At 52.1% G+C, this 69853-nt stretch overlaps 2 protein-coding genes across 2 annotated transcripts; both read left to right on the forward strand.

Annotated features, from left to right (window-relative positions):
• Nucleotides 1-7152: 7152 nt before the first annotated feature.
• Nucleotides 7153-36410, forward strand: XPNPEP2 (X-prolyl aminopeptidase 2). Its single transcript, XM_051827500.3, has 21 exons — nt 7153-7535; nt 10028-10101; nt 12451-12561; nt 14059-14122; nt 14914-15018; nt 15164-15244; nt 16133-16279; nt 21296-21397; nt 22433-22514; nt 22838-23033; nt 23642-23731; nt 24971-25080; nt 25715-25792; nt 26799-26870; nt 29242-29302; nt 30303-30372; nt 30839-30943; nt 31322-31381; nt 31932-32008; nt 34839-34928; nt 35546-36410. Exons 1-21 carry the CDS (start codon nt 7487-7489, stop codon nt 35738-35740), a joined length of 2019 nt encoding a protein of 672 aa, XP_051683460.2. The 5' UTR covers nt 7153-7486; the 3' UTR covers nt 35741-36410.
• Nucleotides 36411-48491: 12081 nt separating this feature from the next.
• Nucleotides 48492-62720, forward strand: SASH3 (SAM and SH3 domain containing 3). The gene is made up of 8 exons (XM_002720287.6): nt 48492-48705; nt 56592-56687; nt 57061-57207; nt 58697-58838; nt 59968-60116; nt 60255-60464; nt 60626-60776; nt 61204-62720. The coding sequence occupies exons 1-8, from the start codon at nt 48649-48651 to the stop codon at nt 61392-61394; spliced, it is 1143 nt and encodes a 380-aa protein (XP_002720333.1). The 5' UTR covers nt 48492-48648; the 3' UTR covers nt 61395-62720.
• Nucleotides 62721-69853: the final 7133 nt, after the last annotated feature.

A 69853-nucleotide genomic window follows, 5' to 3' on the forward strand; every position in this document is an offset into this window, starting at 1 on the left:
CACATATACTCACAAAATAATATAAAACTCTAAGAAAATATAGGATAATATTTCCTATAATATTTTACAAATCCTAAAAATTATAAAATAATTCATACATTTTTTGCTACATAAAAATTTTAAGTTTCTAAAATTAAAAGCAAAGTTCAAAAGGAAAAAATACTTGTGAAATACGAATATTTGTAATATGTCAAACAGATAAAAGAGGGATACACAAAACATATGAAGTTCCCCTTTTTGAATCAATAAGAAAAAGACAAGCAATCCAACAGAAGGTGGGCTAACAAAAGGAATAGATACTCAAAAATGAAAACAACAAAGAAAAGGCAAATGACGTATATGAACATACCCAATCTCATTTAGCAATTGGGCAAACACAAAACAGCAAGACACCAATTTTCACCCATCAAATTGATAAAATGTTAAATCACGGATGATATCCAGTGTTGATGAGGTTTGGAAACAGCTATTTTCACATCCTATTGGTATGAGTGTGAACTGGTGCAGTTTTTCTTGGAGGCCAATTTGGCAGAATCTATTGAAATGAAAAATGCACACTTTTCTGCTTCTAGATACGGATCCTTCCATGTGTCCACAGATATTCATTGTACTTGTTTATAACGCAAGTCAGACATAGCCTGAATGTCCATCACCATGAGAGGTAAGCAAGCAAGCTAGAGGTTTGAGGACAATTGTAAAAGTCTGGGATTACTTTATGAGGGCACCGGGAGATGGAGCCGACTCAGGGCAAGTCAAAGGATTGCCAGGCAGTATCCAAAAGCCTACCGGTGTCAGAAACCGTGAATGTGGAATTGTCCTGTGGAGAAGATAGAGGATTCCAATGCCCTGGGGTTCATTCATTCATTCAGCAACTATGTATGAGTGTCTGTTAAGGAATAGGCAATGTTCCTGACCCTGGGATACAGCAATGGACAAAAATAAGCAAATGTCCAGTAAATGTGCTAATGAATAAAATAAAACAGAACAGGGATAGAGAGTGACACAGATGTTGCTTAAATAATGAGACTGGAGAAGTCCCCTCTGAGGTGCCATTTGAACAGATGTCTGAATGAAGTAAAGGAGTGAGCCATGTTGATATTTAGGGGAGAGCATTTCTACTAGTAGGAGCAACATGTGCAAAGGTCCTGGGGGTTGGGGCGTGTGTGCTTTACTTGAGGATGGAGATTGGCAGGCTGGATGTAATGGGAAAAAGAAAACAAAGGAATATGAGAGTTAAATGTGCTAGTGAAAGGGAGGTTGGGGTGATGGATTATGCAGTTTGGACCAAATAGGGAGGGAAGTGAGACCAGGGGATGCTGATAAATGGAGAAGAAGCACATAGGGGAAGGAATAGGAGATTTTGATGAAGCTGAAAGTCAGCATCATAAGAGTGATAGAGACGTCTTTGGCTAGAAGCAAACGAGGGTGTGCTCAGAGAACAGGGGCTACACTTCAGTATGTCAGAAGCCAGCAATTGCAAGCAATGACAAAGCCCAAGATGCTGCTTTAGGTGTGGGGAGCTGTGGAAGAGAAAGGGCTTTGGCCCTAAAGAACTAGGCCATTAGATGGGTCATGGACAGGAAAGTAAGGTAACCCAGAGTAACAGCAGACATCTGGGGGAGAGGCAGCCACGAGCTGACGGCGCTGGTCCTCCCCACGGCTGGGGAACTGTTGGGAGGCAGAGGATGGGAACTGCGACACAGGCAGTAAGAAGAGTGACACGGGGAAGTCTAGCCAGGAGGTCAGGGAAAGCTTCCAGACCAAGGAATTTGAGGTGAGGCTGGAAGGAGGAAGCGTTCACAGGGCCGAAAGAGGGAGAAAGGGGGCACATTCCTGGGCGGGGGGAGAGGGGTGATTAGAACAGACATAGGTCCTATGCTAGAGGGGACATAGTAAGAGGCATAGAAACAAGGGCAGTGTGGCTGGAATGGAGATGGCTCAGAGAGAGGCATAGGGTGGCCAAGGAGAGAGAGCTGGCTAGTGGCGAGAACATGTGTTCAGGGGTTGCCCCAAAGACCACCAAATGGAGGCTTGAGTGGATCTCCTGGAACCTTGGCAAGCCCTGGTGGTACTCTAGACCCAGGTCTCTGTGCAGTGTGAGGCCCCTGAGGAGGCAGCACACGGTTGTGATAAACCTGGCTGGGCCTAGGGGTCAGCCCAGGTGCAGGATCTGGCTCAGCCTATGACCACAGAAGCGAACCAAGCTAAGTGGTCTATATCAGGCTCCAGCCAGGCTTGCCAGGACTTGCTGATCGGGTTCCTGGGCAATAATCACCAACTGATTCCAAAAGGAGGAACTATGGGGTAGTTGGGAACTGCTAGAAAGGAGCTGCCAGGGCCGGCGCTGTGGTGCAGCGGGTTAAATCCCTGGCCTGAAGCGCCAGCATCCCATATGGGCACCGGTTTGAGACCTGGCTGCTCCTCTTACGATCCAGCTGTCTGCTATGGCCTGGGAAAGCAGTAGAAGATGGGCCGAGTTTGTGGGCACCTGCACCCACGTGGGAGTCCCAGAAGAAGCTCCTGGCTCCTGGCTCCTGGCTCCTGGCTTCGGATCAGCACAGCTCTGGCCGTTGTGGCCATCTGGGGATTGAACCAGCAGATGGAAGACCTCTCTCTCTGAATCTGCCTCTCCTTCTCTCTCTGGCTGGCTGAGGCGATCCTGAGCCAAACTATACCGAAGATGAATTTCCCTAGCCAAAAAATAGAGAGAGGAACAGTGGTTATCAGGGAAGGGTACGGGGGAGGGAGGGAGGGAGGACAGCCAATGTGGACCTGCGTGCAGTCGGATAAGAACATACTCAAATGTTCTACCGCACAATAGGATAAGAATGCTGATTACAATTACTGGAATATTTCAAAACAGGATTTCAAAGGTTCCCAACACCAGGAAATGAGCAATGCCTGGGGTGATAAGCATGCCAATTACTCTAATGTGATCATCACATACTACGTATATGTGTTGAAAGGTTCCACTGTATCGTATAAAGAAGTACAGTTACTCTGTGCCAATCAAAAATTAAAATTCATTTTAAAAAATGATCAGCTTCCCTGAAATGAACTCTTGCCTCCTCCCCTGTGACCAGCCTCTACACACGTACGGAGGCTGGGTAGCATTCGGTCAGTGAGGGCAGGTGTGACAGAAGGAGCCCCCAACAGCACGGCATAGCCTTCTGAGTGGCTGAAAAACTGCCCCACCCACCCAGCCAGCCACTCACCCTCCTTCAGGTTAGGACTGAAGGCGCTGCATCAGACATTATGGGAGTTTAGCACCAACTCATCAAACTTGTGTTGAGCTGACTCTTGGCTGGGCCCTGCCCTGGACACTTTGGTGGATCCAAAGATTTATGAAAAGCAAGCTCCTGCCCACAGGGACAGGTGCCCTAGGAAGGGAGAGTCCAGGAAGCAAATGGCTTTTTTGAGAGCCTCAAACCAAGGATGACAGGAGCCCCCAGCATGGAGGCATGGATTCCAGGTGCCCAGGGCTTGGTGAACAAAGTGACTTTTGAGCTGGACTTCGGGGGATGGAGAGAGATGGGCAAGAAGAGATGGATTATGGGACAAACAGGGAAGAAGGCCTTGCCACTTGTGCCAAAGAGGTTGAATTCTTTTTTTAGTGCCACAGGAGCCACGAAAGAACTTCAGATGGCGCCAACAGTGAGGCTCAAAGATCCAGGTTTAAGTCTCAGCCCTGCCACCCATCAGGACCTGGGCAAAGCCACTGCTCTTCACCAAGCCTGTCTCCCCCTTTGCGGATGAGGCCCCCGCCTGGCCCCCAGCATGGCTGAGAGACCTGCGGTGGTCTCGTGCTGTGCCCACCAGGCCGAGGGTGTGTAGCCTGTCAGCCTGTGAGGTGGCGGCAGCAGCAGTAAGAACTGAAGTGTGCTGGCTCCAAAGTCCCCTTCCTGCCGGCACAACTGCAAAGCCTCAGGTCTCCTGTCATGGCTTCATCTCAGTATCTTGGGCCATCCCCAGGGGGTGTTGCACAGCACCCAGAGCCCCCCTTTGCCTCGCTGACTCTCCCACTGCCAGGAGCTATTCCAGGCCATGGCACCACCCGCCTGTGCTCCCTCGGGCTGCTCCTTGTCGCATTGCCCTAGACTGCCCGCCTCCCTGTGACCCCTGCCTGCAGCACTGTGCTTGCACCCGTATGTCAACATTGACCCCAGGGCCGCTCCTCAAAGGCTTCTGGGAGGCCTCTGCTCCCTGGCCTGCTGGCCGCAATCCCCATCCTGTGCCCTCTTCAACAGGCTCCCACAGCAGAACTGCTTGTGGCCCTACAGCCTTTTCTCACTCCCATTCCCTGTTAGCGTGAGCTGAGTTGTGCCTGAAGACACATAGCTGTTGTCAGCCGGAGAACATACACGTAACAGATACATACATGTTGGGTGGGGGCATTCTGATGGAAATGAGGCGGGTTTTGGTGCCCCAAGAGGAAGTTGGAATGACCAGCCTGGGGCAGGATCAGGGTGTAAAACAACAGGCATGGACAGGAGTGAACCTGCAGAACAACCTCTCCAAGTTCAAAATCGGGCCTTGAGGCTAGCCTTGAACCAAAAAATGAAACAAGCAGAGGTCAGCGACGCGAGCAGGCCCATGGCGAGACCCCAGTGACTCATGGATCTTCCAAACAACTTTGAATGAGGACTCTTGGCCAGTTGCCTTCCCCACCCTAAATTGTTTCTTTCCACTGCGGGCCTGTTGCCAGCGTGGGTTCAAGTCCTCAGACTGATGAGACCAGAGACAGTGGTTTTTCGATAAGAAGATAAGGAAAGAGCTGAGTGAAAACAGGTGAGGTCATCCTTGTCAGCAAGGCCAAGGCAGGGACTCGGGGATGGAACCAGAGGCCCGAGTATGGTATGGAGACCATCCCTGGGCAGAGTCCAGGGGATCGAGGGAAAGGTGCCTGCTCAGGTTGTTTGCTTCCCAGGCTGGCCCTTCGCCCCAGCTGATCTTTGCTATGACATGAACTGCCACTTCAGCAGTGCTGGGGGCCGGGGCCAGAAGGAGCAAGGTACAGACGAGACTGGCTTCCCTTCTGGTTATGCATTTGAGTTAACACACACGGACATAGCACTCTTTCCTGTCTGCCAGCCATGCTCTGGGAGATGCATAGACTTTAACCCACTCCTTCTTCCTCTCATCCTTCAGAAGAAGTTGGGGCTCATATAACCCCATTTTACAGGCAAAGAAACTGAGGGCTCAGAGCAGTGAAGTGGCTTGCCCAAAATCTAACCAGCTAGTGGGTGAAAGAACTGGAGTTGAAACTCAGGCACTCTGGCTCCCAGGTGGGATGGCAGAACTGTAACCTGTCATGCAAGGCTGTCTTCCAGGCTAGCGCTGTGGTGTGGTAGGCTAAGCCTTCACCTGTGGTGCCGGCATCCCATATGGGCTCTGGTTCGAGTCCCGACTGCTCCTCTTCTGATCCAGCTCTCTGCTACGGCCTAGGAAGGCAGTACAAGATGGCCCAAGTGATTGAGCCCTTGCACCTGTGTGGGAGACCTGGAGGAAGCTCCTGGATCCTGGCTTCAGATCAGCCCAGCTCTGGCCATGGCGGCCATTTGGGGAGTGAACCAGTGGACGGAAAACCTTTCTATGTGCCTCTCCCTCTCTCTGTCTGTCAAATAAGGAAAAAAAAAATCCAAAGGCTGTCTTCAGGGTTCTCTCTCACCACATGACCCCATCAGCTCTTCCTCTTTGCCCTTCAGGCGCTGGATAGGGCATGGCCCCAGTTCTCTGGTTTCTGCGAATAATTTCACTACCAGTGCTTGGAAGGAGTGGGAAAGAGGGGACAGGGAAAAGACAGCAGCAGGTGGCCAGCGCCGCGGCTCACTTGGCTAATCCTCTGCCTGCGGCGCCAGCACCCCAGGTTCTAGTCCCGGTTGGGGCGCCGGTTCTGTCCCAGTTGCTCCTCTTCCAGTCCAGCTCTCTGCTGTGGCCAGGAAGGCAGTGGAGGATGGCCCAAGTGCTTGGGCCCTGCACCCGCATGGGAGACCAGGATAAGTACCTGGCTCCTGGCTTCGGATCGGCGCAGCGCCGGCTGTGGCGGCCATTAGGGGGGTGAACCAACGGAAGGAAGACCTTTCTCTCTGTCTCTCTCTCACTGTCTAACTCTGCCTGTCAAAAAAAAAAAAAAGTTGTAGAATGTCATGGGGTCCTTGCAGTCCTTGTCCCTGGTCGGTCCACTGAGGCTGGAGGCCTCTGTCCTCTGTGTTTATTCCTGACAGAGGAGTTCACTGAGCGTCCTCACTCTTTTTTCACCCTGCCTCTTCAGGGAACTCCCAAGAAGGTCCCGTTTGCCCCTTGAAACAGCGTATTTCGTGGTTCTTGCCCGGGTTATTGCGAGCTGCCATAAACTTCTCATGGATACAAGCAGAGTAGAAATACATTCCCATAAAAGCAGAGGGGATGGCTGGCTGGCCTCGGGCCCGCAGGTGAGGTGAGCACCCCTCCGGGGGTGGGGGGGTCTGTTTGTGGCCCCAAAGCCTTCCTGTCTGGAATATTGCCTTCCTCGAACCCAAGGCCTGAGGGTTTTAGGTTTTTTAGGAGCTGCGTTGATGCTGGTGCCACATGCTACTGTTTGACACAGCTGGGCACGGGGTGGGGGTGGGGGCAAGGCTGGCCTCACTTCTGCACTTCTCTCACAGCGATTTGTGCCATTCAGGAGTGCTCTGCACTACAGGATACCCAAATCTATGTTCTAGAAGCTATGGCAGAAAAGGCCTGTCCGTTAAACCCAACATGTCTTCTCAGAGACCCCCCCCTTTCCGGCTCTTCCATCTTCACGGGTGCTTTTGAGCCTTCGTCCCCTCCCAGGTATGAATGCCTCAACAGCTTGCACTTTCCAGAATGTGCCGCGTGCAGCTGATTGGGGCTCCCAGCATGCCAAGGGAAGGGTTGGCAGCCCTTTTAAAGAATGGACGCTTCCAAGGGCACTCTCCAGGCACAAGCAACATCCCCGGGGGTGCCGAGGGCTTCCGAGCAGGACAGAGAGGACACCGGCTGTTCCTGAGTCAGGCCCGCTGGAGGAGAAGGCAGGGCAAGCATCCAAATCATGGCCAAAGCAGGGCTGCAGCCAGGGCCCAGGTAATGGGAAACAGCCTGCTGGAGGGAGGGGGCCAGGGTCGGGAACGGCTGGGGCAGGGCTGCTGGAGAGGGGGTTGGGAGAAGCAGGCTGATTGAGCCCAGCTGTTGCTCCTCTGTCCCCAAGATCTTTGGACTCTGCCCAGAGGCGGGCTCGCACTCCATTCCCAGAGAGAAGAGGAGCCAGCCCAGGGTGTCCTCAGCTTTTCTCAGCTCCCAGAACCCTCGGAAAGAAAGATCAGAAGGGGACTCTCCAGCCACCCACCTGACGCCTCCTTCCCATCGCCAGCCCCCACCTCCTGTCTGCTCCTGCCCAGGAAAGGCCTGAAGGAAGAGGCCAGAGAAACAGCCCTGCCCTCTCTCTCCCCAGCCTGTCCACGCACCCAGTGCGGCATCTGGAGGCCCCATGGCCTGGGCTCACTGGGGCTGCTGCCTCTGGCTGGTGCTTCTCTGCGGTATGTGCATCCGGGCCTCTTGGGGAGAGCTGCTCTGGCTTCTCTCCTCTGCGCTCAGCAAGGATGGAGTGAGGGCTAGGGCCTGATTGTCTTTTCTTCTCTTGGTCCCCTCTCTTATCCCGAGGAAGAGATATCTTGGGGCGCGTCTTCAGGGCCCACATGGCTTGGGTCAAGTTGGGTTTGCCATCTTCCCATTGCCCCCTGTTAAAGACTAAATTAGCCTGGCACTCACTGAAATGGAAGGATTTATTCAAGACTGGTGCAATAGAGGCCTTACAACAGGTGAGACAGCTGAGGCTCAGCTCCTAATCCGGCCAAGGCTGCTGGGGGTTATGAGCAGAGAGGGGATATTAGGGGATGGCAAATTACTAAAGGGAGCCACTAAGGGTGGGGGGATTCTTGCTAAAGCAACTTTACAGGATTCGTGCTGAAGACAGGCCATGGTGCATAGTTATCAAGGGTGAGGGATGAGAAATTGGACCAGCTATATTGAGAGGGATCAGACATCAAGAGTGAGGGCTTCTCTCCAAACTGAATTAGCAGGATTCTGGCTAAGGCCTGGCAATGCAGGCCAAGCAAGGGCAGGACAGACACAGAAGGCCAAGGTCAAGGCCTAGTCAAGAAGAGGGCTCAGAGGAGCCTTGCTAAAGTTTGGTCAAGGAGAGGCTCTTGTCACCCTTACAGTGCCCTACGCAAATTCCAGTAAGTGCCCAGGTTAGCAGCTCTGCACTCCCAGCCCCAGGGAGGGCCTCCCTTCCCTTTGCTCTCTAGGACCCTGCTCAGTCACTCAGCATCCAGATGCCGAGCACCTCCTTGGTGCCAGGCCCTGCACCAGGGAGCCCAGTTACTCAGCTGCAGAGTCTGCTCACGGGAGCCACAGGGCTGGCCTCAGAGAAGAGCAGATCCTGGTGTCCAGAGGGACACAGGTTGGTTGTGGCATGCCTCTTATGCTGGCGTCTTAGTGCCACCATTTCGTCAGAGACCTGTACCTGTAGAAGTGGGGGTGCATTTTCTTAAACCAACAGCATGTCTTACCTCCCATTTGAGTTTATGAAACCAAGACAGCCAGGCAAGGCAACTGTAGCAATTAGATCCCAGCTACCCTCCTTCTGTCTGTAGCACAACCCACTCAGAAGGGAAAAGTGTAATATCTCCCCTGGCTTAGGCCTCCATTATCCTGTAGGGAACCCCGCCACGACCCCAAAAGGCAAGGAGTTGAAGAAGGGACTCTAAGGGACTGCTACACTCAGGGCAGAAGGAGGCTTTACCTAATCCAACTCTCTCTTCTGCAGAGGCCTAGAGCCTGGAGAACTTAGTTCAGCACCTGGCACATGGCAGGCACTTAGGAAATGCTTGCTCAATGAGTATGGAGTTACTCTCCTCGGGTCACACCAAATTTGGGGCACAATCCAAGTTGGAAACTAGGTGTCCATACACTCTGGCCCATCTGTGGCACCACCATTTCCAGGCCTATCTGCTGTGCTTGGCAGAGTCGGGGGATGGAAGGGGCGCCACCCTGTTGTATTCAGATGTCCTGGGTTCAAATCTCTGTTCTACTGCTAGCTATGACAAAACTTAGGCAAGTTACCAAGCCTATCTGAAGCTCAGTTTCCTCCTCTATAGTAAGTGGACAAAGACACCCATCTCATAGGTTTCTTGCAAGCATCAAATGAGATGCTATCATCACTTAATGATGGGGATACATGATGAGAAATGCATCATTAGGCAATTTCTTCATTGTGTGGACACTGTAGAGTGTATTCCCACAAACTGAGACAGTTAAGACATCACTAGGCAATATAATCTTATGGGACTGCAATTGTGTATGTGGTCCATAGAAAGGCCGTTATGTGTCATAAGACCATACTACAGGTAAATGGCTGAGTCCAGTATTTGGCACATAGTAGAGGCTCTTTAAATGCTATTCCATCTTCCTTCACCAGGCTATGATGTGGGACTGGGATTGCTGTCTTATATATTTCAAATGAGCCTGGAATGATAGGCAGAGATTTGGATTGTTAGAAATGGTACAAGTGGGCCTTGAAGTAAACCCAATACGGATGAAATTAGATTTATAGACGGCTAAAACAAAGGTGGCGGTGATGATTTAGCGAGTTCCTCTAGAGCATTTCAAAGAAAATTTGATTACGAAAATTTAATTTACACACAACTTTTCCACTTCAGTAGACCCTGAAAAGACCCAATTAGATTAGAAGGGGAAAAAAACGGATGTAATGAGCACTAAAACTCAACCAAAAGTGGCAATCACTTGTCGATGAAACAGATTTCTTTGATTGTAACCCAGGGTGCCATCCAGTTCAGCCTGATTTCCTATGAAACGTGATTATTTTTCACCGCAAGTAGTCGGCCAGTGTGGTGTGTTGCAAAGGACGGAGGCCCTGCTGGGGAGTGGGGCTGCGGGAGGGCGTCCCTGTGTTCTCGAGGAGCTTGCTGGTCCACAAATGACCCTGGATTTTTCTCCTGGTTCCCAGCTCCTGCCTGGAGCCGCTCAAATGCAGTGAACCTTCAAAGGACGGATGTGAGAAACTGTTCGACCAACCCTCCGGTGAGACCTTGGCTCCACCCCCACAAGGCCCCGCCCCATCCCCCATTGGCTCACTTGCTAGCCTCTCCCCCTCTCAGGCTTTCTCCTGAATTCCAGACTCTGCCTTGCTTCTTATTAACCTCAGTCGGGGCAGACAGCACCTTCTCAGCTGCCTGACAACCCCGACACACACATGCCCCGCCCCCCCCGCCTCCCCGCGATGGGCCCTCTCCTCTCCCTCTCATGCCTACAGCCCGTTCTTTACTTTTGCCCTGGCTGGGGCCTGGGAAGCCCCACTAGGAGGAGGGAGAAGACAAGAGGGCGAAGGAGTGGGAAGGAGGGCCAGAGGAGCAGGCGAGAGGGAGCATGGAGAGGGGGGAGGAAGCCAGGCGACTAAGAAGAGCCTGACAGAAAGGCGAGGGGAGGAGGCCTAGGGTGTGAAGAGGAGGCGGCCCCACAGATGGCCTTCAAAGGCCCACTGGCCGGCAGCTTCCTAGCTGGAGCCCGGAAGGATTCTTCCCACGAGCAGAATAGGGATGAAGATCTCCAGACAACGGTAGGCCAGAAGGTGTGAGGCATGGGCCCACCAGCACTACCCTAGCTACAGGAGAAACCTAGCACATCTATTTGGCATGTCAACTTTATGGGACCACTGAAGCAGGTAGGTGGGTGAGCCAACTACCTTACTTTTTGTTTTTTGTTTTTTGTTTTTTGTTTTTTTTTTTTTTTTTGTGAGAGAGAGAGAGCTCTCATCCTCTGCTTCACTCCCCAAATGCCAGCAAGGTCCTGAAGCCAGGAGTCAGGAACTCAATCCGGGTCTCCCACACGTTTGGCTGAGACCCAAGTACGTGGGCCATCACCACTGCTTCCCAGGATGTGCATTAGCAGAAGTTGGAATCAGGAGCAGAGCCAGGACTTGAAACCTTGCACTCTTAACTGCTGCACCAAACATCCTCCCCCACAATACTTTTATATTAAAACAAACATGGATATATTATTGAGTAGAAAGCAAAGCAAAACAAATATGCCATAAACAGATTTTCATTTTAAAGGTAAAACAGCCTTTAAAGAAAAGTTTGGCTCAGAGAGGATCCTTCTGGGCACTGTCCCAAGCCCCTGGAAATACTCACTCACCTCTCCTCTGCCATTCGGGACCAGCAGGTGGCAACTGGAAAGAGCCTCCAAAGTAGAGATGCCAGATAAAATACAGGATGCCCAGTTGTATTTCAATTGCATACAACAAGTAATATTTTAGTATAAATAATGAAAAGTAATAGTATAAATAACAAAAATAATTATGTCCCAAATAGTGCATGGGACCTACTTATCTTAAAACATAATTCATGGCCGGCGCCGTGGCTCAATAGGCTAATCCTCCGCCTTGCAGCGCCGGCACACCGGGTTCTAGTCCCGGTCGGGGCGCCGGATTCTGTCCCGGTTGCCCCTCTTCCAGGCCAGCTCTCTGCTGTGGCCCAGGAGTGCAGTGGAGGATGGCCCAAGTGCTTGGGCCCTGCACCCCATGGGAGACCAGGAGAAGCACCTGGCTCCTGGCTTCAGATCAGCGCAGCACCGGCCGTAGCGGCCATTGGAGGGTGAACCAACGGCAAAGGAAGACCTTTCTCTCTGTCTCTCTCTCTCTCACTGTCCACTCTGCCTGTCAAAAAAAAAAAAAAACATACTTCACTGTAGAGTGAGCATTTGCTATAGCAGTTCTGGTGCTGCCTGGGATGCCCGAGTCCATTGCAAGAAAGCCTGGGTTCGAGTCCCTGCTGCACTTCTGATTCCTGCTTCCTGCTGACGTGCACCCTGAGAAGCAGTTCAAGCACTTGGGTCCCTGCCACCTATGTGGGAGACCCAGATGGAGTTCTGGGCTCCTGGCTCAGGCTTGGCCCAGATCTGGCTGTTGTGGACATTTGGGGAGTGAACCAGCAGATGGGAGATCTCTCTGTTTCTATGCCTTTCAAATAAATAAATAACTATTTTTACAGATATTATTCATTGTTTATTTGAAATGCAGATGTGTCTAGGAGAGGCTCCTATTTTTTTTCCTCAATCTGGAAACTCTACTCCAAGGTATGCAAAGAAGGACTGTTCATGTGGCCTGGCCCAGTGCCAGGGCTCGGACCTCTGCACTTCTCCCTCATTGTGCAGTCAGGTCCCATTGCTGTCCCAGAGGGTCCCTCTCCAGGCTCTCAACATCTCTAGTTTCACTCGGACCAGATCTCTGCCCCAGGCCAAGCCAGCCTAACCACCCTCAACCCATGCCTCAAGAGAGGCTGCTGGCTCCTGGGAAGTTGGGGCCCAGGCATCAGTTTCTCTAAGCAATGCGCATGTCTATGTATGTCTCATTGTCTGCCTGCCATCTGTTAGTTCCTTCCAGTTACTGCAGTCAATACCACAGCACGGATCACAGCCCTACGCCAGCAGCTACAGGCCCAGAATCTCTCTGCCTACATCATCCCAGACACAGATGCCCACATGGTAAGGGACAGTTCCTCCCCCTGCATTCTCTACTGGCCTGGGCAGGTCGGCCTACCAGCACAGTCCCAAATGGGAAGGTGCTCTGACTCCAAAGATGATGGCGGAAAATGGCTTTGACAGGTCCCAGGAAGTGCAGAGCATGCACACCGGGGCTTTCAGGCATCTGAAGCATCCATTCCTTTGTAGAGGCAGGAATACGCTGCCAAATCTCCTTGGCCTCCAAAAATGAAACCATAAGCAACTTCAGAATTGTTTTTGATGGGTTCTTAGATAGCGGATCCAGAATAAATAGGTAGGGCATCCCTGCTGTAGCAGGGTTAGAATAAGGGCTGTGCATTGGACCGGAAGAGTTCTTAGCTCCCTTTGGGCTCAGGCCTGCAGATGATCTATTGGCGGGGCAGTAAGACAATGCAGAGTTCTGGACTATGCAAGTGAGGGAAGAGTTTGTGTGTGTGTGTGTGTGTGTGTGTGTGTGTTGGAGTGGGGTGAACAGGAAACAAGATGGCCTGTATAAGAATTGCTTTTCCCAAAGCAGCCCCTCTGCCCATCCATCCCACCCTTTCTCACCACTGACTCCATCTCCATCCCATTTACCTTCCCAACAGCAGCCCTGTTGAAAGAGAAGGCAATGTCAGTGTTAATAAGCTGGCTTGAATTGGTTTTCCCACCTGCTGGGAAATGCTAGGAACTTTGGGTAGATATCTGAACTTCTCTGAGCTTCAGTTTTCTCCCTGGCAAGATGAGTATAATGAGATCTGTCTCCAAGGATTGTGAGGATCACAATACAAGTATAGTTCTCTCTGCATATCCTTAGGGGATTGGTTCCAGGGCCCCCCTCCCCCATGGATGCTGAAATCCAGGGATGCTCAAGACCCTTATATAAAATGGCATAGTATTGGTGTAGAACCTACACAATCTTCCCATATACTTTGTCATCTCTAGATTGCTTATGATACCTAACACAGTGTATATGTTATATAAATAACAGTGGTGATACTTCATTGTTTAGGGACTCATAACAAGAAAAAGTCTATATGTGTTCAATACAGATGCAATTTTTTTAAAAATCTATTTTTGATCTGCACTTGGTTGCATCTGCCATATGGCAGCTGCAGCTATAGAGGGCTGACTGCAATAATGTGTAAAGCCTGCTGTAGAGGTTATTTATGATGTGCCTAGGGTGCTGTGGCAGACTGGAGAGGAGAGGGGATAGCTGGAGAGGGGAACCCAAGAGAAACAAAAGCCATGATTCCACCTGGCACAGGGTAGCACTGAGTCCATTTCTGGATGGTGCTGTTGTGACTCCAAAAGAAACAATTGTTCAAAGCAGAAACAGAAGACTAGGGGAGTGACAGAGGATTTCCGGAGAGAGGTGCCCAGACCCTCGTAGGACTGTTTGGAGCTGACCAGACAGAAAAAACCGGGAGGTGGTTGGGGGACTTGCACTGGGGTCTGACTCCATGAAAAAGGTGAATGATGGTGTTGTTGATTTCCTAGAGCGAATACATCGGCAGACAGGACGCCAGGCGTGCGTGGATCACAGGCTTCACAGGGACTGCAGGTGACAGCCACTGCCCGCCCTCACTGCTTCTGTTGCAAGATCAGAGAGGGTTGCCGGGGACCTAGCATAGCTGGTGCCTCAGCAGCCAGAACCCATTCCACTGTCTAGTATCCAGAGGTCGCTTCACCCCTCAAAACCATCAGGTTCCCCACGTCTCATGGCCCACCAGACACATATATGGGCAGAAATAAGGCAGACAACTGTCTGTCTTCCTTCCCATGCTCACTGCCTCTGCCGTGCGAGACTCTGCCCAGCACTCCCAGGGCTCCACTGCTGCTGTAGTCGCTATGAGGACTTCTGCATCTAGCCACCAGAGGCCCACCAAGTCACATGATGGCTCACGGGCGGACCAGATTTTCCTTTGCCTGATCCTCAAACATCCCTCTGAGGGCTTGCAGTTGCCCTGCCACACCCATCAGGAGCTCTTCTCTTTAACAAAAGGTGCCAGATTTCTCTTCCCCATCAATCCTCTGCTAAGCCTCTGGCCCAGTGTCCCGATCAGCCACGGGATCTTAACACTGAGGCCTACCTTCCCTGGGAGTACCCACGTGCAGCTTGAGCTCCTTTGGACTGCTGAAAGTCCTGATGGCTCCCTCAGTAAGCACAGGTGCTTGACCCAGGACACCCTTTCTGCTGGCCTCCTCCAAGGCTCTCTAACAGTTCCTGCCTCACTTCCTTTCCGAAGACCCTTTGTGACATTCTCAGAACCAGCACCATGTCGCACACCCTCCAACTAAAGCCTCGTTCCTCACCTTCCCCTTCCCCTCCAAGTCTCTCTGTTCTTCCCCCAGGAACCGCGGTAGTGACCATGGGGAAAGCAGCTCTCTGGACAGACAGTCGCTACTGGACTCAGGCGGAGCGGCAGATGGACTGCAACTGGGACCTCCACAAGGAAGGTAGAAGGCCCATGCGGATTCATCCCCCCAGGCTTTGGAGCCCAGACTAGGTTCAGGAAGGTGTAGGCAAGCGGGTGCATGGCAGGACTGTCATAGACAGAAGCCTGGCCCTGCAGGGACTGCTGCATTCCTTCTTGTCTCTCAGGTAACACCATTGTCAGCTGGCTGCTCAACGAGATTCCTGCTGGAGGACATGTGGGCTTCGACCCCTTCCTCTTCTCCATTGGTATGATCTTCCCTCACTCCCTAGATCTATGCCAAAGAGGGTCACTCAGCTGCCCTGGGATGTAAAGAAACATACCTTATAGAAGGAGGGGCTGTGCGACCATAAAGATAGAGTATTTTGCATTTGTGTATTCATGGATAGTGTAATTAAAAGATGGGCATTTAAAAGAATGAATATAATTTTTTTAAGTCATGAGTGGAGAAGCCCAACCTAGAAGACTCAAGAAATCATTAAAATAAGAGATTTAATAGGATATCCTTGAAACTAAAACCATCCCTCTGTGCCCTGGAGTGCTACCAATTATGGTACTAGAATCACTTGGTGGTTAAAAATTAATTAAAATTAAAAGAAAAAAATCACTTGGTGACCCTCTTCTGGAAGGTGTATTAGAAGGATCAAAGGAGTTGGGAGGGCCTCTGAGTTAAAAAGGGATATAACTCTCTGCGGCCCAGTCTGCTGGCCAACCATGTACCAAAGGCAGAGCATTCCTGAGCATGCACTGAAAAGCTTGCACTTCCCAACTGGCTTCTTTACCAGTCTTCCAATGTCCTGAATGTTACCATCCCTTTAGACGTTCTGTTGAAATGGCTGGTACCCCAAAGGGGAGCTACACAGCCAATGAAATTAAGCAGATGAGTTTAACCAATCAGTGGTAGACAGTATTGGGGTGAGCTTGGGCAATTAGGCTTGGAAAGGAGAGAGAGAGAGAGAGAGAGAGAAGAAGGAGGAGGAGGAGGAGGAGGAGGAGGAGGAGGAGGAGAGGTACATCCCAGGGTGGGGTATTGGGTAGCTGGGGGTGCATGAATGGAACAAAAGGTAAAGGGGAGCAGGATTAGCTTTGCTTGAATCACATGGCAAGGGACAAGTGACTTCTTCCTGTCTCTGCAGACTCCTGGAAGAGTTATGACTCGGCCCTCCAAGGCTCCGACAGACAGCTGATGTCCATCCCAGTCAACCTTGTGGACCTGGCGTGGGGGTCAGAGAGGCCCCCGGTGCCAAGCCAACCCATTTATGCCCTGCAGGAGGCATTCATAGGTAATTCAGTAAGCCCATTCTCCTTCCCAACTCAGAGCAACACAAATCCCCACCACTGTTCCTTCGGCTGAAAAATCCATCATCAGAGAGAGCAAACCAGTGACTCAAATGTTAGGCTGCACCTGGGTCGCCTCTGGATGTTTGTTTAAAATGCATATTTATGAGTCCCCTCCACACAGTCAGAGTCAAAAGATCCTCGGCACATATTTACAAAGTGCTAGCGAAAGGAATGTTAGGATTTGAAGCAAGAGGGAACAGGAAGAGAGGAAACAAGAGCCAGACGAAGATTTTTTAAAAGCTATCTCTTCAAAGAGAGAAAAAGTATAATATGCATTGCTTGTCCAGTGGTGAAATCCTCTTAACTTTGGCCTTTTTCCCCCCAGAACCCTTTTATTTAAGGTATACAAACTTCATGCACTTCATAAATACAACTTTAGGAACATAGTGATAGTGATTCTTTCCACTGTACCCACCATCCCACCCCTACTCCCACCCTTCTTCCTCCCTCCCTCTCCTATTCCCATTCTTATTTTTACTAAGATCTATTTTCAATTAACTTTATACGCAGAAGATCAACTGTATACCAGGTAAAGAGTTCAACAAATAGTATGAAGAAAACTGTTTAAAAAAAAAAACTGTCCCTCAACAGTTTTTTGATTTCTCTTTTGATTTCTTCTGTGACCCACTGTTCATTCAGGAGGATGTTGTTCAGTCTCCATGTGTTTACATATGTTTTAGAGATTCCTGAGTTGTTGATTTCCAGTTCCATTCTATTGTGGTCTGAGAAGATGCATGGTATGATTTCAAGTTTTTTGAATTTGCTGAAACTTGCTTTATGGCCTGGCCTGTGGACTATCCTAAAAAAAGTTCCATGCACTGGTGAGAAGAATGTGTATTCTGCAACTATAGGATGGAGGTTCTGTAGATATCCATTAGGTCCATTTGGTCTAAAGTGTCAATTAACTGTTGTTTCCTTGCTGATTTTCTGCCTGGTTGATCTGTCCATTGCTGAAAGTGGGATATTAAAAGTCCCCCCATTACTACTGTATGGGGGTATATGTCTCCCTTTAGAGCTACTGACATTTCTTTTAAATAGCCAGGTGACTGTAATTAGGTGCAAATGCATTTATTATAGTCACATCTTCCTGTTGAATCGATCCCTTAATCATTGCATAGTGCCTTCTTTGTCTCTTTTAACAGGTTTTGTGTTAAAGTCTATTTTGTCTGATATTAGGTTGGCTATACCAGCTCTTATTTTTTTTTTTTGTTTCTCTTAGCATGGAATATCTTTTTCCATCCTTTGACTTCCAGTCTGTGTGTATCTTTGTTGGTGAGATGTGTTTCTTGTAGGCAGCAAATAGATAGGTTTTGTTTTTAATCGATTAGCCAGTTGTATATTTTAACTGCAGAGTTGAGGCTATTTACATTCAAGGTGACTCTTGATAAGTAACGACTTAGCCCTGCCATTTTTCTATAAATATCCCTACTATTTACTTTAGATTTCATTTATACTTCTACTGGGAGATTTTCTGCCTTCACCTTCTTTCATAGTGATAACCATGTTTCTGTTTCTGTGTGTAGCACATCCTTAAGCATCTTTTATAAGGCCGGACAATTAGTAAGAAATTCTTTCAATTTCTGTTTGTCATGAGAGATCTTTATTTCACCTTCATTCATAAATGAGAACTTTGGAAGATGTAGTATTCTGGGTTGACAGTTTTTTTCTCTTAAGACTTGGAATATATCTCGCCATTCTCTCCTAGCCTGTAGGTTTCTGATGAGAAGTCTGCTGTGAGTCTAATTGGAGATCCTCTGAAAGTAACCTGATGTTTCTCTCATGCACATTTTAGAATCTTTTCTTTATGTTATACTGTGGAGAGTTTGACTACAATGTGTTGTGATGAAGACTGTTTTCTGGTCATGTCTATTAGGAGTTCTATGTGCTTCCTATACTTGGACTTCCCTTTCTTTCTCCAAATTAGGGAAGTTTTCTGTAATTATTTCACTAAAACGACCTTCTAATCCATTCTCTCTTTCTATGCCTTCAAGAACTCCTAAGAATCTTGACTCTGACCCTCTGATGCTGAGCAATTCACATTTGTGAGATGGTTGGGGTCTGGTGGCCAGAGGTGGACAGAGGAAGTAAATAGCTAAATTTGGGGTCAGTCTATGGCATACATTAGCATTCAGGTTTGGGCTGAACCACAAAGGAAAGTGTACTGACTCAGAAAAAAAAATCTAACATCAATAGCATTGGCCTTATTGACACCATCTAAATATGTCATAAAAGAACAGATTGCTCATGCTTCTTGTGTGTAGTAACTAATACCCTGATGAGGACCAGGCTACTGGTTATGAATCAGTATCTTTACCAGCAGCCACCTCTACCTCCCCAGGAATTCTGAACAAGGCAATGAACTTGGACTGCAAGTCATATTGGGCAATCTGAGAGGCTCCTTTACACACACGAGTCCATGCACATTTCTTGTGTAGGAAGGAGTCAGAAGAGCAGGAGGGAAATTTCAAAAGAGCAGCTATGATGAAGCAAGTGCAAAGTGTGTCCAATTTTCTTTCTCTTTTCCAATGTAGTTTGCAGCATTATTCTTTCAGCATCTTGACACCAGTTTTTAAAGAAACTTGCTATCCCAGATTGTTAATTCATAAATAAAGCTCATCTCATCCAAATAAAGAAGGTCACAGTGATGCCATAAGGGGAGAGGATAAAAAGAACAAAATCTTCTGGAGACTAGGAGAGAACTTGCATAGGTTTTGTTGCTTCCCACAAGGGAGGGGATGCTGAGCCACTGCAGGCTGCTAGTCTTCAAGGAAAGCTATCAGAAAGCAGCAGTGGGCTTGGAAGCAGCTTCAAGAAGCTTGCAGAGGTGAGAGAGATGTTCTGTGCAGCCCCTGGCAGGTTTTATAGGCAGCAGAGGTTAAGGCAAAGGGCAGAGCATGGAAAGTTAGCAACTTGAAGACACCTGCATGCATCACACCATTTAAATTTGATCTGATTTGTTTTCTCAAAACTATTTCATATTCAACAGCCATGAAAACGTAATTCTTTTTTTTTTGTCTTTTTTATTTTTATTTTTTTGACAGGCAGAGTTAGAGAGAGAGAGAGAGAGAGAGAGAGAGAGAGAGAGAGAGAAAGGTCTTCCTTTGCCGTTGGTTCACCCCCCAAGTGGCTGCTGTGGCCGGCATGTTGCAGCCAGCGCACTGCACCAATCCGAAGCCAGGAGCCAGGTGCTTCCTCCTGCCCTCCCATGTGGGTGCAGGTCCCAAAGGCCTGGGCCATCCCCCACTGCCCTCCCGGGCCACAGCAGAGAGCTGGACTGAAAGAGGAGCAACCAGGACAGAATCCAGCGCCCCAACCAGGAATAGAACGCGGGGTGCCGGCGCCGCAGGCAGAGGATTAGCCTAGTGAGCCACGGCGCTGACCAAAAACATAATTCTAAGTGAGAGAAGCCAGTCAGAGAAGGCCACATATTGTACAGTTCCATTTCTGTGAAATACCCAGAGTTGGCCAATCCATAGAGACAGCAAAGAGATTTCTGGTTTCCTGGGGCTGGGAGAAGCGGAAATAGACAGTGACTCCTTAATGGGTCCAAGGCTTCCTTTTGGGATGCAGAGAATGTTCTAGAATTCGATAGCTGTGATGCCTGCAAGACAGTGTGAATGTACTTAAAGCCAACTGAATTGTGCACTTTATAAAGGTTAAAATGATAATTTTCATATTATATCTATTTTACCACAATAAAATAAGCCTTAGAAAGATGTATTATACCCAGAGGGTTGTCTCTTGTTGAATACTTTGACTCACTTGCATCAAATTTTAATGGCATTAAGCTATCATTTCTGCTCATATCTGGATCTAACTCTTTTTAAAAAAAAAGATTTATTTATTTATTTGAAAGACAGAGTTACAGAGGCAGAGAGAGAGGGTGAGGGTGGAGGGAGAGGGGTTTTCCATCTGGTGGTTATATCCCAAATGGCCACAACAGCAGGAGCTGGGCTGATCCTAACTCAGGAGCCTCTTCCAGGTCTCCCACGTGGGCGCAGGGACCCAAGCACTTGGGTCATCTTCCACTGCTTTCCCAGGTGCATTAGCAGGGAGCTGGATTGAAGTGGAGCCGCCAGGACTTGAACCAAGTACTTGGGCCCCTGCACCCACGTGGGAGACCCAGAAGAAGCAGCTGGCTCCTGGTTTTGGATTGGCCCAGCTCCGGCCATTGTGGCCATTTAGCAAGTGAACCAACAGAATGGAAGGTGTCTCTCTCTGTCTCTCCCACTTTCTGTCTATAACTCTGCCTCTCAATAAATAAATAAATGTTTTTTTAAAAAAAAAGAATGGTCCATGCAATCAGATAGACCTTGGCTTAAATCCCAGCTCCATTCCTTGCAACTATGAGACCCCAGACAACTATTATATGTCACTGAAGCCTCAGTTTCCTTATCTGTGAAATGGGACAAGTAAGAATTAAAAGAATCTACATGAAGTGCTTAGCCCAAGTACCCAAGGTTTAATAAGTACTAGTTCAACACTACTGCAGGGCAGAGGGTTGAATGTGGCCCTAGCCCTATCCTTTTGCCTTTCAGCTAGGCCTGTTCTCCTAATCTCCATTCCGCATGCTTATTTATCTGTTAGAAAGCTCTACCACACCTACCATATGCCAAGACACCATTCTACCATGCTTCACAAATACTAATTATGTGAACCTCATGGCAACCCTATAGAAGTAGATACTATTATTATAACCTATGCCCATTTTACAGATGTGCAAAATGAGACACAGGACTTAAGTAATTTTTCCAAAGTCACCCAACTAGTAATGGCACAGCTGGTATTTGAGCTGAGTCTGGATCCAGAGCCCATGTCATTAATGACTACACAAGTAAGGCTTTGTTTGAAGCAAAAGTTAAACTGCTTTCAAGTAAATGGGAAAGTACCACCCTCAGGGGGCTAAAAGGCAAAGCACATGGCTGCCTTATACTTTCTTTGGTCTGCTTTGCTTCTAGGCAGCACTTGGCAGGAGAAAGTGGCTGACATTCGAAACCAGATGCGGACGCACAGCAAAGCCCCGACTGCTGTCCTTCTCTCAGCACTCGATGAAACGGCCTGTGAGTGTGGGTTTGCACACCTGGGTGGGCCCGCGGAACTCCCCCAGCCCCCCTCCCCCAGCCTCTTAGGCCCTGCAGCACCAAGCTCTTCCGCTAACAACCACTGGTCCACCAGTTCCTGACAGCCCTGTGGTCTTGGCCTGTGGGGACTAAGAAAGGTAAGGGGTCAAGTACTCACGTCTGCAGAATAAGGAAGCCAGGGAGCCCCAAGCAAGCTGGGGCCAGCCCACAGGCTGCCGGAGGAGTGGACCGGCCACAGCAGCCTAGTGCTTCTTGTCTCCTGAAGCGGAAGTGGATCAGCAAACACCTCCCAACAACCTGGCCACCCTCCCAGGCACCTCATGCCCACAGCCTTAGCACCCGGTGTGACCCTCCCAGGTCCCAGGCTGGCTCCGAGTTTCCTTTTTTTTTTTTTTAAAAAAAAGATTTGTTTATTTACTTGAAAGTCAGAGTTACACAGAGAGGAAAGGAAGAGAGAGAGAGAGAGAGAGAGAGAGAGAGAGAGAGAGAGGTCTTCCATCTGCTGGTTCACTCCCCATATGGCCGCAACAGCTGAAGCTGCACCAATCCGAAGCCAGGAGCCAGGAGCTTCTTCCGGGTCTCCCACATGGGTGTAGGGGCCCACGGACTTGGGCCATCTTCTACTGCTTTCCCAGGCCATAGCAGAGAGCTGGATCAGAAGTGGATCAGCTGGGACGTGAACTGGCACCTATATGGGATGCCAGCACTGCAGGCAGCAGCTTTACCCACTATGCCACAGCACCGGTTCCAACTCCGAGCTTCTTGCCTGATCCCTATGGCTGGGCATTGGATAGCACGAGACCCACTAGCACTGTGCGCTGTCTGCTGGCCAGCTGCCTTTCTCAATGACAGGTCTCATCAGCATCCGAAAGACTCCTCTATTCAAAAAAAAAAAAAAGATGGAGAAACACACAAAGCAGAAGAGGCAGGTGGCAGGTACACTACTGGCGATCTCCTGCAGCTGCAGCCTTGGGCAGATCAACCTCAAGTAGTCCCTGTCAATTCTCTTCCCAGGGCTCTTCAACCTGCGTAGCAGCGACATCCCCTACAATCCCTTCTTCTATTCCTACACATTGCTCACAGACACCTCTATCAGGTATGGCTTTGCCTTGGTCTGCTCTCACCTCCTTCCTCTAGCTTGTACCCTCTCACTGTCCCCCAACCCACCGTGCCCCAACAAGCAGCCTTCAAGCTGCCATGAGCTTGGGGCCCGCCCCAGCAGGACACTCCAAGAAACCCCCTGTTGGCTCTTCCTGGCCCTTGACCTCGGTTCCTGTAGAATCCCAACTCTGGCCTGCTTGGCTCCCTGGAGCTAGCTTCCTCTGATCTCCAGGAAAAAGGGGCTCTGTCCACCTCTGGTCCTTGGCATCGTGCTTAGCAGATGTTCAGGACCCTCGTGGTCTTCCCTCCTCCACCCAGGTTATTTGCAAACAGCAGTCGCTTCAGCCCTGAGACCCTGCAGTACCTGAACTCCAGCTGCACAGGCCCCATGTGTGTGCAACTCGAGGATTATAACCAAGTCCGTGACCGTGTCCAGGCCTACGCCCAAGGAGATGTGAAGATCTGGATTGGGACCAGCTATACCACTTATGGGCTCTATGAAGTCATACCCAAGGTGGGTTTGCCAGGCCTTGGCCTAGCCCAGGCCCTGACTCCCCACTCCAGGCCTGATAAAGTCTCAACCTAAAGTGGGGCCAAGGCCAACAGGCCATTCTGTGAGCTGGGCAGGGTGTTTCCCTCAAGGTCTCACAGAGGAAGCAGAGACACTCGTCCCCAGAGAGAGCTCCTGCTGTCGTCACAGGTGACACTGGTGATGCCCTCCACTGCCAGGATAGTATGGTGGCTACAGAGAGTGCTTTCTGGTCTAGCAGAGGCTGTGGGGCTAGCCAAACCTGACCCTGAATCCTGGTGCTCACTGCCCCTCGTTGGCTGTGCAATGACCTTGGACAAGTGCCTTAGCTCATCTGGGTCTCTGTTTCCTCACCTGGGAAATGGCCAGAAATGTCCTGAACTCCCTGGAGTTGCTTGGAGGAGACTTTGGGGAGACGGGGTATGTCAAGGTCCAAGGCTGACACACAGGAGACACTCAATAAATGGTAGTTACTGAGACAGGGACAGAAAAGTCCACTGGCTGACACAGGACAGGCTGGAAGCAGGTGTCACTTGGCCAGGACTTGCTGCCAGTCCTTTGAAAACACCACTGTGCCCATCCATCCCTGACAGGAGAAACTCGTGGAAGACACCTACTCCCCAGTGATGGTGACCAAGGCGGTGAAGAACAGCAAGGAGCAGGCCCTGCTCAAGGCCACCCACGTAAGTCCATGTGCAGATGCTCGTGGCCTTTGGAGAGCTCCTGCTCTCATGCACTGGGGAGGGAAGCCCTCTGGAGGAGCCTGAGGAAGACATGCAACGAAACCAAAAGCAGATACTAAACTCCTGACACCCCACCTGCCTGCGCCTCGCCCTCCACTGCCAGGATAGTACAGTGGGTTAGAACCTGGGCCCAGGAGCTAGGGTGTCTGAGTTGAAACCCTGGCTCCATCTGCTTCCTGGCTGGGAGACTTTGGGCCAGTCAGTGCACGTCTCTGGGCTTCAGATATCTGGTCTGTAAAATGAGGGTCATGCCTGGGGCCTGGTGTCTGAATACAGGGCTCTGGGCACCTCCCGGCACATTCTGAGTTATGATCTCTTCCCCCGACAAGAGGATGGCTTGCTCTTTTTAGATGTTCTTGCTCATATTAAGACACACTACCTGTAAAAAAAAAAAAAAAAAAAAAAAAACTTTTTCTTATGGAAAGTTTTATTTGTTTATTTTTTAAAGACTTATTCATTTATTTGAAAGGCAGAATGACAGAGACACACATACAGAGAGAGAGAGAGAGAGAGAGAGATCTTCCATCTGCTGGTTCACTCTCTAAATGGCTGCAAAGGCTGAGGCTGGGCCAGGCCAAAGCCAAGATCTAGGAACTCCACCTAGGTCTCCTGCATGGGTGGCAGAGGCCCAAGTACTTGGACCATCTTCCTCTGCTTTCCCAGGCGTGTTAGTAGGGAGCTGGATTGGAAGTGGAGCCGCCTGGATTCCAGCTGTGCTCTGATTTGGGATGCCAGTGTCCTGCTGTGCCACGCCTTCCAGCTTGGTCCTCTGGAAAAGTTTAAACATACGCCAAGAGTAGAGAAAATGGCCTAGTGGGCCCCTGTGTCCCCATCACCCCTGCCTCAGCAATTATCAACAGTGGCCAACCTTATTGCCTCTATACCCTGGCCGTCATGATCCTCCCCACTACCCTACGTCTGCTGCTAGGTTATTGGAAAGCAAATCCAAGATATCATTTCTTCTGTCAACACTTCAGTAAGTGTCGGTAAGAGATAAGCACTCTCTGAAGCCCGAGAGCACACTGGGATCCTCTACAAACACTAAGGAGAATCCTTTGATATCAAAGAGCTGCTCAGACCCTGTGTTTTCAAAGCCCCAGCTCCACCGCTGCCCTGTGAGCTCCTGCATCCTGGAGCAGCCACCAGACCGCAGCCCGCTTCTCTGCTCCCCCGCTGCAGGTGCGCGACGCTGTGGCTGTGATCCGGTATTTGGTGTGGCTGGAGAAGAACGTGCCCCAGGGCACAGTGGATGAGTTCTCAGGGGCCGAGTTCGTGGAGAAGTTGCGAGGGTGAAGGACCGAGGCTACCGTTTTAGGCGGGCTTTTAGCGGGGGAGGGGGCGGGGAGGAGGATGGGTCCCCTTGCTTGTGGGAAGGAAGATCTCACTTGTATTCGGAAGCCTCTCTGGGACAAGGAGTGACAGTCTGGGGAGCTGGGCACTGGCCCTTGGATGACATTTCTCCAGCTCCGCTGCCCGCGGGACAACCCCACAGTGCCCCCTGGTGCCTGATTCTAGCACGGGCTTGCTTGCCCTGGGGGAGCCTGGCTCTGCCCCTGGACCCCTTGAGAATATCAAGTCGGAAAGACAATTCCTGAGTCCCACTCGGCCCAGGCCGGGGCGGACTGTGCATTTGAGGTACAGAAGGATGTTCAGATACAGAGAACTAGGTGTCTACACTCCCACCTGTAAAATGGAGGGGGAGTGACTGGTATATGCAGGTGGTCCTCCTCTGATCTCGAGTGCTGTGTGCATGACAGGCCAGGGCTGGGGGACATGGAACCAGGAGGCAGGGCGGGGCCACCCCAATAGAGTCTTGGCTGAGGTGGAGGCAGCTGTGACCTACATTGGACTGTACCGGCTATCCCGGGCCCAGCTGCATCCCTGCTCCCATTCAATGGCCTTTCCTCGCCTGGTACTTTCCAGAGAGGAAAACTTCTTCTCAGGATCCAGTTTCGAAACCATCTCGGCCAGTGGCCTGAACGCTGCCTTGGCACACTACAGGTACTTCAGGGGAGAGAATTGCCTGGGGCCCTGATGGGGCATTTGAAAATTGAGGCCATTAGCACTGGGGAGGAGGCCAGCAGTGGGTGGGGGTGCCAGGAGCTCAGCTTGGGCTTGGAAGGTGCCTTAAAACTCAAAGGCCTGAGCTGTATCTTCCCCCACGGGCTGAGGCTTAGTGAGTTCTCAGCTGAGGCTCTGGACAGAAGCTGCAGGTGCTGTTAGATGGTTTTTGTGGGCTTCTCAGGAGTCCCTTATATTAGCTGGGGCTTCAAGTTCACGAGCACACATGGACAAAGTCCTGTTCACTCAGCCCCAACCAACTATAGTAGGCTAAGGTGTAAGCTAGACAGATATTTGCCCACATGGAAGGGCGGGGCGGGGAGAAGACCCTGCAGGCCAGGTGGTGAGGGGCAAGATGACCTGAGGTCATGCCTGCCATGGACACAAGCAGGGACAGGTTGAATGCCCCTCCAAGGGAGGGCCTGGCATGTCCCAGAATTCCCTCCCCTGATATGTCCTGGTGTCTCCCAGCCCCGTCTCCCTCCTTGGTTCATTGGGGACATCTGTTTGCCAAGGCCGCTGGAAGTTAGAGAACGAACGCTGAACGGTGCGAGCTAGTCTGCACCCGGATCCCGGCGGCTTTACTGCATGGCCCCATGCAAGCCCCTGAGCTTCCGCAGGCTTGCTTCTCCTTAGGCAAAAGCAGGTGGCTGGGCTGCATGCTCTCTACAGCTCTCCCACATCCCACATCCCGGGCACCTTCCTTGATCCCTTCCCTAGGGAACAGGGCTTTGCTCCATCAGCTGTACGTGTGAGCTGCGGGCAGTCATGGCAGCAGCCACTTATTCTTGCAGGGCCCATTGGGAGATAATGAGTGCCCCAGAAGAAGGAGCCTGGAAGGCCAGCCCCAGGGATGGTGGGAGCTCAGCTGCTGTCACTTAGTGCCCTGGACCCGCCAAGTGCACCATTAGCCTGCTCCTCACTCGCCATTCTCTCTCTTTCTCAGCCCATCCGAGGAGGTGCACCGCAAGCTGTCCACAGATGAGATGTACCTGCTGGATTCTGGAGGGCAATACTGGTGAGTACGCACACACACACATACACACACACACACCATCTCGCCCTGGCCTGGTTGCCTCCGCTCAGATGTCCTGGGCCAAACAAGAGCCTGCCAAAGCTTTCCCCATCCTGTGTCACAGATAGTACATCTGCAAAGGGAGCCATCTGGGTGGAAGGAACCCTGAGCATCCTTCTCGTTGTCACACTTGGGGGGTCCCTGTGCAGTGGGAAACACTGAGACCAGAACAGTGCACGTGTCTCCAGCATGTCTGTGAGAAATAGAAAAGACTCCCCCAGCTCAAGTAAAATGTCTCTCACCATTGCATATTGGGCTTTTTGGTTTAAGATTTATTTGTTTGAAAGGCAGAGTTACAGAGAGAGAAGGAGAGGCAGAGAGAGAGAGAGAGAGAGAGAGAGAGAGAGAGAGAGAGAGACAGAAAGCTTCCACCCGGTGGTACACTCCCCAAATGGCTGCAATGGCCAGGGCTAAGGCAGGCTGAAGCCAGGAGCCAGGAGCTTCATCTGGGTCTTCCATGTGGGTGGCGGGAGCCCAGGCACTTGGACCATCTTCTGCTGTTTTCTCCCAGGCCATTAGCAGGGAGCTGGATCAGAAGTGGAGCAGCCAGGACTGGAACCAGACCCCATATGGATGCCAGCATCACATGTGGCAGCTTGACCTGCTATGCCACAATGCTGGCCCCACAATCGCATGTTGTCACATAGTCTGAACAGCGACACTCGGACTCAGTGGCCCTGCCTGGCTTCACCAACACATGCACCCATACTCTCACCCACTTGTGCATGCCCTGGACACAGCCCACACACAGCAGCTCCACAGTACTCTTCAGCCCCCTGTCTCCCCACAGCACAGCTCAGGTGATCATGTCAGTGAGGGTAGGAGCAGGTAAGAGAAGCAACCCTTGCTTCTTGTGCTGCCCTTGTCATGCTCAGACATGACAGCCATGCAGAATAGGCTAACTTCAATCCTTCCAGTTATCTAAGTTATCATTCACATTGGAGTTGATCTGAGCTGACCTGACCTGGAAGATTTTCCCCTCTGTTCCAGGAAGCAAATGGACTGTGTGAATCTTGGGTTGGGCCCAAGGAAGGGGTGTGCTGAACTGATGGAGAAGCAAGGAGTCATTTTTTTTTTTAGATTTATTTGAGAGGCAGAATTAGAGAGAGAGGAAGTGACAGAGAGAGGTCTTCTATCTGCAGCTTCATTCCCCAGATGGCCTCAAAGGCCAGAGCTGGGCCGATCTGAAGCCAGGAGCTTCTTCTGGGTCTCCCACGTGGGTGCAGGGGCCCAGGCACTTGGATCATCCTCCACTGCTTCCCCAGGCCATCAGCATAGATGCTCAGGAGAGGAGCAGCCGGGACTCGAACCAATGCCCATATGGGATGCCGGCGCCGCAGTCCGGGGCTCTAACCCACTGCACCACAGCGCCAGCCCCTACAAGGAGCCATCTCCAACAGTTGCCTGGTGTCTGTCCTGTGGAAAGGGTTAATGTGCTGGTGACAGAGGCTCTTTACTTGCTCCTAGCATGCTCTCAGGAGCTGGCAGGGCAGGCAGTCAGCCTAGAAGCCTTTGCCAGTCAGCCCTTTGATGTTGTGTGTGCTTGAGATGGCCGAGGTGCAAAGGGGAAGTGAATTTGTTGGGGCGTGGCTGGACTGGGGCATGCTCAGAGTAGGGTGAGGCTGGGGAAGTGCTCACCTCACTTCCTCTCCTCTCTGTTCTAAAGAAGTTTGCGGCGCCTGCTGGTGACCAGCAAGGAGCCCTCCCTCCCTCCCTCCCTCCCCAGGGTCCTAGGGTCATCTCTCTCTGCCCCCTGCTTCCTGGGTGGCCATCCCAGGATACCAATGCTCTCTGGAACTCTGAGCAAGTCAGTGGGTCCTTATGCCCAGCACAGAGGGAGATGGCCTCCTGGCCTCGATTGTCTCATCTGTGAAATGGGCATATTGAGACCTGCTGGAGCATCCTTCTCAGGGAGCAGAAAACAGATAGTATCCATGGTAAATAACATTCTGGACATGGGAGTGCTGTGACCATGTATTTGCCCTCCCCATCCCCACCCCAACCCCAGCTCAATTTCCCCGTCTGTAAAAAGAGGATAATCCCTTCCTGTCTCCCAGGAAGCCTGGAAAAAGCTTTGCTTTTCAAGCCAGGCTGACCACAAGGATACCCACATCTACCAAACAGCCAAAGCCAGTGGTGCCAAGGAGGGTGTATGGGAGGGATAGCAGTTCTCTCTTCTTCCTTCGCCTCTGTCTGCCCCCATCCCAGCTCTGCTGCTCAAAGCATGGTGGAAAGCACACAGGAAGCACGCAGCCCCAGTCCCTAGCCCCAAGCACTCGGCAGAGCAGCACATGTTGATTTCCCCTCTCCACAGGGATGGGACCACAGACATCACCAGAACAGTCCACTGGGGCACCCCCTCTGCCTTCCAAAAGGTAAGCACTGGCCCAGGCGTCCCCTCCTCACTGTCTCCCGTGAGTCCCCAAGCAATGGCTCTACTAAGAGCTCTTTCACTTGAGAGGCTCCTGCTGCTTCTTCCGAAAGACTTTGGCCTGAGCCCAAGCCATGTGCAAACATTTCTCTAACGCTGCTTTCTGTGGAAGAAGAAGGCCCAGCCCAATCTCAGGGGTGGCATGGGGGGCGGGAGGCGGGCAGGAAACGCTGAGGGCGGGGCCGTTGGCTCTGTGCACCAGGGGAGCCTCTGGGGATGAGAGCCCTGAGCTGTAGTCATGCGTTCACCAAGCTGACGGGGCACCAAGGATTGTGCTGGGAACAGAGGGTTGGGGCAGCCCGGACAGGAGCTCAGGGTTTAGTGGGCAGAGCTCCCCACCCGAGGCTGCCCTGCACGAGATGCCATGAGATGCCTGCATGTGTGTGGTGAAGGGCACTGAGCACGTTGCCACAGGGAGTGACCAGAGAGGCCACCATCCACCTCCCTCCCTGCCCTGACAGAGGAAGGTTGCCTTTGCCAAATGATCAGGGCCCCGACCCAAACTCAAAGCCTTAAGAACTTGAGTGGGTGTTCCTGATCATAGCGCTGGGCATGCCAGCCTTCATTTGGGCACTGCATAACCCTGGCCTCCCCTCCCAGAAACCCCTGCAGCTAGTGACTGTTGGCATTCCACAACAGCTGAGGAAACTGAGGCACAGACTTACCCATGGTGTCAGAGTTTGTGAGTGGCCAGGTCAGGACTCCAGTGTGGGGATTCTGCCTGCCAACCCCCCTACTGGCACAGCCTCAGTCCACTACCATCTACAAGTGTCCCCAAAGGGAGCCACATGCACTGAGCCCCAGCTTTGGGAAGGCTCCCGTCAGCCTCCTTTAGCCATCTCCCAGAACCTAGGTGACCACACAGGGTAATGCATCTCCCCACCATGCTGAGGCACACTCAGGTCTCCTCCCATGCTCCCCATGCCCTGTTCTCTCCCCATCAGGAGGCATACACCCGGGTGTTGATGGGAAATATCGATCTGTCCAGACTCATCTTCCCTGCTTCTACATCAGGTGGGTTGCAGAGAGCCACAAGCTGTCATATCGCAGGAACAAGGAATTAATATTATTATTAGCCCATGGCTCACGTGAATGAGAAAACCGGGCCAAGAGAGGGAAAAGGACTGGCCCAGAGCCACACAGGGGGTCTCTGGGAGAAGCTAGGCCTTGAACTCAGGTCTCCTGCCGCCCAATCTGTTGCTCAGAGCTGAGGGGATCAGAGTGGGCTGTAGCAGTTGGGAGAGATTGCTGAAGGAAGGAAGCATCAAAGTGCTAAGCGCCGATGGATGGGGAGAAATTCTAGTACATTCGTCAGTGCAGGTAATGGGTACTACGTGTGGCATGATGGAGATAGTGAGAGGCTAGTCTGGCCAAGGGGCCCCTGACTTATCCATCAGCCCCTCTCCAGCCCAACCTAATGTCACTGAGGGGCAGTCTGAGGTCCAGGCAACTGATTGAGGGTGATGTCTTTTTCTTCCAGGGCGAGTGGTGGAAGCTTTTGCACGCAAAGCCTTGTGGGATGTTGGGCTCAATTATGGTCATGGGACAGGCCATGGCATTGGCAACTTCCTGTGTGTGCATGAGTGTAGGTATCTTCTCAGCATCCCCCCACCCAAGGGTCTTCCGTGTGTGACATCCCCTGTAGGAAGGAGGTAAAGCATTTCACAGGTATGGAGATGACCGTCTGAGACCTGAAGAGGGGCCGCGACACACCCAGGATCACCCAGCTGGTGGGAGGGGTGCTCCACAGGCATCCAGGAGGGCACTAGAGAGAGGACCAAGGCCTAGTGGCTTCCTGGCATAAACAGATTCATTCTGGTGTATCCCAGCTCTAGGCAGACAATGATGTGGTGGACAGGTGCTGCCCAGGGACCCCAAGTCACCTGCTCTTCTTGGGAGTCTGTTCTTTTCCAAGAAAGTGAGCGCAGAAAAGCTGACAGCATGCCTATACCTTCCCTTTCAGGGCCAGTGGGATTCCAGTCCAGCAACATTGCCATGGCCAAGGGCATGTTCACTTCCATTGGTATGGTTCTCAGGCCTCTCCACTCCTCCACCCCGTCCCAGAGCAGAGCTAGCCCAGGACTGCCGTCTAGGATGTGTTTGCCTTCAGGGAGCATGCTAGGCACAGGCACAGCCCCGGGCCCCACCTCCGCCCTTCTTCATCTGCCCACCCCACCGCTACTCCCAGCCCCAAATGGCTTGTCCCACACTCACCCCAAGTGCCCTCAGCTCTTTGCCCTTGAGAATTGGTTCCCAGCTGTGCATCTAGACCTCAAAGTCACCCATCAAAGGCTGGGGTAATAGGACAGTTGTACAGAGGGAGAAGAGCCCTCAGCTGGGCTCTGGGGCCAGGTGAGGGCGAATCAGAGGTGTGCCCTGTGCAGAATCTGAGCCCTAACGTGTCGCCTCTGCTTAGCCAATGGGTGTCTAAGAAGTTATGGGGCTGTCGGAGCTGACAGCTGTGAGCAGCCCAGCAGCTGTACCCTCTAGCCACTCATCACACAGATTGGTACGGAAGCCTGGGTGTGGGTCCTGCCCCTGCTTACTGCCACTGACATCTCTGTGTCCCCCAGAACCTGGTTACTATCAAGATGGAGAATTTGGGATCCGTATTGAAGATGTGGCTCTCGTGGTAGAAGCACAGACCAAGGTAAATGGGCAGGAGCTGCACGGGGAGAAGGCCATGTAATGTACAGGAATGCATCTGATTTGGAGTCTTCTTTAGCTCCACAGGAATTCCATAAATCAGAGTTCCTCGAACCTGTTTGCACACTGGGATCACCCAGAGAGCTTTTTAGATTTTATTTTTTCTATATTTTTAAAAGATTTTTTTTATTTTATTCAAAAGGTGTGGGGGGGGGGGAGAAAATCTTCTATCCTCTGGTTCACTTCTCAAATGGCCACAACAGTCAGACCTGGGCCAGGCCAAAACTAGGAGCCAGGAGCTTCTTCCAGGTCTCCCATGCAGGTACAGAGGCCCAAGGACTTGGGCCATCCTCCACTGCTTTCCCAGGCCATAGCAGAGAGCTGGATTGGAAGTGGAGCAGCTGGGACTCAAACTGGCACCCATATGGGATGCTGGTACTGCAGGTGGCAGCTTAACCTGCTATACCACAGCACTGCCCCTCCATCACATTTTTCTTGGTTTTTTAGATTTTTAAAATGCCAGTGCCCAGGCCCCACTCCACAGCAAGTGAATTCTGCAAGTATTCCTGCCCTAAATCATTGTTTCTCAGTGCACATGATAATCACCAGGGGAGTTTGTTAGAAATAAAGATTTGGTATAATAGCAACCAACAAGATAAAATACCTAGACATAACTGAAAAAGCCTTACATGGAGAAAGTCTCTACTAAGGGACATAAAAAAGATTTAAGTAAATGGTGTCCTCTGGAAAGAAGCCACGATACTGTTAAGGTGTCATTTCTCCCTAAATTAATCTATAAATTCCAGACAACTTCAATTCCAATGCTAAGTGGCTATGTTTGTAACTTCACAAAATGATAGTAAAGTTTATTTGTAAAAATAAACACGCCGTGATGGCAGGGTAGCCAGGAAAAGAGAAGAGTAATCACAGAAAGTAGCCCTATCAGATTGGAACACAAGCTACCGTAACTAAGTATGACACTGGTGGGGAAAAAGGCGGAGGTGACAGTGGAACAGGGTGGTATTCTCGAAAGCCCTCTAATTCCTATAAATGACATGGCAATTTGGTTGATAAAAGAGCTGATATTTCAGAACAGTAAGGAAGGAGACATTATTCAATAAATGGGCAGGAAGGGCACATCTCACTATTATATCAAAATAAAATTCCAGATGCACCCAAGTTTGAAGATGAACCCCGAGACCATAAAAGACCTCGAAGGAAGCAGATAGAAACTCATGTTCAATCCCAGGGTGGAAACGGGACCTCTCAGTGCAAGAGCCCGAGACCACAAAGGAAGAGCTGGGCAACTCTGGCTAAATTAAATAGAAAATGTCTATAGAGAAGCAATACCAGAAAGAAAAATCAAAAAGCCCGTGACAAATATATCACCTATGACAGAGAAAGCATGGATTTTCTGATTTTTACCATGAGCTTCTATAAATCACACCGGGTTCTAGTCCCGGTCGGGGCGCCGGATTCTGTCCCGGTTGCCCCTCTTCCAGGCCAGCTCTCTGCTGTGGCCAGGGAGTGCAGTGGAGGATGGCCCAAGTGCTTGGGCCCTGCACCCCATGGGAGACCAGGAAAAGTACCTGGCTCCTGCCATCGGATCAGCGCGGTGTGCTGGCCACAGCGCGCCAGCCGCGGCGGCCATTGGAGGGTGAACCAACGGCAAAGGAAGACCTTTCTCTCTGTCTCTCTCTCTCTCTCACTGTCCACTCTGCCTGTTAAAAAAAAAATCAGTAAGCTCCCCACCTTAAAAAAAAAAAAAGGTGAAAAGACGTGAAGAGACAATTCACTGAAATCAACAAAGGCAGTCCACCTCTGTGAAAAGCTGTTAAACTTCATCCTTCAAACGCGTACAAATGAAGGCAACCTTGGAATACCGTATTTCGCCCCTCAGCTGGGCCAAAGTCAGAGAGTTAGATGACAGCCAGTGGTGGTGAGCACGTGGGACAGTGGGCACTCTCACACCCCAGTGAGATGTGGGTACCTTCCGTCTTAGCACTCTCTCCACCTGATCTGTTCCTCCCGAATAGAATCCTAAAAGCACCCCAAGATGTTCATGCACGGCTGTGGTTGGTAATAGTTCCAACTGGGGAAGAGCCTCAGTAGCCCCAAGCGGTCACATAAATCACAATATATCCATGGACTAGGGACTACTAGGCGGCCCTTAGAATGAGTGCGCTCATATGGAGCACGCTCCCAAGTTCATTACGAAGGAAGAGCAGAGGTGCGGAATAGTGTGTGTGGCCAAAGCCATCTCGTGTGAATTTGGAAACTGAACAGGGAGGAGGCTTGCCATTTTTTTTTTTTTTGTGGCCTTTGCATAGTTTGTGTTTCTGAAGCACACACGGGCGAGGGCTCTCTAGGAGATGGGAATTATGGGCCATTTGTTTTTCTTCTTTATATCTGTGCATAGATCCCTCAGTGAATAGATACATAGAGATACCGATGGGTGGGTCCATAAATCAACAGATAGAAAACGCTAATACAGATTCTGCCTCCAGTAGGTCTGGAAGGTGGGCCCTGGAATCCACATATTTGGCATTCTCCCTCGATGCTGTTGATGCATCCACTTTGAGAAACACAGATTTCAGTCTGACTTTCCCAAATCAGGAGGGAAGCCCCAATGGAGAGGCGTGCCGAGCACTGCAGAGGGGGTGGCCAAGGGAGGGCTTGGGCCCAGCTAGCACATCCAGGGTGGACACAGATCGGTTCTCTGTGCCCGTGCTTCTGCGTGGAGTGTTCCCTGCCCCCCTTCAGCCCAGCTCCTCTTCCTCCCTCACTTTCTCCCCTTCCTTGCTCTCTCTCTCCCCTTCCATGCGGGCTCCCAGTACCCAGGGACCTACCTGACCTTTGAAGTGGTGTCTTTGGTGCCCTATGACCGGAATCTTATCGACGTCAGCCTGCTGTCCCCTGAGCACGTGAGTGCCCCTCGACCCTGCCTGCCTTTCAGCCTGCCTTCCCCCCAACCCTCTGTGTATCCAGACCTTTCTTGCCCCGGGACCTCCCATCCCAAGATCATCTGCCTCACCCCTCCTCCAGGAGGGTCCAGACCTACTGGTGGCACCTGTAGGCACACACTGGGGCATCCCTCCATAGCTCACCACAGAGCTTCTAGAAATTTTTGGGCAAAGCAGTCTATGTAACCTCAGGTCATGGGGAGTCTGAGAGCGGCCTCTGAGCTCTGCCACTACAAGGTCTGGAACTACAGGCAATCCTTCGCCCCACTCCCTGGGCCTCAGTCTCCTCTCTTGTTAAACGAGTATAATATTGCCTGCCCTGCTTCCTGTCACTCCTGGGCCTGAAAGCCACCCCCCCAACCCCTTTAAGAACATCCCGATGACATGAAACAGCCACCACGGGGAACTACTTCTAGAAAGCCCCAGAGAATGCTGGAGGCCTGATGGTGGCTATTGACCTGTGGTACCGGGACAGATGTGGGCAGCTGGTGTCCCGCAGCTGGAGACTAGATGAAACCAAGAGCTCGCCTCAAGGCAGCTCGGCCTGGGGAGGCTCTCATACCTTCGGCCCTCTGCAGCTCCAGCACGTGAACCGCTACTACCAGACCATCCGCGAGAAGGTGGGCCCGGAGCTGCAGCGGCGCCAGCTGTGGGAAGAGTTCCAGTGGCTGCAGCAGCACACGGAGCCCCTGTCTGCCAGGGCGCCACACACCTCCTCCTTGGCCTCTCTGCTGGCAGCCTGCACTCTTGCCATCTTGGGCTGGAGCAGCTAGAGGCTCTGGCTCCCTGCTGGACCCTCCACCTCCACGTGGGGCTCGCCTGCTCAGCTCCCCTGGCCCTCCACCACATGTGCTGCCCGGAGCCCCTGCTGGCCCATCACCTGGAAACCACTGCCCACCCACCCCCCCAAGCCACCTCCTCCTGGGCCTCTGGGGCCCTAGGCAACACCGTTCATCCTGGGCCTCTACACCTCACTTTGGGCTCCCAACCCCAGGCCATGAGATAGAAGAGCCAACCGGTGGCTTTCCTCTTGTGAAGCCAGTAAGTAAGTGTAGCATGTAACCTGGTCCATCTGCTATAGCTTCTTCCTGCCCCTAAAATACAAGAGCAACAGGGCCCGAGATGTTCCCACTCCCATCGGCTCCTAACTTCCCATGTCCCTGAGGCTTCCTCCGGGCACCAGCATGTGCCTCCAGCCCTTCTATGGCCTCCTGGCTACAGTTCGTGGGGGAGAAGGCCTGGGGCTCCTCCAGGCTGCCTACTGTACCTACAGAGAGGTGACAGAATCCCTTGGCCCACCTCGCAGCCCCTCCTCATTTGCTGAGCCCACTATGGGGGGTGGGGGGGTGGTAAGAAGAGCTTTCTCTGGCCCGAGTCGGGCGGGCCAGCCGTTGGCCACCTGCACTCACATCCTGCTAGATGCTTAAAACAGCCTTGCAAAGACGCCTGCCTCTGGGTTTTGCATTGTGTCTGCTGTGTTGCCGGAGACTGCTGTTACCTGTGGCTTTTGTGGTGGGGGAGGATGGGGAGCGGGTGAGGTGGGGCGGGGGCCTGTTGAGGCTCCCAGAAGCTCAGTGGGGAAGGACATGGGCTTTAGAATGTGTGTGTTTGTGTATGTGTGTGTGTGTGTGTACACGCTCACGAGAGCGAGCAGGTGAAAGAGCGCATGCACGCCGCACCCAGCCAGCCGCTCCGGTCTGTGTTGTTAACTTTGTGGAGAGGACAGAGGGGAGCCCCTTGCTGGGGAACTTGTCAGCCATGGTCCAGCACACTTGGCCTGGTTTGGGGGGTGAGGAGCGGGGCTGGCAAGGAGGGGAGGAAAGAACCAAAGCTGTGGGCGGAGTCCTGGGTGAAGGCACCAGGCAGAGACCTGCCCTGGCCTGAGACTGCCAGGCTTAGTTTGCTGGGCGGGAGCGTGACCCGTGGCCGTTAGCACCACTGATGCTTACATCCAAAGACTCCAGCCCTCACCTACCCTCACGAGAACCCATAGCACCAGTACGGGGCCGCCGATCACCGGAGTCATCTGCCCTCTCACTGGCTCCACAAAGCCAGCCACTACCGCTGCGGATAGCTACTGCTGATAAAATGAAAGTCGCCGTCATCATCATCGCTACCATTTACTATGTACGCAGAGCAAGGAGCTTGACACGCATTTCCTCACTTTGCCCTCACACCCACAAGAAAGTACTCTTCTTGTTCCCATTTTACAAGCAGGTGGCAAAGCAGTCGGAAGCCCCCAGAACCTTCTCCCTCAGAAAAGGGCAAACGGCACAGCTCTCACCATTTTATAGATGAGAACGGAGGCTCCTCAACCAGGATCACACAGCTGGTGAGAAACAGGCCACAGAGGCCTGCTTCCCTAGGGCCTGCCTGCCCGCTCCTTTTTTTTTTTTTTTTTTTTTTGGACAGGCAAAGTTAGACAGAGAGAAAGGTCTTCCTTCTGTTGGTTCACCCTCCTAATGGCTGCTACGGCCGGCGCTGTGCCGATGCGAAGCCAGGAGCCAGGTGCTTCCTCCCGGTCTCCCATGCGGGTGCAGGGACCAAGGACCTGGGCCATCCTCCACTGCACTCCCGGGCCACAGCAGAGAGCTAGACTGGAAGAGGAGCAACCGGGGCAGAATCCGGCGCCCCGACTGGGACTAGAACCCGGGGTGCGGGCGCCACAGGAGGAGGATTAGCCTAGTGAGCCGCGGTGCTGGCCCTGCCCACTCCTTTACACTCACACTCTGACCCTTGCTCTTGCAGTCCTGGAGGGTCATGCGCAGCATGGGGCACTTTCAGCCCAGCCCTGTGCCCCCTTGCCTGGCTTCGGTGCAAGAGCTGGGACTTGGCATCATCTCCTTCCCGCTGTCTCGGGATTGGGACAGCTGGCCCCAGGAGTATGGCTGCAGAGAGAGCCACTGCCACCCCAGGGGTTCCCCTCCCGGGGACCCAGATGGCTTGCGCTGACTGTTCCTACTTTAGGGGTGTCCCTCTGGGTCAGGCAGGGCATATGTGGGGGTTCCTGTGATGTCATTCTGAATTAAAGATAAATAACCACCTCCTTGGGTTCTGGGCTTTTGCTTTATTTACTTATTTATTTGTATTTGAAAGGTAACATGACAGGGAGAGGGGGAGATCTTCCATCTGCTGGTTCACTCCTCAAATGCCAGCAACAGTTGGGGCTGGGGCCGCCCAAATCCAGCAATCAGGAACTCTATCCAGGTCTCTCATGTGAGACCGGGACTCAAATACTTGGGTCATTGCTGCTTCCCAGGCACATTGGCAAGTGAACCAGAGCAGAGGGGACTCCAACCATCACTCTCATTTAGAATGCAGTCATCACAGGCGGCAGCATAACCTGCTGTGCCACAAGGCCACCCTGATCCTTTGTGTTTATGCTGGAGAATGGAGCTTATCACACCTCTCCTTGGGAGCCAGTGCTGTGGCGTAGCGGGTAAAGCTGCCGCCTCCAGTGCCGGCATCCCATATGGACACCGGTTCAAGACCCGGCTGCTCCACTTCCAATCCAGCTCTCTGCTATGGCCTGGGAAAGCAGTAGAAGATGGCCCAAGTGCTTGGGCCCCTGCACCCACATGGGAGACCCAGAAGAAGCTCCTGGCTCCTGGCTTCGGATCGGCGCAGCTCCAGCCGTTGCGACCATCTGGGGAGTGAACCAGCAGATGGAAGACCTCTCTCTCTCTCCCTCCCTCCCTCTCTTTCTCTCTTTGTGTAACTCTGACTTTCAAGTAAATAAATAAATCTTTAAAAAAAATTTAAAAAGTAAAATACCTGCTCAGTAGCTCTGAGCAAATTAAAAAAAAAAAAAAAAAAAAAACTCTCCTTGGCTTCTGATGGCCGCTGTGGATGCAGCCATGTGGAAGAGCTTCTCTTCTGAGGAATATGGATTGTGGGGTTCTAGTTCCAGTTGTGCCAGCTGTGTGACCTTGAGGGAGTCACTTCACCTCTGTGGTCTCCAGCTGGCCCTTCTGTAAGTTACCCGTACTGCCTTTCTGGTGAGGTTACCGTGAGAGACCCATCAGACCCGGATGTGGCAGCATTCTGTAAGTCAGGAAAGTACACAGACAGGAGATGACAATGCTAGTGTTCACCCAGCATGGTTTCAACTCTGGCGTCACCTTTGGAGGTAGGTGAGGGAAGGATTTGGGACCTAAACTTTATATATAAATAGTCAAACTGGAAAGACTTTGGAGTAAGCGTCTAATGTGTTTTTTCGACTGTGCTCCCTGGAGCCCGAGGTTCCTCTGAAATGCCACAAGGACCATCACAGAAAATAGAGCTCCAGCAAAAAGCAGCCCTCAGGGGCTCCCCATAAAATTGTACATGAAGTGGCTGCAGGGCCAGTTGCCCAGGCATATGGGGACTTGCAGTCCGCTCAGAGACTTGTGCTTGGAAGAGCTCTGTGCTTGCTTTAATGCATTCCTGTCACCACCTTGAGAGCCTTAATTTTTTAAAAATTTGTATTTACTTATTTTTTAAAGATTTAGTCACTCATTGGAAAGGCAGAGCAACACAGAGACAGAGAGAAATCTCCCACCTGCTGGTTCACTCCTCCAATGGCTGCAATGGCCAGGGCTGGGCCAGGCTGAAGCCAGGAGCCTGGAACTCCATCCAGGTCTCCCACAGGGGTAGCAGGGGCCCAAGCACTTGAGCAATCGTCTGCTGCCTTCCCAGATGCATTAGCAAAGAGCTGGATCAGAAGTGGGGCAGCTGGAACTTGAACCGGCACTCCCATATGAGATGCCAGCATTGCAAGTGACAGCTTAACCCATTATATAATACTATCAGCTCCTTAATAACTTTTTAACAAATGACGCTGCATTTTCATTTTGCACCAGACCCTGCAGATTCCACAGCTTGTCCTGAATAGGAGCCCCTAAAAGAGGCAAGCAAAACAAAAGGTCCATTCCTTTAGAGATAGCAAAACTTCAACAGCAATCCAGAAAGAGGAAGGGACTTGTCCAAGATCACAGAGCCTGTAGGGGTCAGAGCGAGGACAGCCCCAGCACCCTGGCTTGGCTCCGTGATGGCTCCCCTCTTGCTTGGAAGAGTGTGCCTCTGTCACTCCTGTACTACCTCTAATGAACAGACCGAGGCCCTGGGAGACCTGTTTGAGGCCACACGACTGTGACAGCAATGGTGATAGTGGGATGAAGCTACATTTCTTTTTTCTTTCATTTGAGGGCCAGAGAGACAGAGACAGGGAGATCACTCAGATTCACTCCCCAAATACCCACAAGAGCCAGAGCCAGAGCAGGACAAAGCTGGGAGCCTGGAACTCCATCCGGGTCTTCCCTGTGGGTGCAAAGGACCCAACTACTTGAGCTGTCACCAGCTGCCTCCCAGGATGCACATTAGCAGGAAACTGGAGTCAGAAACAGAGTGTGGACTCAAAGCCAGGCATCCCAGCATGGGGTGGGATGTGGGCATCCTGAGCAGTGTCTTAACTGCAACACCAAATGCTCACCTCCGGTTACAGTTTTGAATTCTTCCAAGGATTTTTGGCCTAGAAAAGGGCATCGGGTGGGGCTGGAGCTGTGGCGCAGCAGGTTAAATCTGCCACCTGCAGTGCCAGCATCCCATATGAGCACCGGTTCTAGTCCTGGCTGCTCCACTTCCAATCCAGCTCTCTGCTATGGCCTGGGAGAGCAGTGGAGGATGGCCCAAGTCCTTGGGCCCCTGCACCCATGTAGGAGACCTGGAAGAAGCTCCTGGCTCCTTGCTTCAGATCGGCACAGCTCCAGCCGTTGCGGCCATCTGGGGAGTGAACCAGCAGATGGAGGACCTCTCTCTCTCTCTGTTGTTACCTCTCTCTGTAACTCTGTCTTTCAAGTAAATAAAAATAAATCTTTTTTTTAAAAGGGCATTGGGAAGAGGACAGATACACAAGTAGTCTAAATGGTTCATGTTAAAAATAATAATAATAATAATGTCATTCCTCACTCATTTGCTAGCCAGCTGGTTTCAACTGTTCACAAGTTGGGACCTTGGAAGGGATGGGGTTGGCTACTATTCAGCCAGCTAACCCACAACAGCAGTGAATTTTACCAACTCATTGGGCACTTCCTCAAATAGTGGTTGGGCACTCTTGATGCCAAAAAAATGAAAGATTCAAAAGCAACCGTTTCCTCCCTGTCCATCCCTGTGCCCAGTGGCTCATCACAGCTGAGTGGGAGGGACTCCCCCAGCCCCTCCCCCTACCCCAGCCAGCCCCTGCTCAGAGACAGGCCCATCTCCTCACTTCCTTGTTTCTTTGTGAAACGGGAACTAAGCAAGCAGCTCAAGTGAGTAGGATGGGTGGTTGAGAAAGCCCCAGTGGGCCATGACAAGGCCATGAAGCTAAAAAACTAGTTGCTCTCCCGGTGGGTCTCAAGTTGCTTTAGGCCCTCTTGTTTGCTGTGTTCTAGAATAGTTTGTGCTAAAAGACTCTGCCATTGATGTGGTCAAGACACACAGTGTGTGGGCCACAGGGTCGTGTAGCAGAGATCCAGGTGGGGCTGGTGCCAAGGGGATACAGAAAAATAAAGGGAGAAGGCAGTGGCTCCAAATGGTCACCAAGCGTTTCCTGGCTTTGGCAAGAGGGGGAAGTGCCAACAATGCCTGGAGTGAATTGATTAGGACTCACCATCAGGTCCCCAGTATTTCCCATAAACAAGGCACTGCCATTTGAGTAGTAACCCTGGTCTCACACACACACACACACACACACACACACGCAGGGCCCACATTATCACTGTTATCTTGTCGCTAAGACTTATCACGGGTGACACCACTTGCCCAAGGTTATGCAGCCAACAAGTGAGCACAGGACAACTGAGATCCAACTACTCAACTCCATTCGTGGGATAGATTCTTCTGCGCCTCCTCCTCTTCCCTAGAGCCCTAAACCACTGTCCTCACGGGGCCAGGGGCCCCCGCTGCTCTGAGATCTTTGTCCTGGTAATCTCCTAGGCGGAGCAGCCCAAGCCTCTGGTGAGTCTTGTGTTTTGCTCTCGGCACCAGAGTCCAGCCTCCTCTTCTGATGCTGTTTGCCACAGCTGCCTGCAGGTGTTTTTTGTTTTTCAGCTAAGACCGTATCATGAGCTCACAGCTCCAGAGATGACTCTTTCTCTCCCATCAGCCCCTGTCACCGGGGCTCTTCCGTGTGCCCAAAGCTGAAGGCGCTGCGTGTGCTGTGTGCGTGTGCCTGAGGAATGGACGCCACAGCCTCCTGCCTGCTGTCTCCTTGCTCTCTTCTGCCCTCCGTCTACCCCTACCCATTCTTGCTCTTCCTGCCCTCCTGTCCAAGATGGCCACCAGGAAATTTGCTAATGGGCCAGGCAACTAAGGTTGGTTTCACCTTGGAAATGTCCAGGTATTTTCAAGGGACGACGTGGTCCTTGCTTGGACATTTCTAGAGACGGGAAGATTGCTACTTACCAGGGATGAACCTGAATAGCCAAAATTTCGTCCTTGCAATAAACCCAAACCTTCCAATCATGTGTTCCCCATCATGCACAGAGAAAGCAGCCCCCTCCTCCACATGACAGCTTCAAATCCCCCCCCCCCACTCTCTAGGCTAAATATGCCAAGTGTTCAGTGCTTCACATGTTGACAAGGGCTTCCCTCTCCATCACCCCCACTTAATCCACCCTAACTATGGCAGCTTCTGTGCATACGGTGTGACTTCTAGACGCCCTCCTCATCCCGTTCAGTCCCCCATGGGCCTGATCCAAGCCGGCCTTCTGCCACCTAGTGCTGTACCCAAACCAGCGTAGGGTGCCAAGAAAGGGCTGCAAGCAGAAAGCCCCACACTCCTCTCACCTCCCTTCTCAGGCCTCTGCGACAGCGGCACGTTAACCCAGGGGTTAATAGCATGAGCCTCGGAGCAGACGTGCATTCAAAACTAAGCTCCCTCCACTCACTTGTTGTACAATCACGGACGCTTCATTGAGCCCCTCTGTGCCTCGGCTTCCTCCCTAGAAAGTGGGGATGACAATGGTGCCTGACTTAGCCCACCGCCTGCCACACAATATTATACTTTGCAGCTGAATGTGGGGAGTTGAGCAGGGAGGAAGTGAAAAGAAGAATCTTGGCGGAGGGCGGGGGCTGGCAGGAGTTTGACCTGGTGGTTGAGACACTGCTTGGGGCGCCCACATCTCATATCACAGAACCTGCGTTCAAGTCCCAGCTCTTAGCTTCCTGATGATGTGCACCCTGGGAGGCAGCAGATGATGGCTCCAGTACGTGGGTTCCTGCCACTGCCCACGAGGGAGATGGAGATTGAATTCCAGCCTCGGGCCGGCGCTGTGGCTCACTAGGCTAATCCTCCACCTTGCAGCGCCAGCACACCGGGTTCTAGTCCCGGTTGGGACGCCGGATTCTGTCCCGGTTGCCCCTCTTCCAGGCCAGCTCTCTGCTGTGGCCAGGGAGTGCAGTGGAGGATGGCCCAGGTGCTTGGGCCCTGCACCCCCATGGGAGACCAGGATAAGCGCCTGGCTCCTGCCATCGGATCAGCGCGGTGCGCCAGCCATTGGAGGGTGAACCAACGGCAAAGGAAGACCTTTCTCTCTCTCTCTCTCTCTCTCACTGTCCACTCTGTCTGTCAAAAAAAAAAAAAAAAAAAAAAAGAATTCCAGCCTCAAGGCTTCAGTCTGGCCCAGTCCTGGCTGTTGCAGGCATTTGGGAGCGAACCAGCAAATGGGAGAGCTCGCTTGTTCTCCCTCCTTCCCTCTCTCTCTCTCTGTCACTCTGCCTTTCAAATAAATAAATAATTTTTTTAAAAAGTGCTGGGCAAATGGAAGCTTGCCATCCCCACTTAGGATCAGCTTCCAGGTGCAAGGGACCTTGACACTTGACTCCTCATTGTATTAAGCACAAGGCTGCACCCACACAGCAAGCTCCTAGGTCCTGCTTACCAGCCCATTATCAAGTCCACGGTGGCCTTGTGCACGGAACTACTGACCTGGATCACTTCTTTAGCTGAGGGCTCTGCGTACCTGGACTGGAACCTATAAAATGCAAATGTGTTGCCGGGAAGGGGAAGTCTATTAAAGAAGTGTTTAGGACCTATTAGCCCGCTGGGGCTTGATCTATTAGGCATGGCCAGGGCAATCTGTTGGAAGAGACAGGCTGAGGAAGACAAGTGCAGCCGGCCAGGGATGTAGGAGAGGACCTGGAGCCCCAGAACTCAGGTTGCTGACCAGAGGCAACAGCAGGGAGAAGGCCAGGTCTGATCAACACTGCCTCTCCGTGTCCTGGGTGTGGGTCTCTGCACTTCTCTCCCAGGCGCCCTCACTTCCCGCCTCCGGCTGCCTTTTCCCAGGCCCCCTACCGTGGCCCAGCGGCCTGGTTTGTTGGCAGCCTATGGGAGGCTCTGCGGTTAGTGTGTGAGCCCTGCTTGCTGCCCAGGCTGAGCAAACAGGAAGCGGGCACATCCTGCGTGCAGGCCCGGGGAACAGGCCACTGCTGCGCAGGCCCGGAAGCTTCTGAGAGCTGCTCCCTCCCTCGTGTCTGCTGGCAGTCCTGCATCCCCGGCCCACCCCGGACCCCACTGGGGTCGCCTTCCTGCTCCTGATCACACAGACCTACCACAACGGCCAGAGCTGCGCCTATCAAAAGCCAGGAGCCAGGAGCTTCCTCCCGGTCTTCCCACACGGGTGCAGGGGCCCAAGCACTTGGGCCATCCTCCACTGCTTTCCCAGGCCATAGCAGAGATCTGGATTGGAAGTGGAGCAGCCAGGACTTGAACCTGCGTCCACATGGGATGCCAGCACTGCAGGCAGTGGCTTTACCTGCTACGCCACAACACCAGCCCCAAGGGCTGCCAGATCTTGCTCACGCCGCTGCGCTGTGGAGCCTTAGCTAGTGATCACGCTAGTGTCGCTAGGCTGCCAGGGAGAAAGTTCAGGCTGGAAAGCGCAGGCCAGGGGCAAGGCGTTCAGGGGGTGCAGCATCTTCTTGGCTGAGCAGACTGCAGCCAAAGGGAGTGCGGTTTCAGCTTAGGGGAGAAGGTCCTCGTGGTCTTCTCTGGATGCCTGGTCCCAGGGCGTGGAGCAGGAAATCAGAGGACACGTTCTCCCAGGCAGCACAGGATTTCCCAAGCGCCACAGACAGGGAGCCTTTGAAAGATGCATCTTCAGACTTCGTGATGATGTTCCAAGAGGTTAGGAATCAAAAATGACGTCTGTTCTTGGAGTCAGGTCTTGAACCAAATAGGAAGACATCCCCAGGGAAGCTTCCTCATTGAAAATGAAAATTCAGCTTCATTGTTACTCCATGAATCTATTTCCCTTTTGTTATCTTCCAAGCTTGAAGAACGTTCTTTCAAAGCTGTATACATTTTACCCCAGCCAGGTCTCTTCTGGACACTCACCCCAAGGGGGAAAAAATGGGGATATAAATATTTACCTTGGCCAGCACCGCGGCTCACTAGGCTAATCCTCCACCTAGCGGCGCCGGCACACCGGGTTCTAGTCCCAGTCGGGGCACCAGATTCTGTCCCAGTTGCCCCTCTTCCAGGCCAGCTCTCTGCTGTGGCCCGGGAATGCAGAGGAGGATGGCCCAAGTCCTTGGGCCCTGCACCCCATGGGAGACCAGGAGAAGCACCTGGCTGCTGGCTTCGGATCAGCGCGGTGCACCGGCTGCAGTGCGCCGGCCACGGCGGCCATTGGGGGGTGAACCAAGGCAAAAGGAAGACCTTTCTCTCTGTCTCTCTCTCTCTCTCTCTCTCTGTCCACTCTGCCTGTCAAAAAAAAAAAATATTTACCTTAAGGACGTTCAGGGAATGATCAATCAGTCAAATGATGAAAGACACCAGCCCAAGTTCATCAGCAGGAGCCTGGGGAAATAATCACGGCGCAGCCACACAACGAATGACATAACTGAAAAATATTTCATAGCGTGAGACAATCTCAGTGATAGCGCGCGCCACGTGGAAAGCAAATATTACCATTTCTGCAGCGTGACTTTCTTCCTTGTTAAAAACAGCTTTGGTGAGGTACACTTAACCCTCAACAAACTGCTCATTTTGAAAGTGTGCAATTTGCTCCATGTAGACCCACACGTGTATGTATACCCATGAAATCATCCCCACTCTCAAGGGAGTGAGCATATCCTTCACCCCTTTGGGTCGCTTCCTGCACTGCCCTCCCCGTTCCCACAAATTAATGATCTGATTTCTGTGCAGTATAATTCTTGTAAAATGAAAAATATTTTTATAGACAGAGAGGTAGATAAATGTTTAAAACAGAAAAGGCCACTCGTTCAAAAGGATGGAAGACGATTATGGAGAATTTCTGTTTATCCGTGCTTACTAAACTGTCCGCGAAGAACGACAGTTGAGGAGCAGCTGCTTAGCCCACCAGTTAAGATGCCCACCTCCCACACTGCAGAGCCTAGGTTTGATTGCCGACTCCAGCTTCCCACTAATGCAGACCCTGGTAGGGAGATGATGACGTTCAAGGGATTGGGTTCTTGCCACCCGTGTGGGAGACCTTGACCGAGTTCTCTGCTCCTGGCTCTGGGCCCAGCCTCACCCTGGCAGTTGTAGGCATTTGGGAAATGAACCAGCAGGTAGAAGTTTCTCTCTCTCTCTCTCTCTCTCTCCCTCTCCCTCTCCCTCTCCCTCTCCCTCTCCCTCTCCCTCCCTTCCTCCTTCCCTCTTCCTCTCCTTCTCTCTTTCTTTGTATCTCTGCCTTTCAAATAAATAATGTTTTATAAAGAGTACCAATTGTTTTTGCATTAAGAAAGTTAATAAAGGGGCGGGCACTGTGGCGTAGCGGGTAAAGCTGCTGCCTGCAGTGCCAGCATCCAATATGGGCATCCGTTCGAGTCCCAGCTGCTTCACTTCCTATCTAGCTCTCTGCTATGGCCTGGGAAAGCGGTAGAAGGGGGCCCAAGTATTTGGGCCCCTGCACCCGTGTGGGAGACCTGCAAGAAGCTCCTGGCTTCAGATCAGCCCAGCTCCAGCTGTTGCAGCCATCTGGGGAGTGCACCGTCGGATGAAAGACCTCTCTTGCTTTCTCTGCCTCTGCCTCTCTGTAACTCTGCCTTTCAAATAAATAAATAAATAAATTTAAAAAAAAAAAGAGTGTTAGTAAAGTTCTTAAACTATGGGGCTGGCACCATGGCTCACTTGGCTAATCCTCCGCCTGCAGTGCCAGCATCCCATATGGGTGCCGGGTTCTAGTCCCGGTTGCCCCTCTTCCAGTCCAGCTCTCTGCTGTGGTCTGGGAAGGCAGTGGAGGATGGCCCATGTGCTTGAGCCCTGCACCCGCATGGGAGACCAGGAGAAGCACCTGGCTCCTGGCTTCGGATATGCGCAGTGCCGGCCGTGGCAGCCATTTGGGGAGTGAACGGAAGGAAGGAAGACCTTTCTCTCTGTCTCTCTCTCTCTCACTGTCTATAACTCTACCTGTCAAATAAATAAAAAAAAATATGTGTCACAGACACTCCACAAAGAGAACATACCACATAGACATTCATAAGTGCCTGTTGAACCGAGCATTTGCTGGTGGTAGGGATTCCTGCAAACACTTTTCAGCAGTGGTGGTGATAAATACACTCACGAGGGTTGAGCGGCGTTGACTGTGTGAATGGCTGCTCTAACGATGGCAGTTGTAGATGTGTTGGTGGCAGCAGGGATGATCCCTGTAGGGTGACAATGGCACGTGATGGCTATGGGAGTGATGATTGTAAGGGTGAGAGCAGCAGTGGATGAGTGTATGTAGTGATGGCGTCTCTAAGGCCAGGAGGAGAAGCAGCTGTCACAGACAGCTGTGAGGGTGATGGCTGTGTGGGTGATGGTGGTGGTGGTGATAAGACAGAGGCGCATGGTTGAGGGGTTTTGGCTATAGAAGTGGTTGCTCTCGTAATGAAGGCTGTAGGTGTACTGATGGCGGTGGGGATGGTTACAGGACTCATGGCCGGAGGGGTGACGCCTGTAAGCGTGACAGTGTCATGGGGATGTCACGGATTATAGTGTCTCTAAGGATGATGGCTAGAAGGGTGCTATCAGCCATGGTGATGACTGTACAGGTGATGGCTGAGGGGTTCTAGCTGAAGAGGTAGTTTCTCTAATGATTGCGGCTCTAAGTGTGCTGTACAGTGATGGCTAATGATAGGAGTGTTGATAGCAGCAGTAGTAGCCGTAGGGGTCATGGTTGTGGTAGTGATGGCAATGATGACCTTGGAGATAGATACAAGTTGACCATGAGCATTAGACCAGCAGGCAGAGAAATAGTCCAGCTTCTGGTTTCTGGATTCTGGGCAGTGAGATAAAAGGCTGGAGTAGGCCATATGATGTCAAATTGATTGGCCCTCCCTAGGGAGAGAAATCAGAAGGCCCGGTGATGATTGACACGAGATAACAGGATGGGGACTTTTCTCTGATTGTTCAACCCAAGAGCCGACTGCATCAGAATCTCTGGAGACTGAAGCTGGGACTTCCTTCCTCCCTCGGGGCCAGCAGGGGCTGCGATTGCTGTAACAGCAGGTCACGTGGCAAGGCTTCTTGTATGTTGCCGCCACCGGGTGTCCATTGCCCGCGCCTCAAGCTGCCAATTGCAGCAGTCAGAGTGGCAGCCGGAGGCTCGGTCCATGCCGTGCCCCCCGGACAGTGCTGGCGAGGCTGAGCAGGAGGCCTCTGCATCTCGTCACCTAGGCGAGCAGGGACGGAGTCTCACCACGGTGGAGGACCATGTTGCGTCGCAAGCCCTCCAACGCCAGCGAGAAGGAGCCCACTCAGAAGAAAAAGGTGGGGAGCATCTTTAAGAACTTGTCGCTTCCTTCTCTCCTCTGCTCTCTCAATCCCTCCCCTCCAAGACCCATAGAAGTGAGGAGAGCCACAGGTTCTTGCGGGGTCTAGAGGTGGGCAACAGGACAGAGCTCTAAAAGCTACGAGAGGGACACAAGTACAAAAGAGACTTTTAAAATTCTAGAATTGAACCCTAAAATGATGGAATTAAGACCACAGGGGGGCCCAGAATCCTAGACTAGAATTCAAGAATTGCAAAATACCATGCTCAAGTTGCATCCTAAAACTATACTTAGCTCGCTCGCTCGCTCTCTCTCTCTCCCTCTCTCTCTCCCCGATGCTGCTCCTATCACTGCTTCTGCCCAGGTGGGGCCTCTGAGGAGCCATCTTACTCACAACAAGCCTCAATGGGCTGCACAGTTGGAGCCGAGATGGATGCTCCCAGGGTCCCCACCCTTTGACCAGAGCCCCGACCCTGCTCACTGGGCTCGGCTCTGTTGCAGCGCCCCAGGTCCACTGGAGATGGGGCAGACCCAGGACGAGGACCTTCAACACTGTGGCAGAAGGTGGCAGGCATACATGTTCTTCCTGGGCAGGGATGCACTGTTTGCGAGAAATGAGACATGAAATTGGCGGATGTGAGGACTGAGGGGTGAGGGGCGCAATTAGGCTGGATTAGGGGGGCAGATTTTAAAAGGAAGAGAAGTAGCTGTCGTAGATGGCTGAAGTGTTCATCTTCTGGGTCAGAGGCTGCACTAGAAGATTCTTTAAAGGCTCTGCCGAATCTAGGTTTCTCTGATTGGGTTGACAATTTCCGGCCTCAATTCACCCAGGCCATCAGCAGATATATCCTGCATATCCGGTAGGATTCTGGGGCCTGCAGGTCCCTAGGGTGCCCTGCCAGTTTGCCTTGGAGGTCATCCCAGGTGCCTTGTTGGGGAGCCCCCTTCTCAGGGGAGCAGTTCCCAGGCAGAGGCTGAGACAGCTGAGAGACTGAGCTCAGGGCGCTGGGGTGTGCATCCTGCCCCATCTCTCGGGTCCTGGGGTGGCTGCCACTTCCGGCTGTATTCTCCTCACCCCAGCTGCTTCTCTAAGGTTGCAGTGGTGGTGGGCGGGGGAGGGAGGGGTGTTCATGAATCTTCACATGGGCTCTGTCACCTCCATCAAAACCCTGCAGGGTGCTAGGCTCAGCAGGCCTGCCATTGGCTGCCACTCCTCTGAGCCACTTCCCCTTGCTCTCTCTGGCTGGTGGGGGTGGGAAGCAGAGGCTGCTCTGTAGACACCGCTAGGCCTCAAACCACAGGGGAGCTGAGCTGGAGGACAAAGGCCGAGACAGAGCTGACATGTTGACACCAGGAACCTGTGCCACCTAAGCCAGAGGGGCCTGGCAGCGCAAACAAGCCAGAAACCTTCTTGCCCAGCTTCAATGATCCAGACTCGGTGTTTGGCAGCTGGACCTCTGGGACTTCCCCCAGATCTCTCCCAGGACAAGCAAGGCCCGTGCGGCACGCCAAGGCCCATGGCCTTTAGCAGAGGGTGGTCCCGGCAACGCCCTCCCCTCCCCACCCCTGCCAGACACTACCCAGCCTCCAGAGCCATGATGAGCTTGCCTCCACGTGCTCTCTTCAAGCCCCAGATGGTGGGATTGCCCTCGGAAGAGCCAAGCCAGCAGAAGGTAGAGACAGCATCTTCCCCAGGCTCGGAGGCAGTGGCCTGGCTGCAGCACTGCTTGCCTGGCCTTGGGCAAGAAAGAGCCCTCCCCCCTCTCCGAGATGGAAGTGACGTAACAGAGAGGAAAACACAGAATCCAGAGAGATCCCTCTCTCCTGCCTCTGCTCCTCCTCCCAGGCCTGCTGGCTAGAGAGTGTGCCAGGCAGGGGCCCAGAAATCGGAGTTGAAATGGGGCATGTTTTAGATAGAGGACCGCGGACAGTTTGTTAACTTCCTTTGGGCCTCAGCATGCTCATCTCTGAAAAGCAGGCTGGCCTCAGGAGGTGGTACAGCAATAGCCGTGTGAGTCCTCTGCCACATGTGTGCCCGTGACCGTGAGGGTGGGCGTGCTGTAGGCACGAACCAGGCTGCGGAGCACAGTGGGGAGAAAGTGAACTCTGGTCCCAGCCCTGAAGCAGAGAAACCGGGACTTCATAGCACCAACAGCCACCACCAAGTGAGGGCTCATCAGGTACCAAGCCCTGTGTGGTTCACTTTACCCATCTCTCACTGCACTGAGCACCCTGGGGAGGGAGGAGCCGATGGTGCCATGATCACTAATCTGCACCGGAGGCTCAGAGCAGTGAAGTGACTTGCCATAGGCCACACAGCTTGTGAGCTACAGAGCAGGGATCTAAGGTAAAATTTGTCTGACTCCAGAGTCTTAGCCCCTTCCCTCTCCCCTCTCTCGTCCCCTACTGATCTCAAAAGAGTTAGAAAAGTCTGACGGGCACAAAAGATTCAACACACCAGTAGGCGGGCTCTGCGGGGCAGACCCAGCTATGTGCAACCTTGCGGCTGTCCGAGCAAGGAGGGAGCAGGCCTCCAGCGCGGTGGGGACAGCGCGTAGCACCTACTGTGGAGTATGGAGGATTGGCGGGGTGGCGGGGTCTGACGATGGATCCTTTAGCTTCCCTGTGGGACCTTCACCTCCTTAAGCTCTTCTTCTGCATTTCCTTTAATCTGGGGTGCAGGAAGTGGAAAAGGCCTTGTCCTGGACTTGCCTCCCCTACGGCCGATCCCACCCTGCCAGACCCCCACTTTCTACCATCTCTAGACCTACCATCAGGGGAAAGGGACAGGAATCGTGGCTCCTTTCTAAGTGCTCAGTTGCTCCCTCCCTCCAGCCTCTTCCCGCTCTGATGCTGGCAAACTGCTGCCTTCATGGCTCCCTTTCTACCACACGCCTCTGGCTACATGACAGCCCCACCAGCGTGCACATTGTCTTCTCAGGCTGAACAGCCCTAATCTCACCAGCCGACATGTGAATGCTCCCAGATGCAAAGCTTTCTGAGTGCTGACATGATGTGGTGAGTGGAAAATTCCACACCTGACCCCAGGTGATGGGGAGCAGTCAAAACACAGGTGCACTGCAAATATTAAATCAAATTGCCTACAGGCCGTGTGTCTAAGAAGTACACAAAATATAAATGAATGTTTAGAATAGGGTCCCATCCACAGGATACCTCATTACGTATAGGCAGATAGTCAAGAAAAATCCGAAATCTGAAACACTTCCGGTTCCAAGCATTTCAGATAAAGGATGCTCAGCCTGCAGGTCCCCCACTGCCCACAGGATAACAGCCAAATCCTTGGGCTGGCAGGCAAGGGCCCTGTCTGCTCGACTGCCCATCACATCCACTGGTATACCCACCACGCCATCGCCTCACTCAGTTCTGCACAGCTCCATCTAGAGAAATCTTGTCTCTTCTACCTGGCCCAGCTCAAACGTGCCTCCTCCACGAAGCCTCCTGACCCCTTCTTCCTCCTGACTCCCACCTGCTCCCCTGGTAGCTCTGTTCAAACCCCACTGGCAGTCCACACTGCCGTCCATCCACTTCAATCCTTAGCAGGAGGGGAGGACTGCATGAGCGCATCATGGCTGGGCAACAGGCAGGGGTTTCTAGAGCCACAGATGTGACACAGGACTGTAGTGGGGCTGAGTGAGCTGGCACATGTGAAGCGCTTAGCAAGGTGTCGGGCAATGGGGAGGTGTTTAAGCCCTTTGGCTGGTTTCACACACACATAGGAGCTGGGGCCTGGAGTTCAGAGGGCACCCCACGTGTGACTGGCCCACTGAAGGAACTGACGGGGAATCTGAGAGGCACCCACAGACAGCCAAGGTTGCTCAGGAAGTGGGGGAGAGAATGCTGACCGGGGTAGTGCAAGGCTGTAGGTTGGGGGAGTGGTCTGGGGGAGACGATGCCTGCACACTGCCTTCTACAGTGGAGTCAGAAAGCCTGTATACTGCAGTGTAATATCCACACAGAGGAGTGCGTGGGTCATAAGTGCCCCGCTCAATGCAGGTTGTGCAATGAGCATTTCCTCCTAGGCAGCGCCCAGATCAGGAATCAGAACAGATCCAGAAGTTTCCTTCATGGCCCAGCCAGTCACTACATGTCTCCCTTTCCCCAAAGGTTGCCACCATTTCCTGATTTCCAACAGCCTAGATGGGTTCGGAACTTTGTGCAGGTAGAACCATACTGTAGATGCTGTTTAGCACTGGCCCGTTTTGTTCAACAATATGGACGTGAGACTCATCCATCGAGTTGGGGAAAGTGGTGCTATTCTCTGGCTCTACAACAATTCCATTATCCACTCTATGCTTGCTGGACATTTGGGTTATTTCTAGTGAAATTGGAATTTGAAGGAGGGGAGGAGGGTGGAATATTCCAGTGGGGAAATGCCCAGAGTAAAATCCAGAGTTGGGTCACAGGAGGAGCTCCGTATAAACGGACATTCGCTATGGGATTACAATGTCTAAGAACTGACTGTGTAGTCACTCATTTCACCCTCACAACAACCCTATGGGGCAGGTGCTACTGTCTTCATTTTACTGTTGAGAAAGCAGAAGCCTAGAGAAGTTAAATAACTTATCCAGCATCACACAGCAGTCAGAGGCAGAAAAAAAAAGCTATGAAACCATGCCATCTGACACCAAGCACAGAAACTGAGGATCAGAGAGGTTAGGAAAGTCACCTGAGGTCACACATCCCAGACTTGAACTCAACAATGTCTGATGCCAGAAGTTAGCTCTTGCCAAGAGACCCACCTGCTCCCCCTTAGACATGAAAAGGGGGCCAGTTGTGTATGGTACGACTTCATCTGGCACGCAAGACTCCCAGGAATCCTCACCCCAAAGTGGGGGCCAGGCAGAAAACCCAAACAGGTTCAAGGAATTCAACTCATCCATGGGTTGAGGTCACCCCAAGGTCACCGAAAGGCAATCAGAATATTTGGGGCTGCCCCTGAGGTCAGATGAGGCAAAGAACTGTGTTAGGTTAGGCCCTTTCCATCTCCCTGGAGTAAGGAGCAGCTGGCTGGGCGCACGCCCCAGCACCACCTCCATGACTCTCTCCATTGTCTTCACCTGCTTTGGGCCAAAGCTGGGACAGAGGAACCCTCACACAAGAGCCTGGGAGCCAAAGTTGCCTCCTCCCAGCCCCTAGCCTCCAGATTAATGACAGGAAAGGGCCTTGGGAAAGGATTGCGATTACAGGGCCGCCAGGCGGCGAGTTCACTCTTCCCCAACAAAGCCTACTTCCGGCCCCACGCTGGCCCTCCTACTCTCTTTCCAGCCTCACCAGTCCCTGGGGCTTCAGGGGCGACGCTCAGCCTCCCTGTCCCAAGCTCAGGCTGAGGGTTGGCGGACGGAAGGCCACAATAGGCTCTGTGGGCCTATAAATAGCAGTTCAGCCTGCCCTCCTTGGGCTCAGGCCAGCCCGGTGCCCACCCTCTCTCTGTTCCCTCTTTTCCATGCAATAAGAGGAGGAAGTTATCCAGGCAGCTGCATCCTACCATACAAGAGGAGGAAGCGAATGGAAGGTGGAGGAGAGAAGGAGCAAGAAAGGGGGAAGAAGAGGAAAGAACAGTGGGAAGGGAAGAGGATGGGAGAAATGGATGCATGGGAACCACAGTGATGACCCCACGGTCATGCTTTCCCCTCTCCGCACCCCACCCCGTGGTCCCCTTTTCCAACCCCCAGTGTAGCACGGAAGAAGCTTTCTGACTCAGGCTGCAGGCAGCCCACTCAGGAGGTGCTGACGATGTTAGTACTGCGCTTGACCTGATTGCTGGCCTGGTTTCTGCCCAACCACCACCTTTCTGTGCCCTCTAGGTATATGTGGCCGCTGACCTCCAATCGCTGGCTTGTTTTTGGTCAAGACCCACCAAATGTGCTGGATGGCTGCACGGCAGTTGGACCTGGGGCCAATTGTGCATGTGTTGGGGGGAAGGTGCTGGGGGTTTGTCTCTGGACACACGCACGCACACACACACACACACACACCCCATTTAGTAGGAAAGAGGATGTGAAACCTGCAGCTTTGTGTGTGTTTGGGGCTTGGGTTCCTGAGGCCCTTATCTCGGGTGTCTACAGTCTATCCCGCTCTATCTGTCTAGCCATCTGTGAGACCCGGTTCCTGTGTGTATCTTCTGGTCTTGACTGTTGATGGTGCTACAGCCTCAGCCCAAACTTCTTGTATCTAGGGTCTGTACCTCTTACCTGCTTTGCCCTGGTTTCTGGCCACTATCTTGGCCTATGCATGCATACAAAGTTATGAAAGCTCATTTCCTGAAAACAGTCCCATCCACACAAGTAGTAAACTATGGATTCATCATATTGTCATTGAAAATGATTATGACATAAGTAGTAACACAATTATATCACATCATTTTTGAACTCCACTTTTACCATAATTAATCTTTAATGCACAAAACTTTGGGGAAAAATTTGCAGCACATTTGATATTCTTACACCATAATTTGTTAGTTATTTGTCTTAGTTAAGAATATAGTATTTATTCCTCATCAAAAGAAAAAATAGGTGTTTGATTAATTAAAAGTTCAAACACTGCACCGGTAAATGTCAACAGATGCCAGCTCGTCACAGTGGTGGCTAGGGTTAAATTAGTGGCTAAGGCGGCCGGCACCATGGCTCACTAGGCTTAATCCTCTGCCTGTGGCGCCAGCACACCAGGTTCTAGTCCCGGTCGGGGTGCCGGATTCTGTCCCGGTTGCCCCTCTTCCAGGCCAGCTCTCTGCTGTGGCCCAGGAGTACAGTGGAGGGTAGCCCAAGTGCTTGGGCCCTGCACCCCATGGGAGACCAGGATAAGTACCTGGCTCCTGCCATTAGATCAGCGTGGTGCGCTGGCCACAGCGCGCTGGCCGCGGCGGCCATTGGAGGGTGAAGCAACGGCAAAGGAAGACCTTTCTCTCTGTCTGTCTCTCTCACTGTCCACTCTGCCTGTCAAAAAAAAAAAAATAGTGGCTAAGGTGAAAAGCTGAGATGAATAAAGACAAAATGGCATCCCTCTTTAACCAAATTAGCCCTATGCTCTGTGTCCCAAATCTATGGGTACGACCCGTGAAGGAGCCTCTGTTGCGGTTTTTGGGGAAGTGCAGTTCCAGGTCTCACTGGCTTCTTGCAGGCTGCCTTGTTCTTCTTGGGATAGAGTTAATCAGACCAGAAACTCCAACCTAGCATTGTGATCAGACAGCATGCTCAGAGGAGACCCAGGGCATGGAGGCCAGAGCCACTGGGTTTGGGAGAAGTGTGCTGTCAATGAAGTAACACATTTGCTCTATGTGCTGAGGGGTGTCCCTAGTGGTAGATCCATATGTTTACTAGGACTGTCTTTCAGTCCAGGATTCTGGGAAGCAAACTTCAGGTCCTGGTGGAAATTTGGGCTTAGTGTAAGGACTGACCAAGATCTGAAGTTCCTGGGGACAGGAGCTTGGTCTGTGTCCAAGGTGAGGGTAAAGCACAGGATGAAGCCAGACAGCTCCAAGGACATCATGACACTTGGCTTCATTCACCGCGGGTCCTTGGGACACATGTAGCTCTGCCCAGCCCTGGAGTGTGTGTGTGTATGTGTATGTGTGTGATTGAGTGTGTGTATGTGTATGTGTGTGTATGTGTATGTGTGTATGGGTATGTGTGTGTGAGTGTGTATGTGTGTGTATGTGTGTATGTGTATGTATGTGTGTATGTGTGTGTATGTGTATGTGTGTATGTGTATGTATGTGTGAGTGTGTGTATGTGTATGTGTGTGTATGTATGTGTGTGTGTGTGTATGTGTGTGTATGTGTGTGTGTGTGTAGGGATGGGGCTATGTGTGGGCGGCCCCGGCAGACATTTTTAGCACCACTGACTACAACACCTCCGCTTCTTCCAGCTGTCTCTTCAACGCTCCAGCAGCTTCAAAGATTTTGCCAAATCCAAACCCAGCTCCCCCGTGGTGAGCGAGAAGGAATTTAATTTGGATGATAACGTGAGTTTCATTGCCTCCTGGGGGGGGGCCTCTGGCTGCAGGCCCTGGGTGGGGGAGTGGGGAGTGGAGAGAAGCTGAGATTTCAGCATTACTGAGGAGAAGTCCCCTTGAACACAGGAGGCCCACGTATCTCACCCAACAAAGTTCTGGGCACCAAGCATTCCCCTGCACTCTTTCCCATTACCAGTTAAATAGAAAATTCATTACAAATGAATAGGGACGAGGACAGGATTGAGGCTAAAAGGGGTAAGGAATGGAAGTCTCTCAATTCCACTCCCTCCGGCTTCTGCCATCAGCCAAGGCCTCTTGTACCCCAAGCCCTGGACCCAGCAAGATCTCCAGGGTCCCTGAACCTCCTCTTCTGTTGTCACAGATCCCAGAAGATGACTCAGCTGTTCCCATCCCAGAGGATGCTGGGAAGAGCAGCAAAAAGCTGGGCAAGAAATGGAGGGCAGTGATTTCCCGAACCATGAACAGAAAGATGGGCAAGATGATGGTGAAGGCCCTGTCGGAGGAGATGGTAAATCTTAGGGGGCCAAGGCTGGGCACCAGGGGCGCAGCTCTGGCAGGGCCTGGGGGCCTCCTTTGACACACACGGGGTGCGGTGTATGAAGTGGGGGACCCCTCTGTCATCTGTGGACAGGGCAAGCAGGCACAGTCCAGAGGGGCAGGAAGCCAACTGGAAAGGAAGTGAGGTTTGAGGAATGACATCTGGGCGGGGGAGGGGGGAGGGCGGGGCACTGCAAGGGATGTGAGATCCCTTGAGGCAAACCCATCTCTGCAGAGCTATGCTGGGAGCAAGGTCTGATTCAAAGAGGACCCAGAGGAAAATGCAGGTGCTCCCTGACTTATGGTGGGGTTAAGCCCTCAAGAAACCCATCACAAGTGAAAATGCAAGGAAGATACCTATCTTAGGAGATGTCCTAGCTGAGCCACACAGTGCTCTGCAGAGTTGCAGTGGTTCCCTGTCATGGTCATGGTCTCAGGGCTCACAGGGAGCTGCGCTCACCATTGCTGCCCAGTATCGCAGGAGAGGATCGCACTGCGTAGCACTTAGCCCAGGAAAAGAGCCAGATCCAAAATTGCAAGTACGGTGTCTACTGAATGCATATGGCTTTCACACCATCGTCAAGTTGAAAAATCATAATTTGAACCATAGGAAGCTGGGGACCATCTGTAGAGGGAACCAAGAAGACTGGCTTCAAACCATGGAGGAAAGTGGCACAAAGAGCTGTGGGGAGGCACAGCCCAAGTGGCTTCAGGCACACAGTGGCTCTGGTGCACCTGTGGCTCTTACAGCAGGCCCCAAGGCAGCCGTGTGCTGGAGTGAGCTTGTGCTGTCCCAGGCCAACTCCTGAGAACAGTAGCTCAAACTATCCAGATCTTTTGTGAGCCAGTCATTAAATAACAACCAATATTAAAGATCGAACTATACACATTTAAATTAACTAACTTCTATTAGAAAACCAAGGGATATGCTAAGTCCTCAAAACACATCACTTCCTAACTCCTGCACTCCCGTCTGACCCTTTTATCTATGTTGTGTGTATCGATCGTATCTCTGTATGGTGGAGAGAGCTTAGCTGTCCCTTCTCACAACTCATCGTCCAGTGAGGCCACCATACTGCTTACCTGCAAGTGTCACTGTGAGGATGTGATGAAGTGTGGCAGGCAGCCCCGGCACAAAGGAGCACAGCCAGAGCAGTGTCCTCTCCAGGGCCATGGCCTGCTTGACCGTGCCCAGGCTGTGATCCCGAGTCCAAGCTCGGCCACCGTGGCCTTCTGTGTGTGTCCATCGGCACTGGGCACACTTGCCTGGCCCCTGGCTAAGCCTCACTTTGTAATGAGGAATCAAGGACTCAGAGAGTCATGGAGACTATTTGACAGAGCTGGGGTGTGAGCAGGCCTCAGCTCTTCACCAAGCCCAGGCCCGGTTCCTCTGCACTCAGGCCTGCCCCATGTGCACCCGAGCAAGGCTGCTCAGGGCTTCCTGCCTCCCCTCTGCGCAGGGCGACACTCTGGAGGAGGGCTCGGCCTCCCCGACATCGCCAGACTGCAGCCTGGACAGCCCTGGCCCTGAGAAGATGGCGCTGGCCTTTTCTGAGCAGGAGGAGCGTGAACTCCCAGCGCTGAGCCGCCAGGCATCGACAAGTGAGTAGGGCAGGTGGGCGAACAAATGCCCGCCCGATCTGGAGGCGAGGCCTGGGTTAGAGCTGTGCAGTGGGCTGTCGGGGAGGGGGATACGAAACCTTGACTGCTTACTGCTGACCTGTGGGGAGCCTCCCCTGCCCACTTCATCACCACCTCATGGGGCTGGTACTAATATTCCCCCATTATTAACGTGGAAACTGAGTCTCAGGGAGATGAAGTGACTTGCCCAAAGCGACCAGCTCTTGCACTCAGCTCTGTCCTAGAGGAATTTCCAGCTGCTGCCCCCAGGCCCTGGAGGGGCCCAAGACTATAGGGTGAGCATCATTGCCCTTTTTGGACCCTCCTGTTCCATCTTTCCCAGGAGAGCTAGAGGTTAAGCTCCCTGGGCCTCCAGCCTCCCAGGCTGCGGTGGGCGGATAAGGTCTTCAGCTGTGATGAATCTGCCTCTTGGGTCCTAGCCCGTGATCCTTTGGGCCCACAGCCCCACTTGGCATCTTGTATAAGTCCTGGGGCAGAACAAGAAGTTCCCTGCCTGGAGGAAGGGCCTTTCTTGGCCCTCAAGCCCGTTTCCTGCTCTTCCTTTGGCTGCACAGACAGCTCTCTGCACCCCTCCCCCAAACATACACACGCATTTAAAATGCCCATCATCCTGCCCTTCCCGGGAAGAGGGAGCCCACCCAAGGCTACAGTGAGCATTGTGACCAGACAGTGAATCTTATTAAGTAGAAGTCATATATTCTTGTAAGTTGTGGCTTCCTGGGTGGAAGGAGCACTGGACTTGGGTGACCTGGAGTCCAGTGGAGCCAGTGCTGCCAAGTTCAAGATGACAGGCTTTGGGCAGGTCACTTGGCCCATCTGGCCTCAGAATCCCTCATGTGTTCACTGGGATGCTGGCCAGTTGGTCTCCAGAGGCCCTCCCACTTTGGTCCGCGAGCTCTTTCTCCTCCTGTTCTCAACTCTTTTCATGTCTGACGCCCCACAGAGGATGGGTCAGTGTAAGGCTTGCCAGAGCCCAGCTTTCTTCTCCAGAGTGTACCCTGGGGGGTTTCTAGGCTGACCCCTCCCCGCCCTGGCAAGCCCTGCTGTCCTGGGACAAACAGGAGCCTTGTCCCTGCCTCATCTCCTGCAGGCAGTGAGCTCTGCAGCCCCAGCCCAGGCTCTGGCAGCTTCGGGGAGGAAGCACCTGCCCCCCCATACACAGGGCCCTTCTGTGGCCGGGCACGAGTCCACACCGACTTCACTCCCAGCCCCTATGACCACGACTCCCTGAAACTTCAGGTAAGGCCGGCATCCGGGCCCCTCTGGCAGGCTGTGGCCACAGAGGAGGCTGGACTGAGCAGGGGTAGGCCAGTGTCAGTGGGGGCCGGGGGGCCACCCCTCTTCTCTCCCCTGCTGTCCTCTCCTCTCCGCCCACAGAAAGGAGATGTGATCCAGATTATCGAGAAGCCACCGGTGGGCACGTGGCTGGGCCTGCTCAATGGCAAGCTGGGCTCGTTCAAATTCATCTACGTGGATGTGCTGCCTGAGGAGGCCGTGGGGCCAGCCCGTCCAAGCCGCCGACAGAGCAAGGGCAAGAGGCCCAAGCCCAAGACTCTGCATGAGCTGCTGGAGCGCATCGGCCTAGAGGTCGGAGCCTGGACCTGCACCCGCATCTAGTAGATTTAGCAGCTTGGGAGGCACAGGGACCAGGGATGACAGCCGTGGGGGTGGGGGTGGGGATAGTGGGGAGGGTCCTAGGCAGGGGTGGCTGGTCAGCACCGGAGCCAAGGGCCTGCCTCTGCCCGCAGGAGCACACGTCCACTCTGCTGCTCAATGGCTACCAGACGCTGGAGGACTTCAAGGAGCTGCGGGAAACGCACCTCAATGAGCTCAACATCACGGACCCGCAGCACAGGGCCAAGCTGCTCACAGCTGCCGAGCTCCTGCTGGACTACGACAGTGAGTGGCTTCGGGAGCAGGGTGCTGGCCATGTGTCCGCTGCCACTCCAGGGAAGGGAAGCTTGTCTCGGCCCTGCCCCCTGCCCACACTCAGCCCTGGGGCCCATCTTCTACGATGGAACTGGAGTCTTTGATGGGGAAAGGGTTGTAAGGATGATGGGGCCCAGCTCTCTTTTGGATCAGCAGGGAGACTTAGAGACAGAGAAGGTAAGGCTCCAGCCCAGCCCCAGCTTAGCACTGAGGAAGTCTGAACCCTTGTGTGGCAGAGCTGGCCTGGGCGACTCCTCCTATTGCCGGTGACCCTGGCTTCTAGGCTGCACGTGGTGACAAAAGGGGCAGCGATGGTGGTGGGTCCCCTGGGCCTTCTGACCCCATCATCTAAGGACCAAGTTTCCCATGTTCTGTCTCCCTCCCTCACCCCTTGCAGCTGGCAGCGAGGAGGCAGAAGAGGGTGCCGAGAGCAGCCAGGAGCCAGTGGCACACACAGTGTCGGAGCCCAAGGTGGACATCCCGCGTGACTCCGGCTGCTTTGAAGGCTCAGAGAGTGGACGTGACGAGGTGGACCTGGCAGGCACGGAGGAGCAGCTGCACAGCCTCTCCCTGGCCGGGGCACCTTAAGAGGGGGGTGGCACAGGCTGAGGCTGGGCCCGAGCTGCAAAGGCCGTGGGGATGGGCCTGGCCTCCACAGTGGCCCGGGCGCCGAGGACTGATGTCAGGCCTGACCCCATATCCCCAGGAGTGCTCAGGGTTGCAGAGGCCCAGCTGGGACCCTCCAGGCATGGGTGGAGTAGGTGAGAGGCCACCTAAGGATACATCCAACCTGGCCAAACCCCTCTCTCCACCAGCAACTGACAGCACAGCCCCCTCCTAGCAGGTCATGGCCACACCAAGCAGGGCACCGAGGGAACCTGCCCATGTCCCCCAGCAACTCCCAAAGCCTCCTCACTCCCACACTGCCTGTTCCTGTTGCATTGCTCCTGAGAAGGGGGCCAAGTCAGTGTTTCAGGTTAGTCTCAAAACCCTAGGGAAGCCGGCCATTGAAAAGGACCCTAAATGACCATGGGCAAATCCTGATTGCCCTAAATAAGGCTGGAAGAAATACATGTGTGCCATTTCCACTTTCCTTCTCCTTAACTTTCTCAGTGGTTTGGCCACTGAATCATTATGAAACTTGAGCCAAATGCCTCGCCACCTCTGGCTTAGGGCTGGTTTGGGGTTAGAAAAGATAGCCACCCAGGGCCTTGCCAGCTCTGACATTCCATGACATTAAATATCTGCTCTCCTGTTGCTTGAGGCCTGGAACACCAGTGGAGTCTATTGAGGGGACCAGAGTGGCCTCAGACTTTCAAGTGAACCGGCCCCACCTGGCCATCCATTTCATCTCTTCCCCCGTAACTCAGGCCAAGCTATGACTTCCCCAGCTCTAAATAATGCTCAGATCTCATACAAGCTATGCCCTCCCCTTCCATCCTCGGGCCCTCAGAGGAGACTTCCTGCAAGGCTGATGGCAGGTGGTCCGATCAGGCTTCCAGGGATAGAGCTATCTCTCAAGAACCACATGCAGGTCTAGATGCAGCCTCGGCCACTTGTAGGGCTCCTTACCAGCAAAGAAAGCAAGCCAACTACCCCAACTTGGCTTTGTAAAAGATTTTAGGAGCAACCTTGAGCCCTAGAAGGGAAAGAGGGTATCTGTTGTTGGTGGTGGTGGTGGGGGCTCTGCCCCAGTACCAAGTCTGTGCCCTGAATCCTGAGTAGCCCTGTCCTGGTGCCCGACAGGCCTGGGGACAAACAGTGTCCACTACATCGAGGACTGCCTGCTTAGTGGACACTTCTTGATCTACTACCAGAACTTTGGTAAAAGCTAGCTTTGGGGAAGGGTTTGGTTGTAAATATGAATGGGTAGAGGAAGACAAGTTGGTAGCAATAAAGATAAGTAGAATTGAATTACTGTCTCGTTATTTTTCTTATGGACATTAGGAATGGCAGAAGGTTGGGGAGAGGCGACAAGCAAATCTTCAAAGCTGGCCTCAGAAAAAATGTCCCTCCATTGTGCTCTTTTTAAATTTTTATTTATTTATTTATTTTTGACAAGGCAGAGTTAGACAGTGAGAGAGAGAGAGAGAGAGAGAGAAAGGTCTTCCTTTTTCCGTTGGTTCACCCCCCCAAGTGGCCGCTATGGCCAGCGCACTGCGGCCGGCGCACTGCACTGATCTGAAGCCAGGAGCCAGGTGCTTCCTCCTGGTCTCCCACGCGGGTGCAGGGCCCAAGGACTTGGGCCATCCTCCAATGCACTCCTGGGCTACAGCAGAGAGCTGGACTGGAAGAGGAGCAACCGGGACAGAATCCGGCGCCCCAACCGGGACTAGAACCCGGGGTGCCGGCGCCGCAGGCGGAGGATTAGCCTAGTGAGCCACGACACTGGCCCCTCCATTGTGCTTTTATGAAAATCATGTTGCCCATCCCTGGAGATGTCCCTCGACTCTGCAGACCTAAAGCTCTATCTGCAGCCCTAACTGGCTCTGCCCTTCCCATCAACCAGCCCTGCTCACAACAGGACTCAAGCTTTCATGGCTACTGGCCTTGCTGAGGCCTGAGTGTAGATGGGAAGGATAACTGCTTCCTTCTTCATATAACCACCTTGGAACAAGCCTTGAAGACCCTCAACCTATGAAAGGCCCACCCTGAGGGGCTCCAAGGTCCAAGAGGAGCAGAGCTGGGATCAGCAGGACCTTTCTTCCAAAGCTACTTGTTCCTGGGCCCTACCTTGCACCACGAAAGATGCACCACTTTCTGGGAGGTGGGATGGAGACAGAGACCCCTGGCTCCCTTTCTCTTTCTTCCAGCATTAGCTGCATCAGGGAGGGCAAATGGGAGTAAAAGCTGCCCCAAGAGTGAGGACAAGAGCATTCTGCTTCCAGGTCTTGGTCTCGGCAGCACTCATCCCTTAGTGACTGTGGGCATCGGGAAACTTCAAGTATTATCCTCGCCAAAGCACCACGAGCCCGAACACCCTGAAAGCCTCAAGGGTACTGAATCATTCCTGCTATTTTTAATGCTTATTTATTTTCATCTACTTGAAAGGCAGAGTGACAGAAAGAGAGGGAGATCTTCTGTTCACTGGTTCACTCCCCAAATGCCCACAATACCTGGGACTGGGCCAGGACAAACCAGGAGTCCCAAACTCCATTTTAGTCTCCTGTGTAGATGGTGAGGTCCAAGCACTTGAGTCATCATCCGCTACATCCCAGGATGTTAGCAAGAAGCTGGATCAAAAGGGGAGTAGCAGGGACTTGAACTAAGCACCACGATATGGGATGCAGGTGTCCCAAGCAAACGTACTGCACCAAAATACTTGCTCCTTGCTGCCATTTTAGTAAGCAGTGACACGGGTGCCAGGTACCAAGCATTTTACATACATTATCTCATAAAATCCTCACATGTCCCTCTGAAACTGGTCCCATTATCATCCCAATTCAGAGGAGGACACTGAGGCTTGGAGAGGATGAAGCTGACCAGGAAGTCCCAAAGCAAGGAGTCCACCTGATTTCAGAGCCCATGATCCTAATCCTGCACAACATTGCTCTCAAGAGGCCTCCTTCAGGGCCAGTGTTGTGGTAAAGCTGCTGCCTGCGACACCAGCCTCCCATATGGGCACTGGTTCATGTCCTGTCGGCTCCACTTCCAATCCAGCTCTCTGCTAATGGTCTGGAAAAGGCGGTGGAAGATGGCCCAAGTGCTTGGGCCCCTGCCATCCATGCTGGAGACCTGGAAGAAGCTCCTGGTTCCTGGTTTCCAGTGGCCATCTGGGGAGTGAACCAGTGGATGGAAGATCTTTGTCTCTGTCTCTCTTTCAAATAAATAAATAAATCTTTAAAAACAAAAGGTGAGGGGCTCCTCCAACAAATTTTCAAAGGCCCCGGGCACTTTGGAGAGCAATCTAACCCTCTGGCCCAGCCACTCCCATTCTAGGGTTTGATCTAAAGAAAGAGCCATACATGAACATCAAGGCAGATAGACAAAGATATTCTTTTTTTTTTTTTTTTTTTGACAGGCAGAGTTGGACAGTGAGAGAGAGAGACAGAGAGAAAGGTCTTCCTTCCGTTGGTTCACCCCCCAAATGGCCGCCACAGCCGGCACGCTGCACCAATCCGAAGCCAGGAGCCAGGTGCTTCCTCCTGGTCTCCCATGCGGGTGCAGGGCCCAAGCACTTGAGCCATCCTCCACTGCACTCCCAGGCCACAGCAGAAAGCTGACTGGAAGAGGAGCAACCGGGACAGAATCCAGCGCCCCAACCGGGACTAGAACCCAGGGTGCTGGCGCCACAGGCGGAGGATTAGCCTAGTGAGCCACGGCGCCAGCCAGACCAAGATATTCTCAACAGCTCTAAGAGTACAAAATTGTAAAGCACACAAATGGGCATTAGTTACATACATTGTGGTTTGTTCATATTCCACCATTCAGCTATTAAACAGGATATTGTAGAAAAATAGTTAGTGGCATGGGGAAAAAGCTTCATGGTTTCTTTATTCTTTAGTTTTCACTCTTTAAAAGATTTATTTATTTATTTATTTAGAGAGAGATCTTCCATCTGCTGGTTCACTCCCCAAATGGCCACAATGCCCAGCGAAGAGACAGGCTGAAGCTGGGAACTCCATCTGGGTCTCTGACATAGGTGGCAGGGGTCCAAGTACTTGGGCCATCTTCTACTGCTTTCCCAGGTGCATTAGCAGGGAGCTGGATAGGAAGTGTAGCAGCCAGGACTCGAAACAGCTCCCATACAGGATGTCAGTGTTGCAGGTGGCTGTGCCACAACACCAGCCCCTAATTTTCCTTTTTATTTTTTAAAGATTTATTTACTTATTTTAAAGGCAGAGTTATAGAGAGGGAAAGACACAGAGAGAGAGAGAGAGAGAGAGATCTTCCATCCACTAGTTCACTACCCAAATGGCCACAATGGCTAGGGCTGGGCCAGGCAGAAGCCAGGGGCCAGGAGCTTCTTCTAGGTCTCTCATGTAGGTGGTGGGGGCCCAAGGACTTGGGCCATCCTCTGCTGCCTTTCCAAGTCACTAGCAGGGAGCTAGATCATAAGTGGAGGAGCCGGGACTCGAACCGGTGCCCATATGGGATCCCAGCACTGCAGAACTTAAAATTTTATAATTTTAAAATTATACATGTATCATACAGATTTTTTTGTTGGAAAATAAGTTCATGTTCTATCAAGGGGAAAAGCAAGTACTAAAATATTATTTACAGGGTGATGATATGATATTTATTTAAGGAACAGAAAACATACAGAGAATAGACTAGAAAGATCAGTGCCAAATGGTTACCAGTGGTGATCTTGTGAGGGGCGTAGGTGGAACTGCGGGAGAAAGGGAAAATAGTATTCACAGTCTTATGCTCCTGTTTTATTTGAATTTCAAAAATGTCTATTATTTTTATATCTCAGAATAAAATAACAATATTTCAATTTTTGAAAAAGCTAACAAATCGGAGCCAAGCCTCCTGCCTCCAACATTGGAGTAGCCTCTGCCTTTTGGTACAGGCTTCTGAAAAGATGGGGTGGGGGTGAATAACACCCAAAGTGCTTAAAATCTATACATCCCAGGGGGACCCTATCAGAGCAAATTCCCAAGTCTTTCCAGGCTCCTAAGTAATGGCTGTCTATTAGTACCAATGAAAAGAAAATGTCAGAACCAAAGGAATGCCTAAGAAAATGATGCCTTGGCACCCTCCCCTCTCCTGGGGCAGGGCTCAGGACTGGGGAGTATATCTCAGAGCCTGGGGCTCCAGTTGGCCTCTAGGATGATTACAGGCTGAGAGTGGGCAGCTGTACAATGGCTCCAATGGTCACAACAATGCAGGAAGGGCAGGTGAGGATGGGCTTCAAGGAAATGCAGAGAACAGGTCAAGGCCGAAGGGGTGAGAAAGGCAGAGCTGCACAGGGTTACAGCCTGGAACTTGAAGCTCCTCTTCCAAGCAGGGCTGCAGGACCTCCTGTCCAGAACCATAGACTGGCATCCTGAGCTCACCAAACCAAGGTCTGGGGTCCAAGAGGCTGACTCCTCACAGCTGGAGATGGCATAACTCCACCCCAGGGGTCCCGAGGCCCGCAGCCAAGAGGGCTGCATCGCTCCCTCCAGCTCTGGGGCACCTGCACAATCGCTTATTTACGTGAGGCACGTGGGGGCACTCTGGGCCGTGGGGAGAGGAAGGCCGGTGGCTTAAGGGTCAGACCAACCACTTGGGGCTTGTTAGACGTCAGGCATTGTGTACCAGCTTCCTGAGGCATCCCGGGAAGCAGGTGCTGTCCCATTTTACAGCTGAGGAAACAGAGGCTTGGAGATTCCGTGGCTTGCCGAACATGGAAGGGATGAAGCGAACTAGGGGCCCTAGCCCCTAGCTCCCCTGGGAAGGGAGGAAAAGTGCAGATCCAAGAGGGCAGAGATGCTCTCCTCTACCCTTGAGCCCCTCCAGGACCTAGGGCAGCAAGAAGCTCCCCTAGGGCAGATGAAGCCTAGTATTTAGGAGTTTGCGCTGACAGGGGCTCAAGTCTTAGCTCTGTCACTCACAAGTCACTTAGCCTCCTTGAGCCTCCATTTCCATACCATAAAGTGTGCATAGCAGTACTTGCCCCATGGGGTTGTTATGAAGATTTAATGAAGACATACTTAACCCATATGTGTATGGTACTTAGCACAGTGTCCAGCACAAAATAAATGTTCAATGGATACTAATGTGTCTGGTCACCTCCATTTTTACCACTCGGCTACCTCCAGTTCACTGCTTTTCAAATTTCGGCCCCATCACTTACTAGGTATACCACTTCAGGTAAGTTAACACACATACACACTTTTTTGTAAACAGGACCACTTCTTGAGGTTATCACAGATATTATATTACACGCAAATGAGATAAATGCATAAAGTGCTTGGTTTAGAGTGACAACAAATGGCAGCTATTTGAGCTTTCTTTGTAACCTCCACAGTACTGAGCTCAAGACTGGCCACAAAGGCAGTGTCAATATGTGCTTGTTGCAGACTGACATTCAGACCTGCCATAAGCCAGAGACAAAGTGATAGCTAAGGCCCAGGGAGGTGCTAGGACTGATGGCTGGAGAGAATGCCCCACTGAGGAGGCCGCGGCAGTCCTGGCTCTGCCCAGTTCACAGGTTGATCGGCCCTGGGCATTAGGGTTACATCAGGCAACTCCTTTGGACTTCCATGATATGCTAGAAGGAAGAGGATAAAGGCCAAATTGCACAACAAAGAGTTGGAATCCAACCAACTCCTCCCCAGTTCAAGGTGAGAGCTACCTTCCTCTTCTTCCAATCAGGTGAAGTAGCTCCACAAGGCATTGGCATATCATGGCTGAACTCTCTCCCTTCTCACTTGCTGCTTCTCTCTCACCACTCCATCTCATACCACCCCGTGCCGGTTCTGAATAGCTGCCCCAAAGGGCCCTACAAACTCCCTCTCCTGCCCCAAGCCCAGCCCCGAGGGCAGCCCAGAGACCCCGGCCTCCCTGGTCAGCTTCCATCTTCTCACTCCTCCAGCTCCCATCCGAGGCCTGTCCCAGCGGTGAAGGCTGCAGCTGGGCCATTAGAGATCAAGAGCATTTAAGGGGAAAAAAAGCCTCCTGGGGACTCTGGTGATCAGTGCCGTTTCTTCTCTGATCACCAGAGTCCCAAGAAGGCCCCTTAGCTTCCCCCTCTTGAGTCAGGAAATTCAGGATGAGGTATGAGGTTTCCCAGCTGGGGAAAGAAGTAGCTCTCCCACCTCTCCTTCACAATAGAGGCTACCTTAGCTTCTCACACAGCTTCAGCCACATTACACATTATTCAGCCAACAACACAATCAAGTGGGAAGGAACTGCCTCCCCTCTAGACTCAGCCAAGACTCCTCCTCCAGGAAGGATCTAAATAAATGGAATTCTATAGCACTTGATATGTAGGTTTCACCTTTTCCTATAACTTCACAGTGACCAATATAGCATTTGTATACCATTGCCTCTGGGACCTGGCAGGGACAGCGTCAGAAAGAGCCCAAGGCAATGGCCCTCACAAAGGGACAGCCAACTTGACTGTGGGAACTTGGCAAGGCAACTTCCTGACTTTATGTGCTTAAGAAATCCCACCATCAGTTCAACCTAAGTGCAGGGGTCTGGAGAGAGATTTAACTTTTAAACAAAAACCCCCAAACCACCCTCATATTAGCTTGACTATATATAGTCAGTCCTCTGTATGTCTAACCGGGAGAGCTGATTAGTAGCAGCAGTCCAAAATGGTGAGTAATTCTAACATTACTGCTCTTTCTCAGCTTACTAAAAGAGAATGGGGTCATCCATGCAGCTTCTTCTAAAGTTAACCTAGCACATGGTAATATTCAATAAATATCAATTGAATGTGAAATAAATAAAAGGCTCCTTTTATTCAAATAACACCTTAAGTTATTCAAATTCTGTATCTGTCTACCCCTGCATGACAAAGACACAGGGAATTATACCACAGAACTCTCTGGATTAGGAGTCAGTACATCTAGGTTCTGCTTCTGGCTCTACTAGTAATTATGTGACCCTTGGGTAAGTCACAGTAGTTAATGGGGGGAAAAGGGCAGTGAGGAGAAAGAGAAAAACATGGGTTATCTTACTAGTAAATTCCTTTAAGCTATGCCGTTTAACAGAGCCTGCATTTTAGGACAAATAATCATCATGTCTCTTATCTGGGCACAAAATCCCAACCCTTTCAGCCAACTTGGAACTGCCAAATAGCTGAAGATGGGCAGAGACTAGTAAAAAAGCAGCGGGAAGCAGAGCTTGGAAGAAAGTGAAGGGACCGGGAATGTTAGGGAGGTAATTCCCACTCCATGTTCTAGACTTGGAAGACCACTTCTAAATCAAGGGCCCATCATTTTCTGGCCCACAGTGGAGTATGAGCTCTAAACTCTAATCTGTATTTGATTAGAAAATCACCTAACAGCAGAAGAAAAATTAACAAAGGAGGGCTGGCGCTGTGGCATAGTAGGCTAAGCTTCCATCTGTGGCGCCAGCATCGCATACGAGCGCTGGTTTGTGCCCTG

This window comes from Oryctolagus cuniculus, chromosome X (assembly GCF_051225735.1).
Source record: "Oryctolagus cuniculus isolate XC-2025 breed Fujian yellow rabbit chromosome X, ASM5122573v1, whole genome shotgun sequence".
In the NCBI taxonomy this organism is placed as follows: Eukaryota; Metazoa; Chordata; class Mammalia; order Lagomorpha; family Leporidae; genus Oryctolagus; species Oryctolagus cuniculus.

Excerpts from the sequence above, each read along its gene's own strand:
- SASH3 (XM_002720287.6), top strand. The coding sequence starts at position 48,649 with ATGTTGCGTCGCAAGCCCTCCAACGCCAGCGAGAAGGAGCCCACTCAG. Across the intron at positions 56,688-57,060 it reads AATTTAATTTGGATGATAAC|ATCCCAGAAGATGACTCAGC; the intron begins GTGAGTTTCATT and ends CTGTTGTCACAG. Across the intron at positions 60,777-61,203 it reads GCTCCTGCTGGACTACGACA|CTGGCAGCGAGGAGGCAGAA; the intron begins GTGAGTGGCTTC and ends CACCCCTTGCAG.
- XPNPEP2 (XM_051827500.3), top strand. The coding sequence starts at position 7,487 with ATGGCCTGGGCTCACTGGGGCTGCTGCCTCTGGCTGGTGCTTCTCTGC. Across the intron at positions 23,034-23,641 it reads TCTATGAAGTCATACCCAAG|GAGAAACTCGTGGAAGACAC; the intron begins GTGGGTTTGCCA and ends CATCCCTGACAG. Across the intron at positions 30,373-30,838 it reads CTTCCCTGCTTCTACATCAG|GGCGAGTGGTGGAAGCTTTT; the intron begins GTGGGTTGCAGA and ends TTTTTCTTCCAG.